Raw genomic sequence first — 71,607 nt, forward strand, 5'->3', positions numbered from 1 at the left:
GGCTTATCATTATTTTAGTGAGCTGATTAAAAATTATTTCTTCTCTATTCTTAAAAATCCATCCAGTTATTGTAACAGCCAGAGTAAATTTGTTTTTACACTACCAACAAGGGAATAATTTGCATTAACTCTTTGTACAGTAAAGAGGAATAGAAGGAGGTCTTTTGAAAAATCTAATCTGTTCGTTCCTTCTGCTATAACTGGTAAATGCTAAAACCTCCAGCTAAGAGGGGACACCCCTGAGCTCAATGTTTTTGCTAACGGTGCAATGTAAGAAGCTCAGGAAAATAACTTTAACATTCCTTCCCTGAGTGCAGGAAATAATGGAGCTGGCATTAACAGCAGTCCTGGGTTTGTAGCTGGTTAATTCTCGATTTCTTTTGAATAACCATGTTAGGGGTCAACTCTGAAAAATGTACAGCTGGGATTAAAGCTGGGATTATTCCTGGTGGATAAACAGAGGAATTAATGTTTAATCTTTGTACAGAACTGCTTTTGAGGTCAATTATTGGGATGCTTTAAATCATTGCAAGGCACTTCTTTAAGGTAAACAGATTTCCTTTATTGCAGGAAATCTCAGCAGGTCATTTGATGGCAACAAGATGCATATATGTGTGTGTGTGTGTATATATAATGTGTGTGTGTTGATCAATTAGTTATCAGTCTCTCAGTGGTCAGAATGTTCCTAAATTTTCTGACTATTCTACAGTAGATTAGAAAAGTATCCCCTGAGAGACCCTGTTGCTAAATGCTTGTGTATTGCAGGAGTGACACTTTGAACAGTAACAACAAAGATTGACAGCAAATACTAGAGTAACGTGAAGGCTATTCTGCAGAACAGTGGTATCAGTTATTTCAGAAACCTTGCTGCTGCTAGTTCTCAAGTTTGGGCAATATTAAATTGTTTAGCAACTGAAACAAGGCCAGACATAGCTATTGTATTAAAATAATGAAAGCTATCTTTACCCTCTTTACCCTCTTCTGAACCCTGTAGCTCTGAATGTCCTCTTCGGGTGTTGTATTTCTCAAGAAGTGCCGGTTCAGATGTAGAAGCAATTGCATTGCTGATCTAGCAGTGCATTGGCTTCTGAATGCAGTGAGCTTAGGCTTCTACAGTTCCTCTGATCTTTGGATCACAGAATTAATAACTGCCTCTTGGATTGAAACTTCTACACAGGACAACCTGGAGTCTTGCAAAATCTCTGCAAAGCTGCTTGAAGAAGCACAGCTAAGAGGTGACACGTTACCAGTACGAGTGTTCTACTTTGCTGTGGCCTTTGCTCTGAAACAGGTATAGCACTTTTTGTTGTGGCTTATATTTGAATCTCCATGCGTGGTGTGCAATGTGGTAGTAAGACAAGGCAGACAGAGGAGATCATGCTGCATGCGTGGGCAATTCAATAACTTCAAGTGCTATAATTTCTATGCCCATGAAAGAGTCGTATTGTAGGTAATTCCTACCTAAATTGAATATGGGAATTCTGAAATCTAATAATGTCTTGAGTCTAATGCATAGGCACATTGTGTTGCCAACAGCATCATGCGGCAGATTCTCCTAAAATGGAAGAGAGGCAGCAGGTTGAGGTATCCATGGATCCAGTCCTGCAGGTGCTGCTATGTTTAGTGGTGGCTTCATTTATATGCCATTAAAAACAATTATTTAAAAGTGTTTGCGTAGGTGACTCAATCTTTATCTAGGGTGACATATTTAAAGGCTCTTATATGTATTGCCATGCTGCCTGAGAGATTGTGTAGCCTTCTCCACACCATGTAGCTTCAGGGTAAGGTTTTTCCATATAACTCATGCTTAAACCATGCTGTGAAAATGATCCAAGGTAGCAGAGCAAGTTTCAAACCCTCCCTGCTTTTTTTCTGAAAGTCTTCTGTGAGCACTATCAGGCTAGTGATCTGATGTTATTCAGATGTAAATGTATGAAGTGGTAGTATTATAAATTTCATTGCTAATTCCATGGCCTCTTTGCATTGTCTCTGGGTTTAAAGGCTTAGACTGCTTTGTGTTTCACTGACAAGTAAGAATTCATCTTTCTTCAGCTCTTATTGTGAAAGTGTCACACATATAATTGTATGTTTTTATTTCTTATTCCTTCCTAGAATGATGTAGCACAAGCCCAATTCTATTATTCTCAGATAATGAAAACAGAAAACAAACTGTACAACAATATTAGTGTAAGTATGCTTGCTTTGTAGAAGTTGTGCAGGGAAATGTACTGTGCTGGACAAAACTCAAGTGCCCAGTAACAGCAGGCCGGGTTCTTAGCAGCATGTACTTAATTCGGTAACGTTGCTGAGGTCACTGTCTGCCAACAGTCAATTTCTGTCAGGTGATTGAGTTGCACTAGGAGTTAAAAGAATGCTCCCTACACCAAAGTTGCCTTCTTACTATAGCAGGGAAGTAGACTGATCCTGCATAATGAGTATAGGCCTGGGAAAATGTTTAGCTATGATATGATGACTTTTTTCCTCTCTATTGCTAAAAGATTAAAGATACCATAGCTCCAAGTAAATGTGTTGGTTCTGCTCTCTTCAGGCCTGTTTTGGGCCTTTGAAGTATGTACTTAACTATGTAGGTACATAAAATTCCTTTAGTTGTGTGGTCTACAACCTGATTAAAAAGTCTATGTGCATCTCCTGTACGTGATCTTTACCAACTACAGAAGGAAAAGAGGGAAGGGCGGAAAAATATATATTTCAAAACAGTTAATGCAGCTCCTTTAGAGGAGATCTGCCTCCAGGCTGGCCCTTCCTTTCCAGGTCCTATTTGTAAAAAAAAAAAAAAGGAATATTACCAGTGGCAATCAGTCATTCCCTTGGCCTTCATGGTTAATGGTTTATCAATGTTGCATCTAGAAATGTTTTTGTTCCTGATTTGTTTCATAATGTCTTCCTCTGATATTTAAAAACAAAACACAAAAAAACCTTTCTGATATGTATTGTTCATGTGGATTTTATCTTATTCTTCAGGTACTTGTCCAGCTCAAGTCTGGTTCATTAGAAGAAGTAATAAAGACCTTAGAGGCAGCAGTGGAAGTAGATACTCCTCGCTTCGTGAAAAAAATTGAGTTTTCTGAGCAGGTGGTGAGTATGCAATAACGACCTGAGTTGAATAGAAAACATAGTATCCCTGATGCACACAGATCAGGGATTCAGGCTGTTCACTTACAGAATTTAGTGCCCAAGTTCATCCAACTATGTTGCAATAGATGTTGTGTGTATCAGTGTTGTATATTTGTTTGACAAATTTTTAACATTGAAAGATCTAACATTACTCTTAACCCATTCCTTTTGCAATAAGTTGTTGATCAACAATGTTTACACATTCACTCATGCATGAATTCATACTCCTGTATATAAGGCATATTTGCTGAAATTTTTCAATGTTTTGGAGTATGATTTTTGGATCAGAACTGCAAATTTAGTATGTTAGATAATACAGTATAAATAATTACACTGACTTGGAGAAGAGCTTTCAGGAAGCAATTAAATTGTTTGGATCTAAATAAAAGATAATTGTGTTAGTCTGTGCTAGCATTGAAAGCAGGATTGTGCTACTTTATTAGATTAAAAACTTCTTTAAAGTCTTTCTAATTTATATCCCCTGCACATGTGTAATTGCCTGGTGGTGTGTAATGTGTGCTACTTAAATCCCTTCTTACGTACCATTGCGTTAGTGTTTTATCTTTTGTCTGACTTCCCCTCCTCTTCTTTTTCTTCTTTGAGTGAATGCTTGTACAGAGTGTAATGCCTTCTCTTGCTGACATGTAACAGTATGTCTTCTGCCCTTCCTTAGCTGGCTACAGTCAGGGAAAAGATGGAAGAAAACCCTGTCCTTTCTGCCAGATTAGGAGATATTTATACAAGACTGCAATCCTCCGGACGGATAACTGCTTGCACGCTGGATGACATGCTTTTCCAGGTTCCTAGTTCAAAGAAGAATCGTGCCAAGCTTTTAAATCAAAAGCAAGTGGGTTACCGAGCTGCTAAACCGCTTTACTCGGATCTGTTGTTGGAGTAGTTCAATATTTGATAATGAACTGAACTGTAACTGCCACCACTTACAAGCATATTTGAATAAAACATCTCCCTTTCTCCACTCTGAGCAGTTGTTTAGAACAGTTTCACACGAGCAGCTTGAATGCCTATCATTTGGCTTCCATATTTAAATTTTCATGCCAAAAATAAGTCAAGAAGGTGGGTATTTCTTTGTGTTCCAAAATGGAGTGATCAAAACGTTTTGAATTTTTCAAGTACTTAAATCAGGATTTTATTATTCTGAATGGTTAGTTGAAATGAAGGAAAATGGAGTATGTATCTAACCTTACTCTTGTGGTTCCTAAGAAGAAAATTGGTGCTCATCAGATGTAAGGTTCTGACTGTACATAGATCCAGCCTGGACCCTAGACAAAAAAAAAATCCAAGACCATTAACTGCTTGTTCAAATTTTGTACTCGTCCAAACGTGAAAGAAATCGACTATGTGCTTTGTGAAGGTGGTATGAAACCTACACAGGTAGGTGACTGTTTTCTCACTGAAAGGAGATTTATGAGCAAAATAGCTCTTTTAGCAGCTCTATGTGCTATTACTTGCAGATGGTATCTTTGATAAGACTCCCAAGACAAATTCTGATTACAATTTGAAATTGTCTAGTCTTAGCAAGTATAATTCAAACTATGGGTGAATTATGCAGGTAAGATGCAATTCTAGCCTAAAACTTGGTCAGGAAAACAGTATAAAGAAGTTTTGACTTCAGTGACTCTAGATCAAATGTGCTTGGTTCTACTATGAACTATTGTTTTGTAACTGTTAGTCCTGCATATCCAAAAAACTTCTCTCTTTCACCATTCAAATTAGAAATAATTCAAAACAACAATACCCTGGCTGGTACCTAGATCATATGAGGATATTTTTGCATATGCCTGCTGATTTAATGCTTAGTAAGTGGTCCTGTGGGCACCAGCTCAATCAGCTTGATGCTTCATCCAAGTTGTTCCTCCTTATTGTTCCTGTGAGATTTAGGACATCTTTACAATTTAAAAGTAAAATCAAGCAAATCCCAGAATTCAAATAATTCTTTCTGTACATGCTATATGAAAGCTTTTACAAATCAGCAAATCACTGAAGAAGCAAAACCACTTCTGTGTAAGACTATATCTTAAGCCATTAAAGCAACTCAGAGTATAATACTGGTTTCACTATGGTGCTCTGCTACTGCAACTCATTTGTCATCATTACATTTTGTTGATTAATGCTAAAATGCACAGAACAATGTTATTTAGTGGATGGAATTGTGTATGTGCATATGTGTAAATTTGTTTGAAATTTTTTTGGAGAAATGCACATGCTTTCTATGACTCTACAGGTTTGGTTAGTATCATGTGCTAGACTCACAACTGGGCTTTTTGGAATGCTGGTTCTGGAATGTCATGTGTAGATTTTCATTTTCTTATGTTATTCAGGAGTTTAGGCTTAACAGTTCCATTGCCCTCAATTGGAAACCCTTTCAATAGTTCCAACCCAAAACCCATAAGTATCTCTTAATCGTTTATCCATAAATTTGGTACATGATTTATAAAGGCTGCTTTCTGCAAGCAAAATGAGAGGAGTGAAATATGCTCAGTTTGTTCAGGTGGCTGCCTCTCAGGAAAGACTATAATGTCATCTCTTACTGCATGTGAAAATAGGATTTTACATCAGGTTTAATTTGTTACACTACAAATAGATCAGGTCTATACTATTAAATTAGCATTTTTCTGCATGTTTTCCTGAAGCTGGCAAGAGCACAGGTTCATTCTAAGGGCCAGGATTACTTGTAACTTGCTGTTTCTCCAGTGTGGTTAGGTGCTTTCAGGCTGGATTCTGGCTGCAGCTCAAGTAATGATTACTCATGTGTAGTGTGATTTAAGTGTAAGTCACTCTCAGGAGTCAACACTTTGATCTTAGAGCAAGCAACAGCTTTGATTGTGACCAATGCTAGCTGACTATCAGGTTGGCAATTTGTTTGAAGGAGAAACTCCATTGGCTGCTTGTGGAACAGGAGGGGGATACTGTATCCTTTATGAGCCCATAGCAAGCACTATGTTTTTTAGACTTGCCAGTGGCAGGAAGTTTGGGATCAGCAGGGATGGTATGTCAGACCTTGCACTGCCATCTCCTTCTGGAGCAAATGGGATCTCACAGTGCAGGGATGTAACAGTGGGCTGGCGATCCTCCCTGTTCTCCAAGTCTGTACAGTGAAAGATGTGAGAAACCTTCATGTTTCAGTAGCTGATAACCCTTCACTGGAAAATGAAAGCCTGCTCCCCCAAAAAAGCACAGATGGATACAACTCAGAATATTGGAGGTTGTTCGGGAGAGCTTGTGAAAGAGTAGTAATACTCTCTCCTAGGAAAAGAGGTAAGAGTAAAAAGCAGCCTCTAAGATCTATGCAATCCATTTCAAACCAATACTGGTTTGCTCCTAACAGGTTGCCCAGCTGCCTGGAGATGATGCAGAAGGTCTGGCTGGGTAGGCAGGTGCACACGTGTGTAGGTGCATGTTACCTAATTGGCTTTTTGTTTGTCGAGGTGCTGAGCATTTTGTCACTTGTCCAGAGGTGTCTTTAGCCACATGCCTTAACTTAGGGTTTTTAAGTGTGGTTGGATTCTGCTTTCACAGGAACAAGCTCAAGAAACCCAACTTGTCCGAAGCGATGCAAATGCTGAAACGTTTTGCGGGGTCAGAACGCTTGGTGTTTTCAGAGTTGCGTTACTACAGAGCACGCTTAGGTGACGGCCTTGGAGAAGACGAGTATGTAGTACAATATTGCTGCTAGTGAAATAATTGTACTTGATTTATTTGTGATTTAAATTAAGGATGAGCCATAAAATTAGAGAGGAGACAGTGCTGTGGAATTCAATTAATAGATTGATTTGGTTAGCATGCTGGGAAAGTATGGCATATACATTTCAAAGCAAATGAATACTTTTTTCTATAGGTTTCAATGCAAGAGACTTTTGTAGCAAATTTTGCTAGGTCTGTGTAGCAAGTAGCTCGGATGAAGGCCTGGATGCCCTTTTGGATGTTTACATGGCAAAGGGTTGGCTTTTGTTTATCACATCCAAATACTCTTCCTACAGCAAAGTAGTGAAGTCTTGCCTATGTCTATGCACTCCAGAAGCTTTAGAAGTGTAATTAGTGTAATTAGGAGACAGCAGATGGCGATCTTGGTCCCACTTTCCTACCAGCATGAATTTCAGAGGTAGTGCTTAGTTGCAGCATCAGTTACATAAAAGCAAGGCTGAATGAATGTTTTGCCATATATTTACTGCAAGCCACCCTGACAGAGGAAATCATGAAGAGGAAATCTGAATCTTGAATGGTTGGTAACTGGTAGAGGCTGCAAACCCAGAGGTTTACAGGATATAATTTAAAGATTTAATGCATTTGTTATTGGAAATAATCCTTGCCAGTCATCACACTACATTTTTTGTAGTACTTTATGGAAATAGGAATCTGTGGCCAAGGCAAAGGGTGGCTCCTGCTGGTATTTCTGTATTTGTGACAGTTTAAAAGGTGTACTTTGCTAAACCTACTCTGTGTTTAAGAGAAAGCTGAGATACCCTCTTCCAACCAAAACGGGATAAGTATTCATTTTGCATTCAGGTAGGGTCTGGATTATGCAGCAAAGCATTCAAAATATTTTATTTTCCCATTGTAGGTGGATCTGCTTTTCTCCATGGATTAATATCTTTTTAATTCCCTTTAACAAGTATCTTGAGTTTTGGTAGCTAAGGATTGCTTCCTCTATATATCTTCAAAATTTATTTTCTGTTTCAAGCAATAAAAATGAAGATGAAAGGCTTAGTCATTGGAGGGGAGCTCAGGATTGCTTGCAAGCCTCCAAAGGAGCTTTGATTTGTTTAAACTTGCCTACAAGGGTCTTTAAAATAATACTGAAACAAAAACCTCATTAGAACTTTGTGGCACTATAGAATGTAGGCAGATCTGTAGTATATAAGCCTACAGCGATTCAGGTTTATTTTTTAGAGGTTGCTTAAGGCTTCATCCTTGCATCATCTTTTTTATTTATTTTAAATTTATTTTTAAGCTTAAATTGTGACTGTAGCCTGTCCTTTTGTAACCAGATATGCCTTTACAAGGTCATTACAAATCATTAAAAGTAGATACTTAGCATACATCCCCTTCCTACCCTTTTATTGATTGTGAGTAGTAGTTTAGGCTCAACAAATATCTGATTGTAGGGTTTTTTCTTTTATTTCTTCTGCGGGCTAATTTGAAGAACAAATCACCTTGCTTTCTTGCATTTGTATTGCTTGCTTGTATTTGATTTGGACAGCAAGAGGGAATGGGAAAGCTTAGCTTAGAACCACTAGTGATACTGGTCGCAGACTCTGACATGGAATACACTGTTATTTCTGTTTGTCTCTTCAGCAGTTGCAGGAGTTGCTCGCAGACAGCGGAATGCCTTAAGGAGCTTATGGTGTTTCTTGTTCTGTGCAGTTGTCTGGATATCCTAATCCATTCCAGCAGTGCCTGTAGTGAAAATGGAGATTGTCACCACCTCAAGCACAGGTGCTGGCTATTGCAAGTATTGATGTGCTGAACAACAAAACTTCTTACATACAGACAGGTAAGGGCAGCCTCCAAGTCCCTAATCCTAGAAGCAACACAGAGCAAACAGTGAACCACTGATCAAGAGGGTTGAGATAGGGACAAATCAGATCCATACAAGTCTATAGATTTTTGTCAGTCTGCTCAGCCTGTTGCTCATGTTCACTTGAAAAGGTATCTGGTAGCTGCAGGAACTCCCTCCTATGGGAGACGCAGGCATCTGATGATGTGAGCTGATGTTTTGGCAGGCTGTGGAGGAGCTGCCATGTCCAGCCTTTGAACTACTACCCTATGTTGCTCTTCTAAGTGTGCCAGGATTAACCTGGAGCATATCATGAATGGCTGCAGAGCACTGGAGGTGGGAGTAAAAGGCAGGGGAAGCAGCTGGTGGCCACTCATTCCCCATGCTGAGCAGGGAAAGGCTCAGGTAGAAGGGATCTCATCATGTGGGTCAACACTTGGCTGTGTGGGTGGTGGCAAGGCAGGGCTTTGACTTCTGTGACCACAGGTCCCTCTGAGGAATGAGCCCTGCTGAGCAGGGATGGGACTTGTTTGCAAAGACAGGCTTGCAAGTCAAACAGACTTGTTAAGCTAGTGAGGAGGGCTTTACAGTAGATGCTTGAGGGGAGGGTTACTGTAACCTGAAGAGAAGTGAGAGCACAAGGGGCAGAGCAGATTTGCCTGGGAGAACATGACAAGGAAGGCTTTCACACTTCCTGTAAAAGTAGCATGACTTGTGGACTATCTAAACTGCCTGTACACAGATCTGTAGCATGAGGAACAAGCAGGAGGAATTAAAGTCCACACAGTTGCAGAACTAAGATTGTATTGGGATTGTTGAGATGTGGAGGGATATCTGGTTGCTGGAGTGCTGCAATGGAGGGGAACAGAAAAAATAAGGTGTGGAGATATGGAGGAAGGGTTGAGCTCTCCATGAAGGAGTTGCAGGGAATACAGAGATGATGGAGCTAGGCTTAGAGCTGCATGGTGATAGAACAGGAAATGGACACCAACTGGAACATGAGAAATTCTGATTAGGTATTGGGAGAAGTACCACAGGGCTGCTAAGCATGGGAACAGGTTGCTCAGAGGTGGTGGACTGTCTTTGGAGAGAGTTCGAGACTTGAATTTGCATGGCTCTGAGCAACCTCACCTGATTAGACCTGCTGCACGGAGTTTGGGCTGGGGGACATTCGGACACCTCTTCCGACTTGAATTGTTCCATTTCACAGGAGGGTAGGCTGGGCTGCAGACTGTCCTCCCAGCATGCTCCCATGTAGCTGGCTGAGTGTTTGGCTTCTGCAAATTTACAGAGCTTGGTTTTTGGTCCCTTCCCTACTGAAGATAGCGATTACCCAGCTGGGAAATTTTGTCTTGTTCCCCGTACGTACTTGGCCATCAGGCTTATGAGCTATGATGAAAACTCTGAACACAGACCATTTGCTTGGCCTGTCTGGCATCTCTTTGCTTTTCAGAATGAAAGGGGAAACTTTCACAGATCATATGCACAAAGAAGCAAGATGATTTCCAGTCATCACTCTTCAGTTCAGCAATCACTAAATTTAGCTGGATTTGATAGAATGAAGTAGCCTTGAAAACTTCTCACCTAAAAGTAAGCAATGGTCTGGTATCAAAATTTTTTTTGAAGTGTTGGAAATGAGTTCCAGAATGTGGTTAGGTATTTTCCATCTGCTGTTTAACAAGAACAGCCTTTGATCTTTTTCCTCAATTCGTCTGATTCATCATGTAAAATCCAAGAATGAAAGAGATAAGGTCAGTATAATGTTGCTATGTATTGGATTGCTCTAGGCAGATCTAGTGTCCTGAGCCTCTGATTCAAAACTTTAAAAACTCAGTTTTCCATTTTGACCCAGAGTTATTGTTAAGTATTTAATGTGACATTTCTCCTATTTCTACTTGAGATGCAGGTATAATGCAGGTATAATGTCTGTGTGTGCAGTCTTCTCACTTCACATATAGCCTTTATGTGCCTTCAGAAATTTCCTAGCTTGTCAAGATAAAAGATGCTCATTGCTTTATCATAAGAATAGGACACTAGAACTTTGCATTGTTAAACAATAGAGTTTTACATTGCTATATTCTTAGTAATGCAAAGGGAAATCTCCTCTTTGGAGGAGACTTTTTTTCACCAGCTGTCCACAGCTCTGTCTGCAAGTCATCCTCTCTGCTTACTTCAGGAACAAGGCTGAAGAAAGGAGCGCTGCCTTCTGTCAAAGATGAGGCTTTGGACTGAATTGCTTGGTGTGGGGATATGTTTGCACAGGCAGCGTGATGAGTGTTTGAAATAGCTTTTTTGCTCCTGAAACCTCAACAGGCTCAGTGCCTCCCAGTTGCCTACCATGGGATCCCCTCTAACATCTACTCTAGAAGAGATGTTCTTTCTAGTTCCCTATAGTGGCAGGTTTCCAATGCTTTCTTTTCAAGGTGGATTGTGAGATGTGTCCTTCAAGTTAAATTTCCAGAGTCCTAGATTAGGCGTTGTTGTGAATTTCTATGTAGCTAAGAAGTTTATGGGGTTCTCAGCTCCATGGGTCTTCCTAAAATGTATGGAGAGAGATTAGGACCTCAGTCAGAGCTATTAGAAAATGCTGCATTAGAATAAAATAGAAAACTACCAACACACGGTCTTGCCTACGCTGAGTAATTCAGGTTGACTGCCACACCAGCAATTATTGCATTCCCTTTGCAAACAGGAACAGGGATGTCTTGCAGCAGGAGACTTGCAGTAATACCACCTTAATGGAGAATTTTAGAAGACAAAAATAAAAAGATAACTTAATTTGTAATGTTGGAACTTCTGGGGAGAGTGTACTGTGAATTCTCAGTTATTCTAACAACTTCTAAATTAATCTGTGTGGAACTTGTATGTACTGCAGCACTTCTTTAGACATGGCAGTAAAGAGACCTTGCTTTGGATGGCAGGATTTTAAAGAATGAATTTTTGAATGGCAAATATTTTAAAGGCATTTAATGATTAAAAAGAGCATTCCTTTCAGGCCCTATGCACTGCAGGACTGGAACTAGAGTTCAGTCCAACATAATTTGATAGAATAGGAATGGAAATCGAATATTATGATTTCATTTTGCATAATTAGCAAGACACTTAAGATTTTTAAAATTGTCAGAAACTTCTCATACGTGTTCTCTATAATATCATCACTTGGGGAGGGGTAAGAGGAAGGGAGGAGAAAAAGGAGAAATAAAAGGCAGAGACACTGTTGAGAACTTCTTGTTTGTGTTTGAAGTTCTATCAGTTCTCACATCAGAATGACAGAAAAAGAGAACTGTGATGGAGAAAGGATGAGACATATACAAAATTGCCCTAATGGTTAAGTACTTTCAGGGGAAATTCAGACCACAGAATCTGCTCTGCTGCATTTTTACTACCCTTGGGCAAGCTTAAAGATTTTTTTAACTATTGACAAATAAAAGCTTTGAAGCCCCAGCCTTACAAAATGCTAATGCAGGGATGCGCTTGATCTTAGCAAAGAGCCTGCTGTGGTTGTCATACAAATGTAGCAGTTTATGGGCAGCCGTCCAGATAGAAACAAGTGGCAAAGCCCAGGCCTTCAAGGGTGCTCAGAAGGCACCTTGGCGTGAGCAGAGCCTGGTGTCTGCTTGGGATTTCTCTCAAGCTGCTGTTCACCTTGCGGTGCTGCTGGTGACCAGGCAGCATGGCTCGCTGGCAGGAAGAATGCGATGGAAATAGCGTGGTATCTCATCGGGCTTGTAGAGCCTACCCATTTTTAGGGGCTGATGTTTTGTATGTATTTGTAACCAAGTGGCACCTATGTCTTGAGTATGCCTTTTTTTTCCCCAAATGAATCACAGAATAATTTACCCTGTGAGGGACTCATGGCAGTGGCTTGTCCCACTTCCTATTATGTATCAGCAAAAAATAGCACCGAAATGTTAAGTTAGAGAAGGGAAATTGAAATCCTTGCCTGTGAAGTTGCCTTTTTCTCTCGTGAAGCTAAGCCTGTTCCTTCATTTTTGTTCTTTTTTAGTAATCATTTTCGGTGAGTTGTTGCTTCATGACTGATTGTCCTTTGCTCTTGTTCTTGTCTGATCTGGAAATGACTGCTCTTCAGGCTCAGAAGATTGTTTTAAGCAATGGTTCAGAACCTGTCTAAATAGGGGCCTGTGCTAGTTATTCTCGTTTTTATTGTTTCCTTGTAAAGAAATAGTCTTCTGTTGACAGATCTCTTTGTACATCTGGCTGCTATAGCACCGTTTGATTCACCAGAGCTTTATTTCTTACCTACTAGTTAAGCGTGATCAGTCACCTGCCGCAGGTGAAGCTTTCCTGTCATTTAATATGATGATTATTCTAATTTATTTAATGTCCTTTTTTATACTTGCATTGTTCTTTTAAATGACTTAGGGTCAGAGCGGATGTACCACTTCCTGAACCAAATCAGCATTTGGCAAGTCATTCACTTAATGGTATAATTTGACATTTATCTCTTGTAAGTATTTGCAATGGGTGTACTAGCAATTTTTTTATTCCCAAGCGCAGCTGTTTGAGGACCTCTTGTCAAATCCTGCAGTTGTACAGAGAAGCCATGTCCAGATCATGCAAAGAGTTTGCGTCGTGGCAAAGGCAAAGCAATAAAAAGCCAAGTCCCAGTGTGGCTCTGTGAGATGTTGCGTGGGAGGTTTGAGACGTTGCATGGGAGGCTTGAGCAGCAGGACATGCTGCCTGTTTTCTCTCACTTGGATTTGGATGCCCCATCCAAGGAGCTTTAGTCTTTCCAGTGTGAGCTTCAGCTGTCAGCTCTTCTGTGGTCCTGAGGTGGCGCATCACTGTGTTTCATTTCTCCAGTTGTGCCCATATGTGGGATCAGATGTGTTTTTTCCTTCCCCACTGTGTTCTACTTTGTTCTGTTCCTTCCCTGCCATTTAATGAGAAGTGTGACACTTTGTGCTCAACTTGCCAATGAGATTATCATGCATGTTATAACATTTTGCTTGCCTAAATGCTTAGTCTTCCTGTTAGCTCCAGGGGCTAAATTACACATGTGGTTTTTGTCTTACAAATATTCGAGGTCATTCTTATAGTGAGTTAGGTTATTAGTGTGTGTTTTGAGCAAGACTGCTCATTTAATTAGGCTCGACACTTGTTCAGGCAGCGCTGAAGATGCAAGTTATACTGCAGTGTTTATTTTTTTAATATTTCTTAAGCTTGCTCTTTCAGAAAAGTCCAATGCAAATGGAGTGGTAGCGAAGAGGAAGTAAGGACTGCACCCTTATGGTGCAGGAAGAAAGAAAAAAGCATCCATGGATATTTCCTTCAGCGGAGCTGCTTGTCCTATCTTGCATGCAGTTACAAATCTTACATGAATTAAGGAAAGTCAGAAATGAGGATGGGTAGTAGCAAAACAACAATTCACAGGTACACTGACACATTTCCCAGTTGTTTCAATACTTGTGATATCCAATTAACTACCTCAGTATACTGCTGATTAATAGAGCATTGGAACAGACTGCCCTGGGAAGTGGTGGAGTCCCTGTCCCTGGCAGTGTCCAAGGAACAAGCAAAGGAGGCACCTGGGGAGACAGTTTTACAGGCAGGGTGGGGATGGGCTTATGGTTGGATTTGATGATCTTGAAAATCTTTTCCAACCATAATGATTCTATGATTCTTTAAAAAGAAAAAAGACTATAACGAAGAGTTTGAGTGAATCGGTTTTGCTCTGGAATGCAATAATTTTGGAAAACTTTCTGTGAGTGGCATAAATGACTGATGTCTCTCCTGAGCCAAAGTGTGGATGTATCCTTTGTATTCTGTTGTGGTCATAGCCAATAATTAATGTAAGAACTGAAATATATTCCTTTAGGATGGAAGAAAATAAGTGAGCCTTTTTGCTGAGCTACTAACCCAAATGTCTGAGGCACTAAGAAATTACATTCCTATGATGTAATTGCTCCACTTTAACAATGCACTTAGACTCAAACTTTTGATATCTGTCTCCATTTGGAGAGCCTCTCTAGGAATGTAGAGCTCTTTCAGATGATATTTCATGTGGATTTTCTGTGCTTTTCGTCAGCTTTGAGAATCAAGTACCTGGTAGAATGTCCTAGAAATGAGGCACACAATATTGGGTGTAAAATGTACTGTCTACAGCTTTTGCTGGCAGCTGTGTGGTATCTCGGTGAATTCTGTCTGTGAATAGAATTTAATAGTTCCAGGCAGTCATATGCCAGGTCTAGGTGGTATTACCCTACTGCCTTGCTTCCCCAACACTTCATAGTACCAGAGGCAAGGATAGAGGAAGATTCTGGGAAGGGACATGGTCTTGTAACTTTTCTATGTTCCTAGCAAACCCTATCAAGTCTGGAAAATGTGACAGTTCTTCAATTTCAACACAATTAACCTAGAAACTTCATAGAACCCAAGGTGTGCTTGGATGGTTCAGTAACACTGACTTTGATTCACAATATAACTGTTTTCACACTACAGCACTACAAAAGGCTAAATTCAGGCATGTGGAGCTCCCTGGTTTCTGTAGAAACACATAATATAGAAGCCAGTTTCTCCACTGGTATAAGCTATCGTATGTGTCTTTGCTTCAGCTCAGTAGGGTTATTTCTGCTCTTAGAAACCTACGGGGTCTCAAAAGCAAAGCAGTAATCCATCTCAAAGTAGACTTTAGAAATGTGGTTAAAAGGGCAACACAGAGAATGCTGTTGAAACAATGAGCAGAAACATAATAAGTGAGAATGCTTCCTGTTTCCCTAAATGACCTGAAGGGAAAAAATGTAGGTATAAAACTGAAAATGTCAGACATTCCAGAAAAGAGCAGCCTTTAGTAATAGAGCGAATTTCAGTCTGTAAGTGCAGAAAAACCTACAGTAGAATTGCGATTTATGGCACAAACCTAATTTTGGCCTTGTCTAATTTAATCTTTGTTCATAGTATGAATTTTTGTACGATTTCTGTCTAATCATTGGCAAGGTTATTTTTGGTATTCCCTTACCTGTCAGCAAACCATTTTCTGTTTATTGATCTTATCCATGCAGATATATTTCTCTTTTGTTGGTGCCACTGTTGCTGCTGGGTAGCTGAGCATTCACCCCACGCTGTAAGGTAAGGAGGACAGCAGGGATTTCTTCCTTTGTTACAAACCTGCCTGCGTTTCTGTGTCTGATCAATACTACTGCAGCCTCTTGCTGTTGCTGCTGTTCCTTGACACTTAGGCAGTAAACCGAGAATCTGAATTCACCCTTTCTACAATGAACCAGTGTGAAAGATACCTTGCTATATCTGGACCCACCTATGTCTTTTTTTTGTGAAGCTGGAATGAGACTACAATTCTCTTTACGGATAGATTAAAATGGTTGAAAACTATCAACTTGTAAGCAAGGTCAAATTGTTTTCTGAGGGGAGAAAATGTTCTGCCTGTGCACTGTATTGGCACTGAAAGCCAGCTGGTGTTTTGTGCACTTCCTCCTGCTAATGATAAATGTGATACTGCACTTCTGGCATTGAACAACTGTTTTGTGTGCCCAAGCTGTGTATTGTAGCTGTAAGCTATAAATTTCAGCAGCATGGACAGAAACTGGGCAAATAAGCAGAACAGTATTTTGCTGCTTCATGGGACCAAGGAGTCATGCGCACTTGGAAGCCAGGCAGAAGAAATAATGTGAGGTTGGCTCACGGTATTACAAAGCATTTACTTCTAGAATCAGACCTGGTATTACAGATGACTGTTGGTTCTTATCGTGCTGAATAAGCAACTGCCAAAGACAAATGAAAGCAGGATGAAGGGAGAACTATTCAGACCCTACAAACAGAGCTGTAACTCAAATTCCAACATGTAAATTGAGCCACAAGTTCAAGAAAATTTTATATACACAGTTCTCTGTAGTTGTGGCTCTAAACTACAAATGTCAGTTAGCTGGAAATTTGGCAGATTATTTTGCAAAAATTACAGAAAAATTGAGTGCAAGTTTCTGGTGTATTAGAACAGCTCCAAGTTTGTCATTGACTCAATAGGCTTTATGTCTTGAATCTACCTACTTGTCATCTTTTAGATACTTTCAACATGTTTGTTCATTATCTGTAAGACCAAATTTCTCTTCTGTTTATTTCAAAGGAAAACTTTTGACTCATTAGATACCTGATGAATTCTGTTCTATTTCTGCTGGTATTTTTATTTACAGAAAATACCTACTAGTTGCACTAAAATTGCATGTAGTTAAAAAATGTATTGTTTCAACATCATCACAATTTTGGCAAAAAAAAAGATTTTATTTTCAGCTATCAGAACAAATAATATTGAGGAAACAGCTTGTTCTGTAAAAGGCTTTGTACGCAAAAGTAGAATTCCTCTTACTGTGGTACTGGTTACACTGTATGGCAAGGAAAAAAAATCCTCTGTAATGATGGAGCATGAGATGCTGGCTCTCAAGAGCTTTGCAAGCTCAAGCTCTAATTCTACCAATAGGATGGCATCCTTGGAATGGTTTTAGAGTAATGAAAATAAAGAATAATGTTATTTGTTTATGGAGGTCCTAGTGACCTTCATCCATTCACTTCTATGTATAAAAGAGCAATTAGAAGAACTTTGTGGTGAAGGATATGTCACTACACAACTCTTGACTCATTTCATGTTTGACCAAATAATGCTAAATCAGAAACAAATACCTCTCCACACTTGCCATGATTTCTTTTGAAATGTATACTAGATGGTTTTTACATACACATTTACCTATCCATATATTTACTAATACTTTTCCTGTGTATCATGAGCAAGGTGAATGTTTTTACCTCAAGTTGTCAGCAAGTCATGGAATCCATAGCACTTAGTGCCATAACTCATAGTTATTTATTGTAAATCACTGTTTGTCTGTATTTATCCAAGTCATGTAACTGCTGAGTACAAAGGCCAGGCTGTTGTCTTCGTGCTTTTCATTTTTGAAACTCGTGACCTATCGGCTGGACCAATCCTTAAATGTATTAAGTTTCTCTGGACTGAAGCTCTGCAATGAGTTGTAGAATGCGGTGACAGCTCCATCACTAGTATTTAAACCTTGACCTATCCATGTGGTGTATAATCCCACATGGCTAATCTTATACATGGGGAGATTGTGTAACCGAGTTTTAACCATAGTCGCTATTGCTGTGAACGTATGTCTGATGAGGGAAGCAAGGAAAATAGGAATTGGATGTAGACCACATGCAGAAAAAATACACCTGTAACTTGAGGGGAGGGGGAAGTTCTGATACTGTGAGTTGATTTTTTTTTTTTTTTTCCTTTAGTTAATTCAGGCACATGTTAACTCATTTATTATGAATGTGTCTTTCTCATATACATTAATGTAACTTCCTTCATAATTTTTCAACTCCCTCACTTTTCCTATATGGCAGAACAATAGCAGGAAGGAGAAATATGTGTGTATTATTTAAACTAAGGAAGGGACAGGTGCAAAATTAAGTGACTTCCAGTTTAGTGGCACAAAATGTTTATACAAATTCAAATAGGATATCTTCCTAGATAACTGGTGAGAAGATATCTGTGAAAACTGATGTTATATAATGATAAAGTTACAAGAGCTACTTTTCTAGTGCTTTAACTATAAGGGGACAGGGAAGTAACTATGATAACCTGAGAAAGAATGTGTGGAGATTTGTTAGAGCACATGAGGCATGGACAAGGTCACATGGATGTTGATGTGAACAAGGGAAACAGGCAGCTATAAAGCTGTGTGGTCCGATAAATCAGAGGCACTGGGCAATTATTTTACTTGGACTTCCAAACATCACACAGTGACTGTGTGTAGGTATGTGCGACTTTCTTTTCTTTATAGAAACATAGTGAGGAAATAAAAATAGTATCTACACTATCATACGTGCTTTGTATGAATAATTATACCAAGGTGGTGGTTGTATCCTCAGTTCGGGTATTCAAACATATGTTTGAAGTGTTAATTAGAACAATTTCAGTAAATATTTGAATAGAGGTTGTAGACAGCCATTTCATTATTAGAGTAAGTCTGGGGATTTTACAGAGTGTCCATGAGAGTCTTTTAGTTCTGTGTTTACTGCTGAATGACAGGACTTAATTTGCAGCTAGGTTCAGTGACTCACTACACCCAGTCTGAGGTGACGGAATGGAAATATTTTCCAGCTAAACTGATCTTCATTTGTCAGCAAGCTAAAATTTTGATTTTATTTTTCCCCACAGATTTCTTTTTTTCAAGAACTTTCTGTCAAACATCTATCAGCAATGACTAAACTAAATCTTTGCAGTGACTAAATCAATCTTCTATCACACAGCCTGGCCAGGCAAGCAGAACACGTGGCCTCACCAGTCAGGTGAGGAAAAGCCATAGTGAATTTCCAGAGCTCAAAGAAGATTTTTCAGCTGCGGTCCAACACTGAAACAAGTTGCTTGGAGAGGCTGTGGAATCTACATCCCTGGAGATGCTCAAAACTCAGCTCAGATTGATGTCCTCAACAACGTGGCCCACTGGATCCCCTTGGACTGCAGGTTGGACTCAGTGACTTCCAGAGGTCTTTTCCGGCCTTAGGTATTTTGCGATTCTCTTCTTGTGTTCTCCTCTGCTGCTGAAGTTTTTAATCAAACAAATCTATTTTCTCTTGTCAGTCTGCCAAGTTGCAATTTCCATGGTAACAAGGGAATTCCTCTTTCTCAATTCTTCCTACTTGTTAGATACATTACCACGTTAGAAGAAAAATCTAAGGTGGAAGATGGAGAAATCCCTCACTACTACAGGCTTATTTTCTCTTCACAATTCTGTACTACTCAGCTATGTTATCAGACGGGAAGACATTGCTGAGAGTGTTCAGCAAGGTAACTGCACAGTGCCTGCTGGTGCTGGGAAGAAATGTGAAGAGACACTTCATCTTCTGCTGCTTAGCCAAAGAAAAGGAAATTGCTCTCATCTGCTTTACTGGAGCCTGATTAAATGCTGCACATTGGAACAACAACCCTACATCAAATGAGTTATTTCTGGTTTACACCATAAAAAGGCAATAAAGTTATATTCTTGGGTCTGAAGATTCTAATAAGAAATGCCGATAAACCAATAAGTATTTAAACTTTTGAGATGCTGTAGTGTGAAGAACGATTAGGTTTCAGATTTCTACTGAAATCTGATACCCCCTTCCTCTGACTGTGTTGCATTTCAAATGATTTTTGAAATATACCTAGTTTGAGCAGAGCATCTGCTGTGCTATAAAATGAAGGCTTCACTAACTGCTTAAACCTTAATAGTTTTCAGATTGCATCCCACATGGCTACAAAAAGGGAAACCTCAGCTATATTTACAATGTCAAGAAAGACAGCATTTTTTCCCTTAAGCTTTCATCTTGTTTGCTCCTTTAAAAACACTAAAAATGAATAGAAAAGAATTTCCTGGGGAAAACTCTGAAACACTTAGATAAAATAGAAGGAAATGACAGTGAAAGAGAATGACAGGCCTGTGTGTCATGGATGGGGGTGGGAGACTTCAAATTATGCAGCAGAGGGTAAGAAGCAAAGTGTTCCTTGGTAGTCAGTGTCTTAAAAGTCATGACATTATTAATCATTTGTATAGGACAAGAAATGTGCATGGCTCTGTACTGTGAAAGATAAACAAATAGATGGATCTGTCATAGGATTACATTTTAAAGGAAGGGGAAAAGTCAAAGGAACACAGTGTGGCATATATAACCATTAGAGCTTTCAAGTTTTAGAGAATAGCTGAAGTTTTTATCAGGTCAAGAGTAGCTACAGTTGGGAAACACTTTCTGAATAATTTCAGCCAGAAAGAAAAGCTGTTTTAAATCAAATTATTCTTCCACAAAGCTGTATTGACTTCAATTAACATCTCTACCAAGAGAAAAGCTTTCACTTCAGAAAAAATTCAGATTTAATTCTAGAATCTATTTTGATTATTTTTTTATTATTTGCTGTTATTAGATGACAGCACACAAGTAAATTGAGTTGCATTTGTAAATGCTTCTGGGCACTTAATAGCTTGCACTTGACATGTCTAGCTCTTCCTTTTTTCTAAAGTAAAATAGGACTATATGGAAATATTCAGGGAATAAGAAGTTGATATTCATGCTGCTTGCTTTTACCCAGATAATGTGATTGCTCATTAGGAAACCAGTCTCCATGCAGAGACAGCAAGGGAAGAGAGGTAAGTGCACTCATTTTCTGTGAGGCTTAAGGTAGTGATGCTGGAGAACAGGTAGATTAAATCTGGAGGCTGAGAGTTACCGCCCTCCACGTGTTAAAAGGGAATGCAAGAACAGCTTGAGCACAGAAAGGATTTTTCTCAGACAAAATGCTGATATTGCTTCTCAATAACACAGGCAGGACTCTATACTAAAGAAGTTTCATACCGGTAATAAGCAGGTCTCATTCAGCAGACCTCATTCATTCATTCAGAGTTCAGAAACTTTAGACACCAAAAAAAATTTTTTTACAGGACCATGAATTCTAGAGTTTCTGATTCACCAGGTATTTGTTCTCCTTCAATTATGAATGAAACAAATGTTAACTTGTCATTTGGATTTAGCTGTTTTTTAAGCTTCAGACAGCTTTTGGGGCAACAGAGCAGTTTGCCACTTTCCCATGGATGGATGAAGTGAAATCTCTCCTTGCTTCCTAAAGCTGATTAGAGCTATGCCACTCTACCAAACAGCAAAGCATTTACTAAATTGCAGTGTTCATGAGTCACGTCTATCAGTCATTGCTGCTAAGAGCAAATTTGGCAGAGGGACTGCATTGTTATACCCTTCTGTTTTGTATATCATTATATCATCAGCTGGAGTTATTTTTCAGAACAATGTTGAGTGCCTGTTACATACTGCTTCAAGCATGTCAGTATATATTAATACTACACTGACCAGACATTTTTCATTTTCATGGTTGTCATGAAATGAGTCATAGAGACAATATTTATGTTTAAGGAATACAAGGTGACCCTCAAGAATGTTAAACAAAATTAATTTTAATGTAGATTAGGTAAACTGCAATTAACTCCCTCTTAGATGCTGTCTTTCAGAACCTAAGAACCTGTCTTTCAGAACATAAGGTACGTGTTAGGTACCTTATGAATTCAGGCTACCTTAGTACCTAACAATCTAATGGTGTTTGACTGCTTTACTTTAATTGTACATCTTTTTGGTTAACSTTTTGGTTAGCAATAAATGAAATGCTAGACACTGCCACTGAAATAGCAGAAATCTCTGGGATGCTTTACAAGCACAGACAATTGGCTCTGGTTAGATTGCAGGACTGCATATGTGTGAGTGAGAAGTGAACGGAATGAAAATGCAGTTAAAAAAACATCCAGGGCCAGCCCAGGAAGTGCTAGTAGCATGGCCCTGGAAGAAATCCAGAGCGGGGGKAAAAAAAACTAATTTTGGACAGAATGCTGGCATAAAACAGGTTTGATTTTCTGAACAAAGAAACTGCCTCCTGTTGTTGTCCCTGCTGTATTCAAGGAGACAGAATTCTGTGCGTGTTCTTTGTAAATAACAAGAAACACACCCAAAAATCCCAAACTCTTCAGCTCCAACTTCTTTTATGTATGCTCTTTTGACTGAATGCAAAATTATATGCCTGGGGTACTTGGTATTTAGTACATATCTYCTACTYTTGTAAAATATGCTRCTTCATTAACTCTATTTCTTAGCTCTTTTTGTCCAGATATAAATGAATATTGATCTTGGGGAGAAGAAAAACAGTCAACTCAATCTGAACACTACTCGTATTTCTCCTTGTATTCTGTGCCCTGATGCAAATAGGTGCGGGAGAACATTCCTAGCATGCACTTGCCCTAAAGCCCTCCTGATCTTCTGGAAAACTAATACAAATGATTGGTGAAGAGGTGAAGGTTCCCCATGGGAATCTGACTTTAAAATGCTATGGTCAGAATGAAGTAGCTTGCAGGGTGGGGAGCATGAATTATGCTGTCTTAAGCACAGTATACTTCTATAAATAAYGTTAAATTATCCCTATTGCAGGCTACTTATCTGGCTTGGAGCATTACAGAGTTCTCTACACCTCAGCTCCTACAAATGGATTGCAATCAAGTTGGAGTTTTAATTTCCCTAAGTACTTCTACTAGTTCTTATCACTGACTTTGCTTTCTAGGACTCTCCTTCTGTTTCAGGTCAGAAGCTATGGAAGGYCTTGCACAAACACATGGCTTGGGGATATCAATGCCTCAGCTCCTTTAGGTGGGACAGATAATTATCCTAACTTGCTGTTCTGGAGGAAGATTATTGTGCATCAGCTTAAGTGATTAGAATAATCRAATGCACTGGCTCGGATAGTCTTTTTTTCAGTTGTATGAAGAGTTTCCATGAGGAAAGGGGAGAAGAAGATGTGATATCRTGTAACTACTTTAACCCTCAGATGATGAAGCCTTTTTCTAATAGATTAGTCTTCTTGACATCAACGTAAATATAATCGCATTTCGCAGAATTGAATCTCAGTTTATATTATCCCCACAGAGGTCCATCCTAGCCACCAAGGGTTTTCAGATCCTACACTTGCATTCATAGGCGGGAGGAGTGCTGGTATAGGAGCTGCAATAGCAGTTCTCTGTTGCAAGAAGGACAACTGCTTTCTGTGTTTCCAAGATCTGCCATGCACRTTTTTTGCTGCTGGGTAGCACAGTGAAGGAGAAGCTCAGCCTTGGGTCAAGACCCATATCTTCACAAGGTCAGAGTGTTCTTTATCTAACTCAGCATCTTTGCCTGCCTACACTGCTGCTGAGGCAGAAGAAGAAGGAAGTTTGCATGTCAGGAAGATTACTTCCTATTGCAGCATGAATAACCCAACTGGTAGCAAGTTGGCTGTGTGCCATTCAAAATTGAACGGCCAAGTCAAACTGGGTCAGATTTATGCTTTACTGGGGTAATGCTGTCTAGTCACACACTGGCGTAGGACCATTTTCAGATCAGTGTCAGCTCAGTCATAGGATGAGGAACAGAGAGCGGAGGAAGTTTGGCTGCCATGAACCTTGCTTTATCTTCTGTTGTAAATAGCCAACTGGCAGCTGGTCAGGCATTCAAAGTTTAAAGGTCTAGTGACACCTGTTTGAGGTACATCCCTTCCTCAGCTAATGGGCTAAAAGCATAAGTATCAGGCAGCAGCCTGAGCTAAAGCTGTTTTTCATTTCATCTGTGCAGGGCACTCCACGGATCTGCAAATTTGCATGCTTCTCTTGCCTGTGGGCACACAGCTCTGGCTGATACTGTCATCTGTGGTAGAAGAGGCAACCAATGTTCCTGCTTTCAGGCTCACTCTGCTGCCTACTTAGGGAGCAAACCTGGGATGCAGTTCTCACATGCTGGACTGGCTCCATGAGGTCCTCTTCATGCTCATATTTGTCTCTACTAGTTTGACTTTCATTTAAAAAGTAGTCAGTGCAATTAAATGCACCATAAATACAAAGCTACTGTCATTTTTTGGCACAGTGAAACTGTGCCTCAGCTGCCCAGGTAGGACAGTATGCCGTTTTGCACTATATTTTCACTTGGCTTTATAGTGTGACTTGCATAATTTCCTACTGCTTGCTGCCTGAGGAGAGGATGTTGCAGTTGCGTCTGACAAAAGGAAGGGACAGAGGAATAGTGATTGCTAGGAAAGGCATGGAGCAAGGCTTTTTTTTTTTTTCTTTTTTTTTGACGCAGGTTGTGGAGGAGCCGACGAGGAGAGGTGGGCTGCTAGACCTCGTACTAACAAACAGAGAGGGCCTTGTTGGAGATGTGAAGGTGGGGGGTAACCTTGGCTGCAGTGATCATGAACTGGTGGAGTTCAGGATCCAACGAGGAGGAGGCAGGGCAGTAAGTAGCCTTGCCAAGCTGGACTTCAGGAGGGCCAACTTTAGCCTCTTCAGAGACCTGCTGGGAAAGATCCCATGGGCTAGGGCTCTAGAAGGAGGAGGGGCCCAGGAGAGTTGGTTAGTTTTCAAGCGGCATTTCCTCCATGCCCAGCAATAGTGCATCCCTGTGCGTAAGAAGTCAGGCAGAGGGGGCAGGAGATCTTTAAAACCCGCTTGGATGCAGCCCTGTGCCACGTGCTCTAGGTGACCCTGYGTGTGCAGGGGGGTTGGACTTGATGACCTCTGAGGTCCCTTCTAACCTTGAGCATTCTATGATTCTATGAAGGCACAATGGCAGATGATGTGACAGATATTTTAACTGTTCCTCCTGACACAAGGAGTGCCGTAATAGCAAATTGTCTGCACTTACAGGATGTAGTTCATGCAGCAAACTGAAACGGGGAGGAAGAGATAGCTCAGAGGTAACGGCTGGGCTTTGTTCAGCCGTTTGCTGGTACTTCTGGCAGTGTGGGGTCTGCCACATCGGCAAGAAAGCGTTTTCTTTTCTGGAGGAGAGTGCAAGATAAGGCTACACTTCTGTGTTGTGTTACTTCAGAGTGGATAAATAATTGTAAAACTATTTTGTACCGAGCATGGAGCAGGTATATGGAAAGTTTAAGCCCGGACTTCTCTGTCTGTCTCCTGCTGGCCCTTGGGGATAAGCAGCTGTGGCTGGGGCACCTCTGAGGCCTGGGCAGCTTGTTACAGCTGTGAGGCTGCCTGAGGGCCGAGGCACAGGCAGCAAGCGAGAAGGAGGAGGAGGAAGGGCCAGGAGAGGCGTCCAGCGCTGCCCAAGGGGATCCGCTGCCGCCCAGCCCCGCAGGCCCCAGGGTAAGTGATCTCCTACGTGYGGCCTCCTACAGCCCGGCCCAAGCACCCAACGATGAGGGTGTGACCGCTGGCGGGGCCTCCGCAGCCCCTCAGCCTCACATCTCCTGGTGGGGGCTCCTTGAATCTCTGCAAGGCTGACGGGATCCCGTTCCCGGGGCCCGGGATCAGGCAATGTGCTTCGTGCTGGTTTGCTGCCCCCTCGGGAGGTGGCAGCGAGGAGGGTGCCCGAGGGGCTTGCTGACAGCCTCCCTCCTGGCTGGGCCCGGGACATCTGTGTGTGCAGCCTGTGGTGAAAACCTCCACGAGCAAGGCCTGAAAAGCTGCGTATTAGAGAAACATCTCTGAGGCAGTCGTGGCCGTGGGCAGTGCGAGGTGGGGCTCCAGGTGCTGCGCAGCTAGGCCTCGTCACCGCGCGGCACCATGGGGAGGCTCGCAATCCACAGAAATTTAGGGATGTTTGATAAAYGGGTTGGAAAATGTTTAGTATTGATGCAACATCCTATTATCTTATGAACTCAGTTCTCCACAATAACTTTATTTCTCCTCATCGCCCAAAGCTGTTGTCTGACTCAGAGCAATTCAGGTTGAAACTGTAAGGCAGAAAGTTGTCGAGGGGAGAACTAAGATGGAGGAAATCTTGGGATGCGCAAGGAAAGACTCGCTCCTCAGTGGCTGGGGGAGTGCCAGGGAGTCCGGCTTTGCCAATACAGCACTTCAGGAAGTGGTTGTTGTGGGGTGCTTTGGCCTAAAACGTTTAAATCTGTCTTGCTTAGAAGTTGGGGCAAATGTTTGGTGATCCTGGTACTGGCTCTTGGAACTGTTGTTAGGTGCACCTGGTTCTGGCCCTCTCTTTGCTTTTTGGAGAGTTCTCTTTTCCTAAAGCATTTCGGGAAAAAAGGCTGGATGTGTCAGTGTAGCCATGGCCTCTGAGCAGAGCTCCGTGAGCAGCTACTGCCTCCGGTCTTGGTGTTCCTGCACCAGGAGTTAATTGGAGAAAGCGAAATGGAAAAAGAGGAAATATTTTTGAACAATATGAAATAAAAAAGCAAAAACGCAAGAAAACATAATTGGCTAGTTTGCCACCAGCTGTCAAAAATGTGTGCAAGTGATCACTTTAGCTACTCACTTTGCTCAGGATGCATGGTAAGATCTACATAAAAATTGGTTCTATGTGGGAGAATAAAAATACAAAACTAAAGTCTGGGACAAATATATGTGAAAGTACGTGGTTAGAAGCAAGTAGAGAAATAAGTCAACCTACCTGCAAGGTTATTAGACTCCCACAGTGAGACTGCTGGTGCAAAGTAAATGAAAAAGTCTTGTATTACCCAGAAGAGTATGAGTAGTAGTTTTGGTTGGTGCTGCAGAGGAATTGGATCCATTTGTATAACACAAGTGGGTGGAATTATCCACTTCACACGTTGCTGAAACCTAGTCCAAGCCTGTCGTCACCAGATATTCATTACTGAAAAGGAAGCAGCCGTTTAAAGTATTTTGTGCCACAGCTGCTAGTTACAGAAACGTGGGTTGAGCAGACTGCAGGAGTACTCATTTGCTTCGGTGTGGAATGAGATGGGTTTGCTTTGCCAGGGGAAAATATAACTAAAACAGACTGACTTTGCATGGGAGTGGGTCCCCCTTGCGCAGTCCTTTTGTGCAGGCTGCCTTGTAGTGGCTGCCTTCCCCAGGCTGATGATGACGAGCATGAATGGGCTATGCTATTGTGAGCAGCTTGGGCCTTTTCTGTAGGGAATAGGTGACAGTGGCTTCAGTTTTGCAGGTGCCTAGTCCCAGCTGGTTACTTGTGGAGTCTGACTCATGCTTACATCCCTGAAGAATTTGAAGTGCAGTTAATCTCGCTTTAATAAAAAATCTCTTTTTTTTTCCCCTTTCAAGTAAGATCACATTTATTTTCAATCTCCCAAGTAGTGTTTGCATGTCCATGTTTGAAACTGGTATCATCTTGGTCCTTGCTTGCCTGGGTGYTGCTCTCACAGACGTCCAAGCACTAGGCACGATCCTGTTTCAATTTTACTGTAGTTCTTGTCACAGTAGGACTTTGTCAGTCCTGTCAATTTTCATTATMCTCGTGGGCTGGAGAGTTAATTCTCTCTTTGTACAAATGTTTTATGTACTGATTTAAAAAAAAAAAAAAAGCTTGTGCTACAGATAAATCATTATATGCTAATGAAAGAGTCCTATACCATGTAGCAAAAAACAGTAAAGTTTGTGAAGAATTAACTAATCTGCAGAATTCTTTGGGAAGATATCATTCTATATTGATTGGTATTTTTCTAGTTTTCTGCCTGCTACTTACCTTGCTAAATTATATATATTTTAGTCATTTTTGTGATACTCTCTCATCCTTATACTAGGCTCATCCCCATTAAATGACACAGTAACTTTCCATTGGCTAGAAACACATTTCTTGTTTTCAAACAGCTGTGTCATCCTCATTTAATAACTGTCTATTACTGTAGATGTACATAAAACAAGCCAAAAGTGAATAGGCAACCCCATCCCCAGAAACATAGGCCCACGTTCCCCATTGATGTAAATTGGCAGAGATTGTTGGACTGAGCTGCTCACACTATTAGACATTTTTTAAACCTAGGAAATAATTCACTGAAAGGGAATGGTGCCCGGCTCCATCTTCATTAGATGATTTATGAGATTAGGCTGAGTATACAATATTTCTTCATACAGAACAAACAGAATGATGGAACAACAGCRGATTTATTCACAAAGTGGATGTTCCCTGTTCAGCTGGGCTGTGTAGGCTGATCACTAGGGAAATTTATGGAATAAATAATACAATCTGACACTCCGCTGTGTCTGGGAATAGCCTTAGCAGTGCTACTACCTATTTAGTGTTTCATCTCTGCCAAATGCCAAAATGACTGGCATGTGTTTTGGATCAGATCTCCACATTGYGAATCCGTGCGCAAACACATTTAGCTGTATCACACTACATGAGCCATAGGCTGTGTAAATTGGACAAGTCTGGCTTTGGGCTATTTATGCAATGCTGGATTTAAACTAGGAATTTAATCTGTTGAAGATGTGACACATTGCCATTTGACAGTGACTGTATTCATTGCTTCTGTCGGAAATATTCCATCTCATTTGTAGCTAGCTATTTTTTGGGGTTTTTTTGTTGCTTTTTCTTTTTAATGATCCTTCGTGTTTTGACATAGCATCTATATGTGTCTATAGTGATACTTTAGATGTACTGAACTTTTCCATTTTCCTACAGGCTTAGCAGTTCTCCCAGGAGAATCTCAAACTCTCCTCCCACTTCCTTTCTGTTTGTTTGAAGACTTAAGTGAGCACAGTCCAGTTTTCAACAAAGATGGAAAGGAAAATTGTGAAAAGCACAAAACATATATATATTTTTTTCCCCAATTGATATTGTTACAATGAGCCAAGGGGAAATGTTGAGGGTCACGGATACTGAGTCACATGGGAATGAATTAGGTCACTCCCCAGCTAAAGAAGTGTGTCTTCCTTCTCATGTAGAACTGGTTTATAGTGTTCCTAGTGGTTGCTACCTGCAAGATGAAAGGAAGAAAGCCGGGGCGGGGAGGAGGGCCAGGGACGGACTACAAAACTACCAAAAAATACCCAAACCAGAAAAGGTCTACTTCATTTTTGTTGAGCCTATTACCTGCATTTCTAGTATTTGTACATATAAGCCTTCTATTCTAGCACTGGAGGTACACCTGTATGATTATTACAAAGTAACTTTATTACTTGAAATATTTTATAGTCAGTATTCCAGATACTTTCTCTTTGTTCAAAAGCAACTTAAAATGGGCTCTGTGAAGCTTGAGCATGCAGATTCCACCAGGATCTCATTAAAACAATCAAAGAACTAACTCACCACTCAGAAGTGATGCTCTCTATTAGAAAAAAAGAAACTTTGACCATCTGAGTTCAGTCTTCCATTTGCTTAGAATCTGAAATTGCAAAGGCATCCCTATATTCCCAACTTCAATTTTGTAAAACATCTTTTTTTTTTTTTACAGGATGCAGATCTATGAAAATTATTGAGGATCTTCCATTTTTTTGCTTGATCAAGGCTATATTAGCAAATGCCATAGTAATTCCAGAGCATTTCTTATCTCCTTTCTACAGGTTCTCCCCTTCAGAGCACCTGGACCTGGCAGTCTCTTCCCCTTGTCTCCTGCRTGGTCCTTTCCCACTCTTTTAGGCATCTCTTTACCAGACCTACTCTTGAGCGGTGCTGAGAGAAGTATGACCTTGCTAGACCAAGCCTGCATATTCCCTATGTAAAAACTATGGTATCGAACTCCTGATTCATTTCAACACAAAGTAAAGGAACATCTCTAGTATATGTTTATTTGTTTAAATTAATACATCGTATATGCTAGTTTCAGGAGAACTGCTGAGATCWAAGCCAGAAACGAAATATTCACAAATAGGCAGGTTTACTTTTTGAATTGGGATTTTTAAATAGGAGGCCAGTGTTCAGTGTGGGGAAAAAAATATATACAACATCATTTGCAAAATCTGTTAGGAGTACAAAATGTTAGCTCTGTTACATCTTGTTCAGCTAAGCAGACATGGCTTACTTTCAAACTGTTAATAATTATTAAATACTTCTTGGAATAATAAATATAATACTTATATTACTTCTTAACTGTACACACATAACAGCAGAGTCCAGCAGCACCTTATGAAGAGAAAAATGAGAGAGTAGCCTCTAGACTGACAAGGAATTCTAAAAAGAGTAGGGCAGCGCTACTTCCTGATAAATAACCTTTTAAGAGCATAGCAAATAACACAGCACACAACAAACCTCTGTTACAATATTATCATAAACCATTTTATCCTTTGAGTTACTAAGCACGTAGCACCTGTATTTGCTGTCACAGACTGGAAGCTGCCTAGCAGGCAGGAGAACTCAGGTTCACAAGGAGATGGCTGAGTCCTGGTCAAACTCAAATCATACCTTGTTCTGGCATTACCTACAACACAGGACACGGGCAGTATCTCTATAGGGCTTCTGGGCTTCTGCTCAAAGCAAAATAAGGAAGCTGATCTCTTGAAAATGAGAAATGGGAAATAAGAGAACAAATTTCTATACAGCTTTTTCAAAGCTATTAGAAAGCAAGGGCTGTTACTGTCTGTTCCCAAAACAGTGCCAATGTAAATAGTGTGAAAATGATTTCTGTTTGAAAAGCAAGGTGCTTCACAATGAAGACTGTTATTTCACGTTTAATTTGTCCCTCRAGTCCTCTGTGTAACACGTCTCTTGGACCAAACGATACCATGTTCTGCAGTAGCAAGACTGTCGTTCTCCTAATCCCTTGGCTGGAGTCCTTTGGTACTTGCTCCTTTTCTCAGTAATAGTTTTGTTTTCAGTTTTCTGACCAGTGACTTMTTGTGGCTTTCAGGCGTGTTCTTCACTGCTTGAGGGTAAATTACCTTTGTTATGGCTAAATTAGCTTCATGAGACATGGTYGCATATACAGCCTCCTTGTAATGGGATATTCTCTGCTTTCTAGGAAGGTTTCAAGGAAAGGGAGTTATATTAGGAATTAAGGTCAACGAGCATTGCAATTCTGGGGACACTTGCTCCTTTTTACCTGTCCCTCTGTGGCTTGCTYTTGTTTTTGCTGCAATGAGAAGGGGAACTGTGCAAATGGGTAACTCGCTGCCTCCAGGGTAGGCCTGAAAGCATCTCCGGGAACCGCTCCRGCGGCTGGATGTGTCTGTGGTGCTCTCAGTTCCTGACGGCACCTCTGGCATTTGCTCTTGCACRGTCAGTGAGGGAGTGCTGGAGAAGCAGTGATGCCCCTGCGTGCTGCTAGCAGACCCTGCCTTGGTGGGTTTGATGCTATCTGCTGTGGACAGACTTTCCCCTGAGCTCAGGACCGGGGCCTCAGCTGTACAGCACTCTCAAGCGGAGGCAGATGTTCAACTGCACTGGGTATTTCTGAACACTCTGCTCAGTAGTTTGGGTATCAAATGGAAGCTGAGCTCTGCTGAACATCTTTCCTCTGTGGCACAAGACTGCTCTTTTGTCTGGAATGCTTTGATATATAACAGTGTGTCTCTGCCTTGCTAAAAACTGCCTATCTCTCCAATACCTCTCAAATTCGCAGGCAACAAGACTTTGCAATGCAATTCTTTTGCCCTCTGAGAAAGAGCAGAGTTGTACACTTTGCTCTTGAAAGTTTTCTGTTTCTTCTACTTGACCCTATTGTCTTCCTTAAAAGATGGCTCCTTTTCCCAATGGAGATGTCTTGCAGTGGAAGCAAKGGATAGATTATATATTCATGATAAAATAATCCATCTGAAAACATATGTGAACCTCTGAAATACACTTAGTGTGGAGGGACATCATTCACTGCAGTGCCAGTGGCCTGCATTCCACCACTTGGAATAACCCTCTTTGTTGTAAAGAAGCACATATGTCAGCTATGGAGTAAATTGTGTTTAGAAGGATGATGCATATGTTTAAGCTTCTTATATCAATGTTTTTTCTGCTCTCCATTGTGAATCTTTCTTACCTATTATGTGCTATGTTTGAGCCCTGAAAAGTGAAATCCCTTCTRCAATCGCAGACTGCACAAATACGGTTTTATGTGATGAGTAAGGAACGTCGCCCTGTGGATGCTGATTCACTGGTAGGTGYGAGAATTATTGCTGCTGTAAAGGGAGAAGTTTCTTATAATGGCAGGGAGCTGCAGCTACACCTTTAGCCTTAGCAAGCCATAACTGCATGACTTTATATTGATAAAAACTTATTATAGACTGAGCACAATAACAATGTATTTTAAATCAAGATCTTGATGGGTAAATAAAGAAGGCAGCAATATTTGTAAGTGATGTACCATATTGATGGGGCTTAACCTTTGGAGATGGAATATCAAAATGACATAGGAATATTTAAAAGACCTTTAAATCTTTATTTCCTTCTGAGGCAGYAGAATGGCTTRGGGCTGTTTGTCATATATCTTGAGGATGCAGGAAATAAGGCCCTGGTGAAAGAGCCCATGCTGTTGGGATGGTATGTGCTTAATGAGGACTGCTTTTAGCTACTTAGGCTGCAAGTCTGAATGTGTGCTTGTGTGCAAACCTGAGGATAAATCACTGAGAAATAGCATTAGTAGAACTCTTTTATACTGTAATTATTTTTCTGAAAGGCCTAACCCTYACTACTACAACTGTGTTAATAAGGGAAAATCTGTGATTCTGATACAAGGAAAGCTAAAGGGTGATTTGCTCTGGGAGGTATTGCTTGCCTTGTAAGGGCTCTTTTCCGGTGTTCCTTCTAAGATAAAATTTAATCAGATAATGGAATTTCAAAATCATCTTTGATAGCCATGATAAACTGAAGAGATAAGTGGCAGAGTTGTATCATTTTCTCAATGAAATTACTCTCCTTGCTTTACGTGCACTTACAGGCAGACTTGCAAATGCTCTGCTGCTCATTAAACGTATTGGTCTGAGCAGACAGTAGAACAAAAGGCCAACGCAGTCCGTTTCGTTTCACTCGAGGAATTGTTGAATACTCTCATACTGTTAGAAATGTAGCAAAACATGAACATCCCTTATGCCAGAGGAAAAGCTTCTGTGGCCGTAACCAACTCAGTGCTTTCAAAGCTTTACTTTTAGCACTTTGCTAACTCCCAAGACGTTGCCATTTCCTCTTAATTTTTCCCCAGTTTCTCATTGCATGTGGKGGAACTAGCACAGTCATTTCAATAAACAAAATATCTGGATTGCATTACTTCAGAGACTGACCGAGCTTTCATGCGCACCAACATATTTAACAGAAATCTTGCTTATATTGCAAAGTGCTTAGTATGTTTGGATTTGTGAGACCTATGGTTAGAAGTGTTCTCATCTACTTACATAATAAATCAAATGCTAAAGTATGTTGCTTTTTTGATAACTAGAAAACTTCTTACAAGTCTCTAACACTCCAGATAAAGGAAAGTAAATCCTGCTCCTTATACATCAAATGAGTAAGTATAAAAATGTTATTGTTTCATACCTACTGCCTTTCTTGATGCCCTTGACCTGCTTTAGTCCTTGAATGTACATACTTTACCTTAAATTATCTTTATTGATTTGGCTTGTTCATCTCTAAAAGCTGCTACCAACTTCCAGTTTCTGGTAACATACAAATCACGCTATAAGCTGCCTGCTTTCCATTTGCCAGCTGATTTAAGACGTTGTCCTTTCAAATACCTATAAGCATTGCTTGCTTCTCCATTTTTCTTTCCAGTAATTCCTTCAGACTTTTGTTCCTGTGCTTGAAATACAGGTAATCAGCGAGAGAAGGGCCGACCCTGCCCAAGCCGAGGTGCTCTTTGCTGCTCGGGCCCTCCGGCCTGCGCGAATCCGCAGCGCTCTTTGCGAGTCCTCCCTCGGTCAGCGCTTGCTGCCCCTGGGTGCCGCAGGGCTCCCTGGCGTCCGTGCCGGCGTGCTCCGCTCTGCCGGGCACGTGCAGCTCGCAGCTGGCGCGGCGGGCCCTGCGCGGGCTGTACTGCCCGGCCTCCGAGCTGTTGTCCTCCTCCTCCTCCTGGCACGAGCTGCCCTTGGCGCTCTCGCCATCCGAGTGAAACGCGGCTCCCTTCCCTTGGCCTTTCTGGGAAAGATCAAAGGGCTCTTCCTGTTCCAAGCTTCTTAAGACGGTGGTCTGGGACAGAGCRATTCTTCCTCTTCCAAAACCTTGTAGTGGTTGAAGCAGGGAGAAAAGGTAAGACATATATAGCACAATTGACTACATAATGTATGGTTAAAAAGCAAAAAGTGAGATGACCTTCTATTCACTTCTATTACCTTTGTCTTCCACCCAGCTATTTCCAAGCGCTTCAGTGTTTACAGCTTATGACATCTCCTTTGAAATGCTCTTTAAAGGAGCGCTATTGTATGCACTTTACAGACAGGTCAGGAATGAAACATTGTCTCATACATGCTTGACGCTCCATGAGAGAGCTAGGAATAAAAGCAAAGTGTCCTGGCCTCTCACAAACTATTTTTTGACAGGGAACCAACCCATTTCCTCCTGTTTCCTATTTTTCTTTAAATCAACACTTTGATCTAAATCATCACATGCCATAATCAAAGTCCTGAATTTGTCCACTTTTTTTTTCTCTTTTTTTTCCCAAGGAGTGGAACAGATGAAACAGGTTAACATATTTGTTCTGTGGACACGCCAGGACAAAGTTACTACATAAAAAATGAACACGCAATCATGTCTGATTGGTCTGTGACCTACACTCTCCCTGATTTTTACTGTCTCATCTGGTGCCACCACAAGGCTGTATGCACTAGTTAGTTCTACAGCTCGAGGAAATCATTAAAATCAAATGATGGACCTGTTTGTCTTAATATTACTCTCTGTTTCTCTTCTCCTTGCTGTAAACCCAGGAAGCATCCATGGGCTCAGATATTACCTTGCTATCAGGATGCACAGGGGAAGACACAGACTCTGCAAGCTCAGTTCATCTTAATTATAGTGTAATGGCAGTRAGTGAGGCAGTGAGGGTGTCATCTAACAGCAAAAGTCTATTACGGCCACTATAGTAGCTGCTTTTTCTTGCTGCCTTTTTTTTTCCCCCTATACTCCCTCCCTCCATAATTGGATCCAGTTTCTGCAGGATTTATGCAGCCTCCCTAGACCCAGCTGCTCCACTGCAACAGGTTGTGTTTGTTAAAGTGCCTTCTGAGCAGGTGGCAGCCCTGGCAAATTGTGTGTGTCTGATCAGCCCCAGGGGCCGAAGAATCTGTGTACGCTGGAAAGCACTTAGCCCGCCTGCAGTTACAWGTAATTGTGTCACTAGCATGGTCTGTAGGAGGTTTACAGGGGAAAAAACAAAAGCCATTTATATTATTGTCTTTTAGGAACCATGTAAATTTTATCACAAATGTCACTAAGGGTATTTTCACTCATAATAGGCTATCTTAAAGCCTGATTTTGAGGAACACTGTGAAAGGGTGTTTTTCCCTCTTTCAAGTGGATAAATATGTCCACAAAATCTTAGTAAACAAAATCTCTGGGATACTCAAATTCTCAAAACAATCCTCCCTAATTTCCCCACTTCTTTAGATAGAGTTGATGTGTGTGTGTACGCATGAGGCCAATTTTAGGAAGTGTGTATGGTGGATGGAAGATAGGAAATGCTTTGCAGGGTACTCTGAGGGATCAAAAAAACATGTACTTTGAGATGGGAAGGAGTGTTTCCTCCAGTTTGTTCACTTCCTTGTTAGCTGAGTCTTGAGTTCATGGTCTTCTTTGAAAGCCAGCTATGTCAATATGACACAGAATACATGTATTTTAAGCAGAAAGGCTCCTGGATTTGCGACCACTTTGTTTTCACCTACTACTTGCTCTGGTCTGTCCTTCTGTGCTCCAAGTTATCTAGCCTGAACGGTGGGTGATGCAAGGGCCAAAGCCTCCGAGGTCTCATCTGTTGCACTAGAGTAATCAGGAAAGGAATAAGAACCTCTCGGGCTTGTGAGATTCAGTCTCTTCCAGTATCACGGAGCGTGTGGCACAAGATCCTAGATCTGCAGCACAGAGCCCTTTAGTGTGATGCACATCCTAAAACCTCCTAGAGAACAATGTTACTGATAAATATTACCTTGTGAATGCAATCCTCTTTCCATAACTCCATGTTTGACTTTCATGTGCCTGGTGAGGTTGCCCTTCAGGGTGAATTTGCTGGGGCAGTAGAGGCACTTGAAAGGCTTGCTGTCTGAGTGCAAGTGCATGTGGCCCATTAAATTGTGCATCCTGTTAAACTCCTTTCCACACAGCTGTCAAAAGCAGTAAAAAGGAAAATTATTTGTAGAGGTACTTTCAAGGTGAACATTTTAAAAGAAAATAGGACCTACATCTCTATCTTAAACCCTGGCAGATTCCCAGTGCAATTTATTTTTCTGTCATAGACACAAAGTCATGCATACAAAAATACAGGGTTGAGTTTCCCCTATCTAGGCCCTTCTGCACAGCTCTCATTTTTTAAATTGGGGCTAGTGGAGGACACACAATCCAGAATCCTCCCCAGATCAAGGAATGTTGTTGTCAGGAGAGACATAATTATGTAACCCGAAAAGCTCTTAACTTGAATGAAGTCCAAAGTATATAACCTATTGCACAGGTGAACCGTTTACTTTGTAGTTTATACATCTAGATAGAATAGAATCAATTCTTCTAAATAGAATCTAGTCATCAAGAGCAATGCAGGGCAGGATGGAAGTACAAGATCAAACCAATAAAAGGTATCTGTGAAACAGCCAAGCAGAATATCACTTCTCCTTAAGTGGAATTGAAATGACTGCCCATTTTGCTTAAAGCTAGAAAAAGCAATTCCTTTTTAGCTTGTTTTGTTGCTGCCCCGTTTCGTCTCTCTGCTTCTCGCCTGCTGTTTCCCAGGTTGTGTGTGTGGGGAGCGAGCTGGAATTCAGCYGTCATGGGGCTGCAGCAGTGACTCAGCTCTCCCTGGAGCAGGAGCCTGCCAGCTCCAGCCATTGCTCCCCAAGGTTTCCCTTTGATGAAACAATAAGGGAATTTTTTCATTGTTGTTTTTCTAGATGACTCCTTTTATAGTCTCATCCCTTATAAATCACATGTGTTCTCTAGACATGAAAGTTTGACATCGCTAATGTAAGCTTCTAGTCTACTTGTTTTCTGGTCTTTCCTTATCAGGAGTTACAATTTTATTCACGTTCAAGTGGTTATTTCCACCCTCTGTAAACTTCTCTGCTTTCTACTTCAACTCATCTATGCTATAATTTTAGACATATAATTTTAGCATCGGAATTGTTTTATGATGATCTCCACTATTAAAAGATCCAGAATCATCATTACTGAGTTATTACATACAGCAGCGTAACTCATCGGGAGTAAGGTGCCTGAAAAGTGGTTACAGAGGTGAGCCAAAGTTTTGGTCTCATCTGACTATTAATTTAATTTATTTTGGTAATACAGAAGGGTTGATACTTTAATCTCTGGTTCAAATTCACAAAGCCATCAGCTGCAATATCCAGATGAGATTTTGATTGTGCAAGTAGAACCATATCCTTTCTTTAAACTGTATCTCTAGGGAAAATAGGAGTTCATTAATGCAAAAGTTCATTAATGAACAAAGTAATGTGGATTTTTTTTWAAAAAACTAGAGCTAGCTGAATGCTGCAAAAAGAAAAAAATAGAAAGATTCACTGGCTTTTTAAAAATTATTTACTTGAACTGCCCTGGTTTCCTGCTGTGATTTTCTCTTTATGCTTMTGCTAGAATGAACATTCTAGCAAATAAATTTGACAACAAAAGTTTTCACAAAAAAAAGAGAAGAAAGAAGGCCATGCAGAATGAGTTGCTTGCTTGTAAAGTGCTCATGAAAGACGTTTGCTCCCAAGGGTCACCCCTCCGTGYGGGAGAGAGGAGTGTCTGCGCTGCGTGTGCAGGGAGGCCGAGCTGCCTCCCSTGCCTTGCGCTCGCTGAAAGGGAAGCGCCCCAGGTATTGGGAGGGAGCCCAGCGGAGCAGGAGCGCGGGCCAGCAGCACCTTCCCGAGGCGGAGCTGTGGCCCATCCTATCCTAGCAGCAGCTGGCACGAGCTGTAAGGCATGGAGCTTGCTCTGCCTGGGAGAACCCCAAAGGGGCCCTCACTAATATGCTCCCTCGCGCCTCTTAGCAGGAGGCATCTGCTTATTGGCTTGTATTACGGGCAATCTGTGTCTTCGCCAACTTCTGCTTTCTGATTACTGTGCCTTTACCTCTCTATCTAAATTGATCATCAAAGAAAATTAAGCTRGATACTTGAATGATTTGATTACTTCATCCAAATCTGTATCTTTGTGAGGTGCTGAGCATTAAAATGGCTCTGGTGGGAGCATTTATATCTGACAAGACAATATTCTATTTCTCTTTCCTCACAGATAAGTAGAGGGGACTTCCTAGAGGATCGTCCCATGCAGCACGACTATCTTTTGTCTCTGAATGAAATGGGTAGGTTTCCTATTTCCSAAAGTCCTGCAAAGTCACAGGGATATGCAACGTGTTCCTGTGCTGGGATCTCCTCYGTCGGGGAGCAGCCAGGAAATGTGGGAAGCGCTGGCAGGAGGGCCCTTCTGCAGCAGGGGGGTTCCCAGCGGCACCGTCTCGTCTCAGAGGGAGCTGCCCCTTCGGGYGGCACCAGCTCAGCCTCGGATCCATCTCCAGCATTCAGAGCATGAGGGCAGCTGGTCCCAGGCTCCTGCCTTGGAAGGCAACAGCTCAGAAGTAGCTGGGGAAGAGACAGTGCTCAAGAAATAGCCTGAGTCTCACGGAGCAGGTTGTGAAAGATGACCCAGAGCCCAGGCTGTGCAGGTGAGAGCTCCAAGAGCAGTCAGCGGAGAGGAAGATGGAAAGTTGATGTGAGAGCTGGAGGGGCAGGAATGACACTGTTCACGTGTGGACATGGAGCTCTGTCATTTAGCTGGAACTGAATGCAAGCCCTCACGATGAAGTCCTCAGCTGTAAGTTTGCTGAACACGTGCAGTGCAGTAGCTGGTGCCCTGGGCTTCAGCAGCTGCCTCGAGAGAGCCTGTTAGCTCAGCACGAGGTAGGGTCTCCCTGAGCCACTGCACTGAGTACTGCCCTCCAGCATGGTCAGTCTGCTTGGTTTTGTCCCTCAGTACCTGTGGCTCACAGGCTCTGCATTTGTTTGCTTGCTTGTTCTCTGAGGCCTCATCTAAAAGTGGGATTTTATGTGCAATGGTGTAAAATGGCACTCCTGTGAGGAAAAAGCAGTGCCAAATGGGCATGGAGACTGGTTTTCTCTCAGAGGATTTTCCACATAGGAACAGGACCTGGATCATTATGAGTATATAAGCACATTCCCATGAGGCAAAGAACCTCCAGAAGAGATTTTGACGAGCAACTATAAAGCAAAGTTGCTTAGATTTGCTTTGAACTGCATATCTGCAGGAGCAAGGTTGCTCAGATCTGTCTGTCGAGCTTGAGAAACATCAGTATATTCCCTGTTACTAGTGTGAAACCTTATTGAATTCAGCACTAAAAGCAACTAGGAATTTAAGGGAGCTTTCTTTACAMATCAGAGCTACACTATTGCACTGCTTGCAACTCCCTCAGAACTCTCCACTGTTTTGTTTAAAGCAAAAATAAAGCAGGACACGTGGGCCCAGGCCTTTAAACTCTGTGAAGACATCCYCTCTCCAGAACCAAATCCCAGGCAGCTCCAGGCGGCAGCTGGATGAGGAAACAGAAGGGACAGCTCTTTGCTCCGTGCTCGCCTCAGGTAGTCCGTGCTCAGCTCTGATTAGACACTTAGGGAAGCCTCGTGTTTTCTTTTGCTGTGAGAAAAAGGTAAAGAAAGCCGCGGCATGCGGTGAAGTAGAAAGGCTACTGCTGTGCTCCCTTTCCCTTGCATTCTTCTTCTTTTTATTTTTTCTTCATAAGAAGGGTGTTCCTTTCCTCAAAGAGAGAGGGAGAGGGAGAAAGACTGTAAACTGTCCAAAAGGACCGTGAGAAAACAGGAAGCTTTGAAAAGTACAAGAGAAAGCAAGATGAAATCTATTTGCAGGCGGCTCCCCGGGGACATGTGAGCCATTGTTAAGCAGCCTGTTCATACAGCTATATCCTTCCTTCTGCCGAGGAGGAGCCTGCTGCCAAAAGGCTGCTATCTGGTCATTGCCTTAACCCTCTGAATACCAGCCAGAGGTGCCTGCTCATCCCTTTGGAGCACCCTGCCAGCGAGGCAAAGGAGCTTCCAAAGGCCCATTCCTGATTCTCCCAGCTCTGCACGCTGGGATCCCCGCGTGCTGCAGGGGTTCAGTAGCATCAGGCACAGGCAGGTTCACTGGCTTATTCGTTTCTTGGGGCATTGGGTAGGGACAGAGAAGAGACMAATAAGAGAAACAGGTGCAGAGCTTTCCTGGCTGGAAAAGGTGCCGCTGGCGCCTCGGGGCCTGCCTCACCGGGCTGGCACCTCACGTTTTAGCAGCGTGTCACTGTCGAGTCCTGTCCCAAATCTGAGCTGCCAGCTGGGCAGCACAAACCCCGCAAGCAGCATGGGTCCAGGCATGGGCACGATGTGGGAACCACGTCCAAATGGGAACTCAAGGAAGAGTTTGCAGGTATTCTTGATGTGGGAAGTATTCCAATAATAGAAATTATTTATCTATATAGAACACTATAAGCACTATTACTAGGGTATAAGTTAAGAGAAAACAAAATGCTAATGCTGAAAGCCTTTGCTTTTCTTTTTTCAAAGTAAAAAACTTCAGTGTTATCAAAGCAAAATGAAGTCAAAAAGATTCATTTTGACATTTTCTTTAGAAAATTATCAGTGGGAAACATACTTTCCTATGACATTGTGAAGTTCTACATATTCTGAGAGAAAGTAATTCCATTTAAAAAATTTCATCCAGCTCTACTTCTTGATGAAAGAGTCCTTTTAAGAAAACATTTAATCCTATGATCATGTTGGATGAAAAAGCTCTAGAAATTGCTTCCAGATCGGCCTTCAATTGCTTATGCGTAAACCGTATAATGTGCTGCCTTCTGTATTTATAGCCCTCTTAGAGCAGATCAAAGTGGGGTAAAACCAGCAACCCTTGGCTTCACRAAGCTGCCCAGGCAGCAAAAAGAGCAGATGCGGTGCCCAGTACTGGCTGCAAAAAGGGGCTTTAATAATTCACAAGGAAGGGGCTGGAGATGAGCAGAGCGAGGAAGGCCAGAGCCTCCCAAGGTTACGGGAGATGGACGGAGAGCGTCAGCCTGTGCTGTGCGGGAGGGAGGGAGCAGTCCCAGGGGAGCCTGAAAAGGCAGCGTGCGTTTCTCGGAAAGCCACTTTGTTAGGTGACTGATGTGCTGCTCTCAATTTCAGCCTGGCCATTACATTTGCTCCGTTCAGATCCCTTCTGCAGCTCTGTCCTGCGCTGGCTTTCCCGGAGCCTGCCCTGGCCGTTTGCCTGGCATSGCCGTGCGACGCGGCGGCTGTGTCACCGCTGCGCTCGCTGCAGAGCACTCATTGATCCACTAAGCCTTTCGACAGTGTTCCAAGCTATGAAGCACTTCGGTTTGGATGGAGGTACTAAGCAAGCGTCAGGTATGTTTATTGTCCTCAGATGACAGTGGCATTTAAACACTCACGAAGCAGAGCCAGTATTTCAGGCAAGTTTCTGGTATTGAAGGGGAAGGGGGTAAATCACAGATATTACCTCCCTTCTTTTGGGCCAACTAAGCAAAACCTAGATTAAGAAAAGAAGCCAGACTAGTATTTATGCTAATTTAAAAATAATTTTAGAGTATGTTTTAGAATGTGTCTTGCTTTCCTAGTCCTACCATATCCCAGGTGGAAATATCCAGGGGCTTATGACTGTGCCACCAGAGGAGAGACACTCACCTTGCATTTAAAGGGTTTGACATCGGAGTGGACGATCATGTGGGCCTTGAGAGTCTGCTTTTGCACAAAGCTCTTGAAGCACAAGTGACACTGATAGGCTCTGATGTTGGTGTGGATCAGGACGTGTCGCTTCATGTTGGCCAGCAGAGTAAATTCCCGGCCACAAATTCCACATTTGTGCTCTTTCACACCCTGTAAGGAAAAAAAGAAATAAGRAAACTCGATCGAGAAAATCATCTGCTAATCCATTTCATCTTCATATATATTCTTCACTACAAAAGCAGGTAATAACCTATTTYGTTCAAAATATCATTTGCTCATGCAATAGATACTTAGGTATTATTTCCTTGGCAGTTTCTCCTAAGAAAATGAGAAGCAGAAAAGGAAAACAAAATGTGAGCTTATTGCAAGAATGAGGTTTATTTCCAGCAGCAAATTTACAAAGCAATATGACATAGTGAGTCACTTTCTCTATGGATGAACAGACATCTTCTCTGTTGATTTGCTTATGTGAAGGACTGGTCAAATATGACACATGATATATAGTACATATAGTACATTATTGACCAAGAGTTACCCAGTCAAGAGACTAAGGCTGTGCTTGCCTAAGGTGATTGAACCTCAGAGGTTCAGTGATATTCTAACAACAACTGTCCCCTGTTCTGAAGAAGACTCTATCTGAAATAAGCAAAAATTAGGTCACGTAATAAAGAAATGACACCAAGGACATGCATGACATATTCAGCAAATCAAAAAATCCTATTTATTCCTAATGGGACTCAAAGTTAACCCTAAAGGAACGACTCAATTTTACCATTTGCCAAGCACGCCTGGTGTTCTGCACGCCCCTCGGCCGACTTACTGGCGCGTACCTCAGCACGCTCCTCATACCCGTGTAGCCTAACACTCAAACAGCTGCTTAAAAAGCCAGCTAGAGGCCATGGAAATCAATGAGTTTGCCACTTCAGGAGTCCTTGCTGCAGGTAATGAGCATGTGGTAGTTAACTGCACATAACAGTAACAGCTCCTGCAGCCCTGTAACCAAAGGTAACTGGTAGGGATCTCTCACACCAGTTACTTGTTTTCACAGAATCAATGGCACCATGCAACTGTGAGCACTGCCAGCAGCTTTTAAGTGCCTGCCCCTGCGGTCTGAGGCTGCCTGGGGGCAGCTGAGTCCCGTTAATTGTGTTCAGAGCTGAATCCACCTGCAGCTGYGCACAAAGAAGCAGAAGCTCTCGAAGGGCCTGAGGACACTGCAAAAAAAATTACCAGGTTTTACTTAGCAGAATTCTGTATGGTAAATTCAAAGACCAGGGAATCTCCAGAAAGAGCAGACATGATAATAGTGTGAAGATAAGAAAAAGCAAACGTGGAAGTAGAGGCAGCGTTTTCGTTTAAAAAAAAAAAAAAAAAAAAAAAAAAGCCTACAAAGTTAAAATGCTGTAGCTTTATGTATCTGTTATATTTTTATTATTTGATTTATATATATAATATTTTTTGAAAGCAGATAAACTTATTTCAGATTTTTTGAATGGAACTCTGTTTTTTTTTTTCCCTGTTTTTCAAAGTGATCTTCGTGCTTGTGCTCCATAACTTGCCCTTAGTCGGAAGCAATCTGACTGTGATGGCGAGATCGCCACTTGGTAGGAGGGGTATGGTGCTGTTTGTTCTGCTCTACTAGATGATATTCTGGATAACTTACACAGAAAAGGGATGTTTTGTTGGGTATTTTTATTCTCTAAATGTCACATTATAATGATTTTTCAAAACCTGATGAGTAATAATACATTTTCTTTTGCTGCAAATAGGCAGCCTTCTGCGTATCCACCTACTTCCCAATTAAGGGAAGCAAGGGAATAGATTTGCTTTTCAAGAGAAAATTCCTGTTGCCATTTCAGTGTGTTTAGACAGTTCTGTGAAATTATCTTATTTTACAGAAGGTCATTTGGAAGATAAAACCCAGAAACAGAGAGAGGCAAATACAGTTCTGGGAAGCGATGCAGTCAAACTCCCGCTTGTAATAACGTGTTTGTGCAGGTAGTTTAGGAYTGATGGAGACATCTACTTCTGCAATTGCAGAACGAAACTTTGCACGAAGCTCTTCTGCTGGCAAAGGGCYCCACGATGCTCTGTGGGCTGTGGACCTTCCCTTTGAGGACCTTGGTGGCCCTTCACTGCACGGGCTGGCGCGCCGCGGGAGGACCTACCTTGTGCGTCAGGGAGTGCTGCTTGAGGTGGTGGGGCTGCACAAACTCCATGCCGCACTCGGTGCAGATGTAGGGCCGAATGTCCTTGTGCTTCATCATGTGGTTTTGCAGCTGGCTGGGGTACTGGAAGGTCTTGTCACATTCGGTACAGTTGTACTGCACGGGGCCGCGGTGCGTCGTTAGGTGCCTCTTCAGCTGGGCCAGCGTTGGGAAGTCCAGGCCGCACTCCACGCAGATGTTCTCCCGGCCGCTCTCGTGCTTCGACTCGTGCGCCTTCAGCTCGCTGGGGTAGGCAAAGCCCCGGCCGCAGATCCGGCAGTTGTGGGGCTTTATGTCGCTGTGCTGCATCATGTGCCTCTTGAGGTGGCTGGTCTGCGTGAAGGCCTTGTGGCACACCTGGCACTTGTGCGGCCTGGTGCCCTGGTGCGTCAGCATGTGCGTGTGCAGGTGGCTCAGCTGCTTGAAGAGCTTGCCGCAGCGTGTGCACGCGTGCGGCTTGATGCCGCTGTGCCCCAGGATGTGCGTCACCAGGTTGTACTTGGAGGTGTAGGACTTCTCGCACATGGGGCACTGCCAGCGCTTCTGCTCACCCCCCACGTCAACGTAATAGCTGTCGTCTATCTGGAGGTTCACGTCCACTCTTTCCACTTTCTGTTTGGTTTCACTGCTTTCTCTCACTTCAGCCCTCCTGAAGGATGGCTCTGGAGGCCGTTTCATTTGAAAGGCATTCCTGAAATGAAAGTTCGGGGGCACAAGGAAAGGAAGCATTAAGCCAGGATGGACTTTAGGATAGTACGAGTAAGGAGCCTGCATGAATGCCGGGCTACTGGGCCAGGCCACGTTTGGTTTTACGGCTTCTTGCTTGATGGRCTTGGCTCCAAAGTGCTCCAACGTCCTGTAGAACTGGAAACCGAAGTTGCAGAGGTCAATCATCTGGGAACTGTACTTGGGCTCTGCCGGCTGCTGAAACATCATGGGGAGACTGGCAGAGCTGAGATCATGATGGTCTTCAGGTCTGCGTGGTGGTGACGAGGAGCCCTCAGGAGGAGGCATTTTGGTTGGCATGCTCTTGCGCTTCCGAGACCCTCCCTCCAGTGAGCCCTGGAAGGTCTCCATGTCTGCCAGCGGAGGAGGACCATAGCGGAAGTGGGAGAGGTGCGGCCTGAACTCCTCAGCGAACGGAGCCGGTCGGTGGAGCTTGGGGACAGGGCTCAGGGCAGGCAGGCAGCGGGAGAAGGGAGGTGCTCGCGCAGCCTCCACCTTGAAACTTGTTTCTTCGTTCTTCAGCATAGTTGGTTTCTTCTGTGTTGCCAAAGTGCCTTTAAAGAAACAAGCAAACAAATCTCTTTATTCTTTCCTGYTCTCCTGGGATTGTAAGATAGCATTTATTGATTTTTTGATTTTGAGGTTGTTTTTGATTTGGTTTGGTTTTAGTAAAGTGTCGCTTAGGTGTGTGTAAAATATAAGTCTTTTAAAGCAGAAATAAACTTTCTGGGGGAGAACAAAGCAGCTTTGCTCTTCCCATGGTAGAACTGGTGGGTTATATCAAGCCTGGCTCATAGAACAGCTCAGCGGTGTAAACAGGGACCCACTGCTTAGCAGCCAAATCCGTATGGCAACATTTGCACTTAATTTAATTCAGCCAGGCTATTTGTGGGCAAACTCCTGTCCTTGGCTGTGCCTGCTCAGGCTCCAGAAGTTGGCGGTGCATCTAAAGGATATGGCAATACAAACAATAATGTGCACATTTATTATGGCCGTGACATGGAAAGTCAAAGCCAAAAAAATTTTAGCTTCTTTGTATCATTAACATGTGCTGCTGTGAGAGCRAACAATGGCCGAGGGATCTAAGGACACTGTGTACCATCAGGTTTTGCGCCGGGCTTCCTGGCTTCTCTCGCTCTGTATTGTAATAGGAAGGTGGGGATTAATTTATTTTCTTTGTTTTGAGCCCAGAGATATTTACCTGGCAGATTTGGGGAAGGAAAGGCCTTTAACCACTCTCTGAACTACATTCATTTTTTTTTTTTTTTTTTTGACTTAATCTAAAAAGGGGGAAAAACCTGACTGGGAAACTAAAATACAGCAGCATTTCAACAACCTCTCAGCTCTCCAGAGTAACTAACGCCTTAAAAATCCTAGATCCTTCCCAGCGATACCTGGGACAAGGCAGAGCCATGAACTTCTCTGGCTCCTCTGCTTGTGCCGGGAACTCCTCCTGAGTTTGGAGTTCAACTGAAATACTGGATATCAATTCTGCTTCATCTTAAGTAAGGCTCCTGCCTTTTGCCCTGGCTCTCTAGGGATGCTGCATACGAATGTGTGCCTGTGTGTGTGGGTACAGGCCATGCATCCGAGCAACCGGGAGGAGCTTGGGCTGGAAAACTAGCCACATTTTCCCTCTGTCACCTCTGACATGTCGGTGCTATATATAACACCATTCTTGGAAAAATTGGGTGGAGAGCCTGAAGACAGTTAGAGAACTATAGAGAACACTCCTAATTCTTTTTTTAGGAAGCCCCATACTGGRTAGACCTGCTTCTAAAGACAGATGATCTCTGCGCTCTAGCCAGGCTGTGAGCAAGAAGAAGGTGCCTTAAGCACCTGCTCACAAAAACATCATTCCCATTTAATAAGATGGATCTGGAATTTTGTTTGAGATGCTGGGTAAAGCCAATGGTTCAGTGATAAAACTTGAAGATGGAAAGTTTTGGACAAAGTTATGGGAACCAATCAATACACAGAAATGGAATAATTATTGAAAACGGTAGGATTTCAGAAGCACTTGTGAGAGTGCAAGAGTCTAGGAAAGCCTCAGCTGAAACTGAGATAACTGTCCAATAGTTATATCAGGATGTGACTTTCAGATCCTAGCTCATGATTGTCAGTTTATATAAAAAATACTTTTTGAGTAATYGCATCTGGCTTATAAAAATTAGTAGAAGAAGGGAATCTTTTGACTGAGGAAATTTTGGATCTCGAAGAAAGACTTCAGTTCCTTTCAAAAGGAATTTATTTTTTAAAATTCATTTTAAGCAATGTTAAACTCATACAAGCTGGACATAAAATGTACCTGTGCATCAAAATCCTCCCTTAACAGCATGGCCCGCCCCTCAAATGCCCTTCATCTTATGTACCTGATTCTTTCTCAGCAAAATGAGTGCAAAAGGCTTCAAAAAACCAGTAGCAATTTAGAGCCAAGCTGTGTTTTCAGTGGCTTTGTTAGATTATTGAAATGCTGCCAAAATGCAGAGGAGTGACAGTGAGTTGTGGCTAATTGCTCTGTTGTCTCTTAGCTGCCGCTTCCTCTCTTCTTCCACAGGCTGCTGCTGTAGGATTTCAGTCTATGTAGAGCGTGGAGTCATGGCAGAGGCTATAGAACTGCCTGAAATTGAGGAAAATAAATAATTTCCTTGCACTACTAACCTTTAGTTGCTTTCAACGAGCGCTTGTTTTTATCCCACACTCCTCAGCTACACACATGGTGGGACTGAGCCTGCAAGGGAAAGAAAATGCTTAAACAGTCAGTGACCAGTCACGGATGTGCCGTATAACCAGACTAAGGAGAACCTAAAAGGGGTAAAGTATAGATTTACAGTCTAACTATGGGTCACCTTGTTCTTTATCTCTTCTTCAATCTATCAAACCCAGTAATATAGAAATGAACTGAGGAAAGGTTAAATCTTGCTCTTCTTGTAACGTCCTTTCAGGTTGGTAGCAAACCCATGATACTGTCAGTGGCGGCATCATCGTCGCCTTGGTTGTAACTTTATTCCATAAAAAAAGGAGTTCTGAGAAAACTGTAGGAAAGATTCTGTGTTTAACCAATACGCACGAAATAGTTCTCTGATACATAAAGAGTCCCTTCTGCTTTAAATAACTGCAGGAGAGAACTTTAACACATTAATAGCACATTTACCCATTAATTTTGTTCTAACTTTGGAGTAGCTGGTCTCTTGCTACTCAATCATAAGCGAGAAAGCAAAGAACTTTTATATTAAATATCTCCTGAAAACATTTTGACTTTAAATCTTTCTTTTTCCAGCACCTAGTTATTTAAGATAGGAGCGATATGTAAGGCAGTAATGTGTGCTCCAAACACCGAGTCYAGTTTAAATCTTGATAGACATTTAAAAATACAGCATTTCTCATTTAGCACTTATTTCAGTTATTCAGTTTTGGAAACCTGACCTGGAAACCTCACTGAGACAGAACTTTCTATGCTACTTTGGTACTTAAATTGTAAAAATTCCTAGATCCAGGACTTCATAGCCTATACAAGTAGTTTAATTTCTTTAGAGCAGACAGGCATCCCCAGTTTCTTTTTCTTTATGTAAATAAAGAATATATTTGGAATATACTCTGAGATTTTTTTTTAAAAAAGAGCTACAGATCAACTCTCTTCCGAAAGCCTCTGCTTTTGGAAAAGAAAAAAAGGCTTCATTTAGTTCAGATAGTTGTTGAAATATTTTCAGAACAGAATCTCCATGCAGAAGGTAGTAATTTTATCAAATTAACTTGCACGAAAGAGGAAAAGTTTAACATGGAATATGAATCTCCATTTACTTTCCCCATTTCCAGTCACCGTATTTCATGTTTGTGGATGTAAATCAGATGTGCTAAGACGTGCACTCCACTCCGGGGTTACACACACGTAGCTCCAGCTTAAACCCCGCCCCTGCCCATTCTGCTTCTGGGCAAMATAGCGGTGAAAACAGAAACGAGACTGGGACGAGTGAAAGGTGTAAGTGCCCGCTGACAGGGGGAACCAGGCTAGTGCGGGACAGCGGTGACACTTGGCCTTGCTGTTTCAACAGAACATGAAWTAGAGGAAAGTATAGGCTGTGCAAGTATGTGGAGGAGGAAATCCAYGTTTAAATGAGCATGTAGGTCCTCAGAAACACAGCTCTTTGCACTGTTAGAGCGCATTTCTGCTCTCCTCTTGGGGCCTGAAATATTGGAAATATCTATACGGAAAGAATTGATGCTTCTCTATGACTGTAATTGCTTGTTTCTGTGTAGGATCTGCTGAGGACCAGTGAGGAATGGCAGGCTGTTACCCTTCCTGAGCCCAAGCGGAGCAGGTGGGCAGCTTCTCTCRCCAACTGAACGGCCAGGGCCTTGGCTGCTCCTTCAAACTCTTTATAAACGATTTAGAAGTGGCTGTGATCATCTGAATAGGTTTTAYAGGATCTCCTTCATTCATTGCATCCTTTAGTTTAGGGGTTTTTGTTTGTTTGTTTTTGTTTTTTTTTTTTAATATATACAGTCAATCAGCTGTTGAACTGAACACCAAAGTCTATACTTTGTTCTTATATTCGTTAGCTCTTGGTGTAAAACTTACCTCAGGATCTAACTGAAAGGACCTTACTGTGCTGAATTCATCTCCCTCTAGCAGTGAAGCCCTGCTAGATGCCCTCAGAATCTTAGACTGCTTTGAGGTATTTGTCAGATTTGAAATCTCAGGAGTATCTGTACAAATATGAATGTGTCTATCACGACGCAGTATTTTTCAGTGAATTATTATCTGATACTGGCAGGGTTTGGTTTGGATTAATCTCTAAAACAAAAAAGATTATATTCTTGGTTTTGTTGGTTTTTTTAAGTGGATGCATTTTATTTTCTTTTGACTTGAGTGCCTTAAGCTATTAGAGGAGGGCAAGAAGCCCAAAAATCACCTTCAAATCCAAACCAGAACGTCTCTAAAATCAGTGTCAGCCCTACTGACACTGTCATTATTCTTCAGAGCAGCTTGTGGAAAGTGTGGGTTTTATCCATGTTCTCTAGGCGCCACAACCTCATTTTCAAGCACGTGTATTTGAAAAGAGGACTCCATTAACATAGACCTATTATTTCCAAATCAGCCTTTAAGTTCTTATCCTGCATTAGTTGACATTTACCCAGGAGATTTGATTTTCATGCTAAAAGAAGAAAATGCTTTGTCTGGGTGCAGGCAGAAGCGCGACTGCCTTGCAAAAATAAGCAGGGACTCAGGAAAAGTATCCAAAATGAATAGGTGCAGGTACTGACTGGGGAGATACATGCATTAAAGCCTTAAGGAAGCCTTAAATGGAAACACCTAGAGCTGGGACTTTGTGAAATTTAGTCAAATCTTTGTGATAACGTTTCTAYACACAGTTTTGTCCATCAGGCTCACATACAGCTAGAACTCGTGTCAAAAGAAGTCCATGTCTTAAGCATCCACTTCATTGTCCTCTCAGATAAAGCCTCGTCTCCTGTCTTTATGAGACGGATACGTCTGCTAAAATGAAGAACATTATCAAGATAAACATATTGCCGTGTATTTTTCTCTTCCCCTTTCTGGATTGCCATCATAAATAGAATTGGAATTGGGAACAAGTAAACTATTACTTGTGAAAATGATCTGGAATGACTAAAATTGAGAACTAGACAAGATCTTTTTTTTTTTTCCTCCCTGCATTAGTATAATAGTACTGAGGAGCTGGGTGTCTTTTCACTTCTCCCTGGGAAATTACCTTTATCTGCTGTTACTGGGCTTCAGGATAAAGCTGCTTCTTTCCGGCAGAAAAACAGTCATTTCTCAGCAAATATGTAGTGAAGTTGTCAATATTGGTAACACTTCTAAAGGCATAATTTAGAGCTCACTGAASTTTATGGAAAGTCTCTCATCAGAGAGAGACTTTGTGATTTTCCAAATCATTTTATCTGGGTTTGGTTGTCTTTTGAATWGTAATGCCATCTGAGCCGTAATGTGCTACTCCGGACAAATCTATTGTACACATATGGAAAGAAATACCTGATAGCCGGGGATAATTTGTTAGCAGAAGGAAAACTTTATAGACAAACTTAATGGAAAATGTATAGGWATACACCTAGTAAACTTGATTTAAAAAAAACCCTCAGATTTAAACAGTTTAACATGACACAGTAAAACAATTGCTACCACAGTGAACTTGAAAATATATCTCATATGTTAAATACCCCTTAGTTTTCTTTCCATCACTAGATCTGTTTGAACACATGCTTTCTTTGCTTCATGCTCAAAGTTTGGACATTCTATATTCCTTATGCTCTAAGGACTTCTTGTAGCAGTGTAGCTGCAGCTGTATGAGATGATGCCAATATGAAGAAAAGGGTCTTTTCTAAGGAATCTGTGCATCAAGAGAAATACCCTTCTCATGCATTGTGAGCCCTGTCTTTGCCATTCCCAAATTTTAACATTTTAACTTGCATTTTATTATTATTGTTATTAATATTAATATTTTTTTTATTTTAGCTGGGATATACAGATGTTTGGGAAACCCACAAACTTGCCTACATTGTCCATGGAAGTAGCTTGCTTCTGGGGTCATCCTGGATATACATGAACCTTCGTTTTCTACCTGGTTTTCAGGGAGCAAGACTCTATAAGCATTTTTACAGAAATTTGTTTTTTTCTTGTAGTAGAGAAAAGATTTAAAACAATATCAAAATGAATGCACAGTCACCTTTCCATAACTTAAACATCCTTTTCGTTTTGATAATTATTTGAAATGTTAAAACAGACTCTCTTGAAAGTCCAGAGCTCTTCTACCAGCTGCCCTAACAAACTCAGGGCGCTCTTGGCTCCATCAGGTGTGTTTATAGAGAGGGTTGTGGCATAATTTGCTTTTGCAGTGTGACATTGATTAGGTGTAAAGAAAGTTACCTGGTAGGTAACTCTTTCTTCCAGTATGAATGCTGTGTCCTCGTGCTGGCCAAATGGTTTGCTGTCGCTCTCATGGTTTTTATGTTTCCTGGTTGGGTGGAGGTGGCACGTAACATCTGCAGCAAGCCTTTATCATTACTGCCCTGGACACTGTTCTACCTTCATGGACCATCTTTAGTGATTTCAGTATATTTTTGAAGTGACCTTTGAGTGCAGTTTATGCTTGCTGCTTTTTGGCTCTTTATTTCTCTTTATCCTCTCTCTCCTTTTTTTTCTTCCTCATTGTGAATTTCTTAGTTCTTCTCTTATGTTTCCTTCCCTCTTCACTTCTCTGTTTTGTCTGTGGCTCACTCCCKCTCTGCTTCCCTATTCTACCTACTAGCACGCTCAGCAACACGGTAGTTAACCTGGATGCAGAAAACTCACAGCAGGAGTCCTCTTTGAAACCCCAGGGAGGTCTAGGTGCTTAGGTGGTTTTAGGTGTTAAGTCCAGGGGCTATGAAATGTTACTTCTTTCTGCAGGCTCACCCCAAAGCACAGCTCCTTACAGAGGGAACCTGCAAGGCACAGCAGAACATCTGGCCTTGCAGTATCTAAGGGGACAAGGATTAGGTGTCCTTGGCTGAACACCTCTGCATCCCAGCTYCCCTGCTACCAATAGCAGGTGTGTTCAAGGCTGCGTCAGGATGGAGCAGGGGGAGAGCCAGTTCCTGGCAGATCTTTGCCTCCGGKTCCGCATCCCAGCCCTGGCCCAGCCCTTCCCACAGCAGCACAGGCTTTGGGCCAGCCTCTTACCTCTCTCTTTCTCTCCCCAGCAACCTGCTAGGTGTAGCCTCACGGTGAAGAGCCAGAGGATGCAAAACCAGCCTTATCAGCTCAGGCTGATGTTTAGCTTACCCGGGCTACAAGTGAGGCCTTGAGGGGACTGCAAGAGCACAGACAGAGAGACAGGCAGAGACAGGGAGAATAACCCCAAGGAGCCTGACCATGGCCTGGTGACAAGTGCAGTCACTCAGGAGGGTGAATCACCTTTAACTTAAGACTTTTCCATAAAGGGACCAGACCTGTCTCTAGAGTGGCTGAAGTCTGCAGCCATCCACCACCACCTCAGCTAATTTTGGTCCATTTGCTTTCCTTGGTGCTTGTATTCCTGGCTGCGCTCTGACATGGCCCAGCTCTGACATTGGGTTATCCACACTGCCCTGGGTGAGGGCTGCTCTGGCGCTGCTGCACATGTGGGTGTGAATCCCTGGGAGGAGGACATGGATTTCTGTGGCTGTTACTCTTTTTGCACTGAGTTTGATACTGTTCAGCTTCATATACACGTGTGCAGGAGGACTACAGAGATGATCAGGGGCTGGAATATCTTCTCTACAAGGAAGGGCTGAGAGAGTCTGGAGAAGGCTGAGTGGGAATCTGATCACTGTGTATAAATACCTCAAGGGAGGAGTGAGGAGGAGGGGGTGGCCTCTTTTCAGTGTTGGCCACTGATAGGACTGGAGGAAACAGCCACAAACTGAAACACCAGAAATTCCGCAGGAACTTAAGGAAAAAATTCTTAACAGTGAGGATGACAGAGCCCTGGAATAGGCTGCCCAGAGAGGTTGTGGAGTCTCCTTCTCTGGAGATCTTCAAAACYCACTTGGACACAATCCTGTGCCATGTGCTCCAGGTGACCCTGTGTGTGCGGGGGTCTTGGACTAAATGATCTGCAAAGGTCCCTTCCAACCTGAAGGATTCTGTGACTTCATSTCTGGGTCCCCCCAGGAGATTTGGGCACAGATGCACAGAGTTTCTAGACCCTGCCCAGCTCCAGGGCTGGCAAGACCAGATCAGCCAGCATGGTCCCATCCAGAGCACATGCATATCAGAGCTCTGAATGTGCAGGCTTAACTGGTGCCAGCAGACAGCTGGAGCCACAAGCTGACCCTGCCCCTATTAGAAATCTGATTGAGTGACTCGATTAAGCAATGGCACTAATTCATACTAAGTGACTGTCCTCTGTCTGTTCCCAGTGTCATCCAGCTTGTTCTACGGGAATGCCATGGGGAAGCCAGCGTGTAGCTGAGAACAAGATCCTGAATTTGGCTGTTATGAGGTGGTGTCAATAAGATACATTTCTTCCTTAAGTGGATAAAGAGCTCTCCGGTGAGAGCGCGGAATCCTGGATCTGCCCGGCCCATACGGAGTATGCCGAGCCTCATTAATCATTGTTTGTAGAAGTCCTATCACTCCATCCCGGTTTCCTGTCCACTTCCATATCTGCCACTGCAATTTGGAGTAGTGTATTTTTGTCACCATAGGAATCCCGTGTCTTAAATACTTCTTTTTCCTCTGGAAAATGATTGGATGCAGTTAATGCAGTTTTAGGAGTTTGTTTTTCTCACCTTCCAGATATTACAGGAGAGACAGTGGCTAGAACGAAAACAACTGCAGATAAAAAGGAGAGATCTGGTGGTAGAAGAGCTGTCCTTGAGTAGTGTGGTGTCTTTGAAAGTGCTCTGCTGGGTGCTTTGCTACCCCCAAAGCACACSCAGTAAGCAGTATAAAGGGATGGGGGTAGAGGGGGTTTGAGCTAGGCAGTAATTTTATTTCTAAGCAAATAACGGAGCTTTGTAGAACCTCCAGAATTAGAACAAACAAGGATACCCTTCCATAACCCTCATAGGGTCCTGCTTGGCGTGTTGTTTTGAAAGTAAACCTTTCACTGGCATTCATGACCTTTAAAAAGGAAATAGATTGAGTTTTCCTTCCTCCTGGAGCCCCAACATGGTTATCACCTCTTTGGGGGCCAGGGGGATGGCCTGGTCTCCTCCCCTCCCTTTGTTGCCTTCAAGGGTAGCTGTGGGGCACTTCCAGCCCTCCCCTGGCACTCTCCCAGATCCTTGTGATTGAAGTATGGGAAAGCAATTGCACCCCCTAAACCTCCCAGTGGATATGGGAAGCCACAGGAACCTCGAAAACAAGCTACCAGGTAAATGATGTGCATACACTTGGAGAAGTGCAGAGGAGATGATTGTGTGGGAGAATTTTCATGATAGTCTCCAAAACGGATTCAATTTTTAATGGAGCACTAGTTTTGTTTTAATGTGGGGAGCATTGCTAGGCTCCAGCAGGATCAAGAATTTACTTTTAGTTTTTATTTGCTTAGAATTCTTTGCTTCACACAGCTCAGAAATCTCATTGTGAAATGGAAGGTTGTTGAAATGGTCACGTCATGCACTTTCATAAGCTGTGTCCTCTACCAYAAGCTCTAAAAGAAGAGGATTTCTTCCAGCAATTAGCAAATTTGGGAAAAATGTCTGCCAGCAGTGTCCAGTTCCATAAAAGTTAGTAACAGATAATTTCCTAGTTGCTTAGGAAATCTATGTAATTTTGCTTCTGTACAGTGGCAGTCAGGTCTACAAGGCGGCGTTTGAGCAGGCTTCTTAATCCAAAAGCTACTTGGCTGAACAATATGAGCAAACTCCTATTAAACTCTTGTATATTTGCACTTAATTTTATTTGCACTTGCAATTAAGCTAGCTCAGTAGTGACTTAGCATTTCCCGCTGTGCAAAGCCTGCAGCAGAGGAGCTAGGGAGGGCAATTCTGCTCCAAGGCGCTGGGTCCCTCTGGAGATAACCTCAGATTGAGGCACAAGCTTTTAAGGGATTTTTTGGGGTTACTGGGAAGAATCTGCCTTTGGTAAGTCTGTGTTATGGCTGGGGAGCTCTGCTTTCTGCATTCCCAGGGAACAACATCGCTGTTAGAGCATTCCTCGTCAGCTGAGTGAAAATATTTAGTTGTTGTTCAGAGAAAGGTCGCCCTCAGATTCATCTCACCATTGCCTTTGGGTAAGGGAGGGGTCACATTTTTAATCAATGTAGTTTATTTTGTTTAGARAGCAATGGGCTTAGTTCTTTAGCTCCAGCTTAAAATGCAATTTTTGACCCATCACATGAAATGCCTGCAGGGAAGTCAATTAAGATAACTTCCCCTCAGGCTTTGCCCTTCCCCTGTAATGCCCAGCTTGAATCCTGCCCCCGAGTAAATGGCAAGAGAAGCAAATACTCTCCCTCGACCGCACAGCTGCATCCTGCAAACAGCACTCGTSCCTCCGCTGCCTTCCGAGAGGTTCCAGAAAGGGTGGAAACCTTYTCTGCTCCCGACAGAGGTGCAGGTACCCGTCCATAGCATCCTCATAAAATGCTYCCCGGAGGCATCTGCTGATTCTGGTAACTTGGTGGCTGCCTATTCTGATCTCTGCGTTATGCAGAAAAGCTATTTGATAAAACCCATGCTGTTGTGATTCCTTGCTGTGGTGCTGCAGAAAGATGTTATCTTCCTGTTCCTTTATACATGGATGTTTTGAGTTTCTGGTAAGCCTAGGAGTACATTGCTGACAACTTACTCACCCAGGCAGTTCTCTATAGTTTTCTGTAATTCTTTTGACAAGACAATAAACTTGGTCTGAATACCGGAGACTCTTCCTGACTTCAGGAACTTGCACTGGGGAACCAAGCCTGTGGGCTGGGGCCTGCCAGGTGGTTTCAGCAGTTCTTTAGAAGCTAAAGGACACTCTGAAAATTACCCATCACTTTCCTTTTCACTGCCTCATATTATTTGCACTGTGTTTTTATTCTAAATRTTTATAAGAAAAAGGGGATAGGTAGAAAAATATCCTGCTACCTGGAAGTGTTGTATGAAGGACATGTCTTTTCAAATAATATTTCCTAATTCTTTTTTTACGGGCCCAAAGCACCAAGGAGATACCTGCCTTACAAAAYGCCTCAGGAGGATGACTAAACCTGAAATAGTGACCGCCTTCCACAAGGTGTTCATCTCTGGTGTCTTTGGAGTTGGTGGGTTTAAGCTAGGTTTAAATCTAGTGCATTGGATTTGAACCATTCGTTTCAAGAGRGGTTGTAGTAATGTCTGACATGGAGCCCTCCGAAAAACAGTAGGTCGTTCATAGCACGTTGTCACTGCAGCCAAGACACTTGTTGCTTTTAGGAGCACCCCATCATAYATGACCCGTCTCAGAGCCTTGCTTTCCATTCTATGTCAGCTGCACCTTTTTCTAATTCGTCAGGGAAAACTGATGCCATCAGTGTATGAAACTCAAGCCATCGTGTAGATTTTTGTACCTGAATGCTGTAACCCATCACATTCAATGAACGTTTGCACTTCTCAGCATTTTCCAAATTCTTATGTTTCTAATAAGCACAAGCAACTGGCAGGTTGAATATTTTGGGTTTAATTTTTATGAATATTGACAAGTAGAATGAAAGGTTTCAGGAAATGTACTTTTTATCCTACCTGAGGATAAATTTTTTGTGGTTTCTTTAAGCCAAATGAAAACTCATATACGGATTCACACTTATCCACTAAGTGAAAGGAAAATGTGTTGGTGTTTTAAATTTTCAGTCGGGGAGGAATGGGAGAAAAAGTAAGAATCCCTCAACTCCAATAGTTAATAATGTGTCTTTCTAGCTCCTGAAGCAAAAAATAGGGAAGGAAAATAAAAAAAATACAAATCATTGCTTAGGCAAATATTCACATAATTTCAGGCAAATATTCATGTAATTTCTTTCACTGATCTCCAGAGCATGAAAATATCTTCTTTCAATATATGATTACCTAGAATAAATGTTTCCTATGTCATTGGAAATCTTTCTAACACACTAAAGCCTTGTTGGTTTAGAATGTGCTTTATTTTGCTGATAGAGATCAGGSCAACACTAATGTAAACTCATTTGTTTTGTAAAACCAAGTCACAAAGGTATTTAGTTTGGTGGGAATTAAACAAAATTAAGTAATATTTCCCCTGGGCTCATTAGTAGATTATAAGCCAGGCAAGAAAGATTGATCTCTGCCAGCTAGAAATAAAGGAAAATCAGTCAACCAGCATGGAGATCAATGTGTATTTTAAATAACTGCTGAATATTAACGCAGACCTCTTGACTGACTGAAAATCTGAGTATCATCCATAAACTGAAAGTTTCACAGCAGTGCAAGCTTCATTTTTAGTTTCGGAATATCAGCTTTTCAGCAAGAGAGCCCTGAGTCATCTTTTTTCAAAATAAGTTGTTTTTTTTTTTTTGCCTTGTTTTGTTTCTTTTTAAAGGCTTTGCAGTATTTTTCCCATTGTACTTCTTCCTCCTCTGAGCTGATATTCTTTCCTTTCCAGTGGTTTTCTGCAGTGGGCATTAAGAACACAAACCAGTAATAACTGCTGCATTTGAGCAAAGAAAAAATCATTCAGTTTTAACAGTTAGTTAATTTTAAAAATTTGGTTGGGGTATAAAGTTTTTAGTTCAGCAAATAAATGAACAATATTAGTACTGTCTGCAGCCACCTACCATGCACTTGCAATGTCTATTGAAGGAGTAAGTGCTTTCATTCTCTGACACCAGTGAACGTGCATTAGTGCTCAGAAACTGGCTTGTTTCTGAGGAGCCAAGAGGAGGCTCTTTCCCCTTACAGACCTTTCCCTAAGTCATGCCCTTGAACCATCATAGCCSCCAAACCCTGTTACGTTATGCAGTGTTTGCTGCTTTCACAGCTCRGGGTGAGATTCTGCTGGCTTGTGTGGAGYGGAGAGGTCCGTTCACACAGAAGTYCGTCTGCATCATGGGGGCTTTGCAGAATCAAAGACTGAAGCCAGTGTAAGCTCTCTRTCCATGGTAACCAGCACTCCTCTGTGTGGGGCTTCTCCTGGATTGCTAACAGGACCCAGGCATGCRTGTTCCTCCCGTCCTGAACGCCGGGGTGCCTCCGTGGCACCGCCAGCAGCGGCATCGACAGGAGCCGCTGCCCCGAGCGTGAGCTGAGCCGAGCGCCTCCGCTCTGCTCCCGCAGCGCCACGGCCGGCACCCCGAGGACAGGGCTCACACMGACCCGCTTCCCCGAAAGGACCAGCAAACAGCAGGCAGAAACTCACCGAAATTCAAGGATTCATTATCCCTTGGCCAGAAATCCGTATTAGCAATGTTACTGAGAATGCAACTCAACTCTAGCATTCAGCATCCAAAACTCAGCTTCTCGACAGTTGGAAATCACGTTTTTACCTTTAAAGAATCTGTTCCCAAGTACAGCAAGATATCTGACTTTTGCCAAAAGACTTCTGTTGCTTTCTGTGCTTTTTGGATCAGACCTATTAGTTTTGCATTCCCATGGGCAGCAAGTGATTTCCATATCATTTTCAACATCGCTGGTATAAATAAATTTGATTTTATTTTKCAGAACAGAAGTAAAATCTGTCTTGAATTTAATTCATCGTAATTCTTAACAATGAAAATGGAAATTATGTCTTCAAATAAACCTTTGGAAATGCTAGCCAATAGTAAATAATCAGAAATGCATGTACTGCCTGACTTCTATTWACTTGTGCTATATATGTAAAGAAGGCTTTTAGCCATAGTAGTAGTAAGCTTTTAAGCCAAGTAGACAAGCAGTTCTCTCTATAGACCAGGTTTATGGCATCCATAAATTTWATTTTTCAATAACATTGAATAGAATAAGTAGGAAAACTCATTTCATATTCAATTTGTGCCGTAAGCTGGTAGTGGATCTGTAGTCAAATCTGACATCAGAAATACCCCTTTCTGTCTGTAAATATCTCCACTATGTGAAATAAGGGTAACATAATAGCCAAAATCTCATCTTCCTGATCTCTTCAATGTTAGTTTTTTAATTTACCATTCTATTTAACTATGTTAGAGTTATCCTAGCAATAAAATATACAGTGTGAAAACAAATAAACTCCATATGACTGCAAAAAAAAAGTATTATTTGAAGGAAAAATGAAACTGAAAGGTCAAATCCAAGAATGAAGTTCAATGCTCAGGACTGTTTTTATCGCCAAATTATTAAACACTGTTTTTAGAAGGCATTTTCTGTGCACACATTGTTGAGGAATGGGCTCAGAAAAAGCATGTGCTGCTCTTGTCCACCTGCTGTGAATACACACACATATATTATTATTTATGTATTCAGGCTATCTCCTCCTTTTTACGATCTATCATATACACAGTCTACATAAAGAATGCATTTATGTTTACTGCCCTCACAAATGAAATCTGTACCTAAATGCTGCAGCTGACCCTCACCTAAACGGCCACCTGAACGTGTGCACTAAGCAGATCTAAATCTCCAGGCAGCTGCAAGCCAGGTGGATGCTTTGCTGCCATTTGAGCAAAGCAGCACAACAGAGGCATTTAGAGACTCCCAGAGACAGGGCTTACATTTTTGCAGATGTTGGAAAGACTTCTCAGTTTCTCACCTGAAGTAAAAAGTGGTTTTCCAGGTGTTTGCKCCATAACTTTCAAACAGCTGCTTCTAATTCTCTAGTTAGTTTGAATCAGTACTTAAGAACCGCTGTGTCCTAAGTGAAAGATGCAGATGAGTGGTTTTCATGGCAACATTTGGTGTTTTCTGGCTCTCAGCAGGCAATTCTTAGTGGGTAAATGCTGCCAGGTAAGCCTGGTAATTTATGCAAGATTTGGCTGAGCTGCAGCATTAAGCAGAAGTTGCCTCCTCTCTTTTGAGAGAATCTATCCGCTGCCCTTAAAGCCAAGGGAATCTAGAGCTCCTCCTGAAACTGGACTGAATTTGGTATAGGTGGCTCCTTCCTATGGAGCCAGGGGAGTAAAAAGCCTGTGTGGGCAGTTTGCTCTGCAAGGGCCAGGGCAGAGGGGACAGGAGTCCAATGTGGGTGCCGGGCGGAGCTGCCCRTCCCGTCCCGCGGGGCAGCCCGGCTCCGAGAGCTGCAGCTGGGAGCGACAGTGGGCGCGGAAGGTGATCCAGCCGATCCTCAGGTGATCGAGATGATCCCCCTCTTCTGGAGAGAAAGCGTCGCCTATTCTAGTTCTGCTGCTGCTTTGCATTCTGCTTTATAAAAAGTGTCATTTTTTTTCTCTTCATGTGTGGGAAATACAGTCTAAAGTTGACTACTCATGGTATGTGCCACAGAATGGAAGATATTATGGGTATCTACTACAGCACAGACAGTAAATAACATTTGAGTCCATCCTGTTAACTGCTGCTGGCCATCAACCTTGGTTGCATACTATGCAACAGGAACCTTTCCTTTTGTTTCTTGTCTTAGCATGTCTTAAATGTCGCTTTCTCCAGGCTACTCGTACACACAGATGAGCAGACATAACCACATGCGCAACCATAAACACGATACCATTTTAAAAAAGGAGAAAAACCCTAGTAGCTCTTCTCCTGCTGCAGCCCAGGCTGGCAGGTTGGTGCAGATTTCAGTAGTGGCACATGATATATGAAATACATCAATTTGCGTATGATACAGCTTCTTTATTTCAGCATTGGCCCGGTGAGTGTTGCTGGGAGACTCACGGTAAAGTTTGTGAAGCCCATAGCAAGATTCTGGTAAGTGAAATTCTACACACAAAATTCACAGCATATTGCATTATGAATTTTATCGATCCCACTGGAAAACATTTTCTTGTCAGCATTGGTTAAATCACATACTGTATCACTGAGACCCAAAAACTCAACCATAGATATCTATACCACAGTATACTGCTTGTCAATGCACATAATTATCTTTTTACCAGTTAAGTGTATATCTATTTGAAATGTGATATCTGATACCTTTTCTCAGTACAAAAATGCATATATTATATTTCTAAAGAGTTAACCATARAAGCATTTTTACTGAACTTACCAGTTGTTGAGGCTGGAAGGAATCTTGCCCTGAGCTCTCTACCTGCGCTCACGCTGGTCATCTCCCTCTCTCTCTCTCCCCCTGTGCAGAGATTGCAGTAAACTTAGAAAACTCGCAGGGACAGTGTTTCAAATGACTTAAGAAAGAGAACAGGAACAATCATTTCGTTCTCTTTTTTTTTTCAGATGAGTACAGTACCTTCAGAAAGAAGGAAGGAAGGGAGGGGAGAGGAAGTCAACAACCCTTTGCTTTCCTGAAAAAAAATAAGGAAACAGCAGATAGCAATCTCGTTTTCTCTCAAACAAAATGTTTGGAAAAATAAATATAACCAAACCAAAAGGAATTCCTCAAGTATTATATCTGCATTATTGGCTTCATAAAAGCTACTTTATAGCTTGCTATATGCAACTACAGTAAAACAAATGAATTTCCGAGATAGCAACTAGGAGTAAGACACTCATATCTCATGCAGAACAATTACCTTCAGACTTGTACAGATAATGAAGACTTCTACTATAGACGAGGAGCAACCACATGTGTATATGCCCCCAAATCCCTAAAATTTGTGTGCCATGATCACAAGAAAATAGCGGATTGGGTATTTATGGAATGCTTTAAAAAAAAAAAAAGGGGGGGGGAGGGAGTTAGAGGACTTCACAAACATGGAAAGGATCATAGCTTGATACTGAACTTTCAATAACAAGTAATTTATCTCAAAGATCTGTATTATATAAGAGACATCCTGATCAATCCAAATCAAAATGATGTTCTCTACATTCCTGAAGATGTTTTATTCTCTATATTGTTTCTTCCTTTCCCCATTAAACAAATTTTGACAACCAGATACTGGCCAGCTGTGGGAAATATACTTGGAATTYAGTCTATTGTGCTGTGCTGTGTTTTGTTTGCTTGTATATTTTCCTCAAGCTTCCTCTATCAGTCGAAGTCTGCTTGTAGGGAGGAGGTTGTTTCTTTCTTCCCCACGAAACTCTCTTCATCCTAGTATTTTTCCAGGCCAGGCCTTCTCTCTGTCGCGGGGTTGTTTTCATTGGGTACCTGGAGCTGTGGTACCCGAGGCTCCTCACGCGCTCCTGAGTTCAGTGCTGCGCTCTGGCTGCTCCAAAGCCGGCTGGGAATGCAGCCTGGGGAGCACGAGGGCGCTGACGGGAGCAGCCTTAGGCTGCAGGGCTGTTGGCCACACAAGGACAGGCTGCCTCGCTCTCCCAGAAACAGGGCTGCTGTTTCCTTTATTGCACAGTGATGAGAATCGATAAGCTAGTGAGCCGATGTTGAAAGGAGCTCGCTGGCWTCGGGAGCCCTTCAGACAGTCTCCGGTGCTGTTTCCAGCACTGTTTCTAGCAGTGATTTGGCCGAAGAGGCTTTCATTTTATATTCGACCTTGAGAGCTTTGGTTATGGACATCAGTAGTTGACAGAGCACAGTAGGTGGTACGAGTGATTTCTGGAGATAAGATTTAACCAAGTTACCTGCAATGAGTGAAGGCATAATGTGTGGCATAGATTTTAAAAAGGAAAAGAATGCTGTGAGCTTAGGGAATATACCTTAAGTGAAGGATTGGTTGATTCCTCCTCAGGAATGGAGAGCTCAGTCAAAGGGAGCTTTAGTGCATCTGAGACTCAGGGAAAGTACAGGGGCATAGGAGGCAGCCAAACAAAGGTATCATGGTCTGGAGTCAGTCTAACAGCTGAAGGAAAAGTCACATCTGACTTTGTTTTGAAATAGGTTTCTCAGACCACYGTAAGTTCTAACAATAACAGCAGCTTTTCATTTTTCAAGTTTGTTTTATTTCCATTTACCAGATGTGCTGGGTTAATGAGGCTCTAAATGCTGAGATCAAGTATCTTTTTTTTTTTTYTCTCTCCATTGGGAACACGTTGGAGAAACTTAGTTGAAAATCTAGACTGCCCAAGTTAGAATCATTCTTTGATAAGACAGTGCAGGTCTGTGATAGACTTTGCTGTCCTCTGTGAAGGACTGGATGCTCTGCAGGTCTGTGATAGACTTTGCTGTCCTCTGTGAAGGACTGGATGCTYATTGTCGGAGAAGTCCCTTTACCCCTCAGAGAGCAGATTTTCCTTCCTTATGGAAGGACCACAGGTAGGATGCGGGCCACCCACACCTGCGTGGCAGCTGGTTGCAGGCTGGCTTCAGTACAGAGCGCTCTTTCTTCAGCGAGGAGAACAGGAGCTGTGAAAGGTCTTTGGTCACCTGAGGCTGCGCTGGTAGCTGCCTTTCCACCACCCAAAGCTGGAGCAACTTGTGTGTCCTTGGGCAACTGCTGTTGACTTGGTCTCAGACCATGACAGGAGGACAAAGAGTAACGGCCTCCATCCAGTGCTCCCGCTGGTGGGACAGCGGCTCTGCAGCCCASCAGGTGCTCATCATGCACGTGTCCAGGCGTGGTTGCCCTGTCCAAGGCTGTGTAGGGTCATCTCGCTGAGCAGGGCGCAGGGGTGGTGGCCCCTGACTTGCTTCTGCCCATGCCTCAGCACTGCTGCCAAATGGTCACAGCCCACGGAGGAAGGTGCATTGAGACAGGGAAGGTCACTGCTCGTGCCAGGGACCAACAGAAGCATGGCCAAAATCACTGCTCTCTAGGGTGCTGCAGACTAAGCCGTAATGGATGTCAGTGTTTATGATATTTAGCAAAGCTCTTAAGGCTTGTGTTCATCTGTTTCAAAAAGTGTTTCTGGAAGATGTTTTATTTWTTTTTTTTAAATATATCTTCTTTCATGTTTTCATATCAGAATGAATCCAAGGGCACAGATTCAGATAAGCATAGTCCGAGCTTCAGTGAAGATCACTCAAGCATGGGTGCTTCCCAGTGCACTAGACGGTCTCTGTAAGGCGGAAGTGTGTCCAGGAGGAAAACATATTGGTCAYGGTCCGAGTGGGCATGGAGGACTTTACTATTGCCAGTCTATCTGATCTGGCTGGATCTTCAGCTGTTTTCCCAATAGGGAATAAATTCTGTTTTAGAGGTTCTTTCTGATGATGACAGGGATGTTCTCTTATGTAAAAAATAAGATGGGATCAAAAAAAAAAAAAACGTTTTCAGCCTGAAGGATCTGAAAAACAAGAAAGGCAGGGTGTCAAGCAGCACTCTGTGTAATATCCAACAGAGGCAGAGGAGGATGGAGAGAGAACTGAAGTAGTGACAGTGTTTCACTTCAACCTGAGAGAATGAGACCAAATGCAAAAAGAGAATTAATTGCTAGTCTGTTTGTTTTAGGAAGAACAATTGCATACATCTGAATTGCATACCAAAAAGAGTATTTTCCTTCCAGTCTACTGACTCCATGGTATATCCATGGTATTTTAACAGAGGAAAAATTATATTATCTCACTTGGAGATACAAAAACTGTGAGGAGAGCTAACTGTCACTCTCTGCTGTGCCTTCTTGACTTCTTTCCTGCACTGTGTGTTTACTGTAGGCTGTTTGGGAATGAGCTGGCAGAACGCTAATGGCATCAGGGACGGGCAGGGATGGATGTAAAGGGCTCCCCGTCCGTGCTGCAGCGTGCAGGAACGTGGATCTGGTTGCCAGTGTTCACTTATTGTATTGCCATGTGCTGTATGGTTGTGCATTACATCACATGTACTGTTGAATATATTTCGGCTTTTTTTTTTTTTTTTAATATATTTTAGTCATATTTTAAGTAATTTGTTTAGTTTCTCTGGTTAGAACTGGAATATTAGAAAATACTTTGAATGTTTTATGCTACTACCTGTCTTTCATGATCATTATATGATCAGTGTATTCTCAGGGCTATGTGCTTGGGCGGATAGATTTAACATTCTGTGTTAGATCAATGTCAATTTTTWAATTTTTTTGTTTTGATTTTTTGATGCAGATAGTATCTAATTGATGTTTTAATGAGTTAGTAACATCTGGACACTGTAACCTTCACATCAGCCACATTCGCTTACTGTTTTGGGGAGAGAGAAGTGAAAATCTGTTTTAAAAATGGTTTCAGGAGAGTAGCTTTCCTGACAATAAACACCCGAATATAATTTAAAGTGCCCTTTATAATCCGTCCTGGGCCAAATTCATTTCTTGTAAATGACATTGGCTGCAGTCTTGTAAAGACAGGCTTTTCCTGTGCCTTGCATGTAATCATCACAGCTCCCTTCATTAAAACAATACCATCAAAAGCTATTTTAAAGTAAGATGGGATGATTAAGAGGATGTGTTTTCATCTTTTAACATACATAAAGCCATGGGTGCCCGACTGTGAGCTCTGCTCAGGTCAGAGGTAAAAGAGAACTTGGCTTTGGTCAGTATGTTGGAATGTGGTGTCACGTTTGAAGATCCGTAACCGGTGGAAAGTTGCCAAGCTCTCCATAAAGTTTTCTGGTGGTCCCCAAAACTAACCAACTGACTGCAATGAACACGGTTCTTCTATCTGTTCTTTGAGGAATTATTACAGCAYTTTCTGTGGGCTGTCTTGGTCATCTTACATACCCTAAAGGTGTTATATTCTCTGATGCCTGTAAGCTACTTGAAATTACTAACCATATTTTGAAATTTAGGCTAGGCTTGTCATGTTGTAAAATGTGTTGCTCTTCAGAAACTTTCAAAAATATCAGGAAGAGCATGTTTGTGTGCTTTTCCCTGTGCAGTGATGCTTCTTGCCTTGTTAGCTCTCATAACACAATAGTACTTCCTCTGGAAGCCTGACATTAAATTTCAAGATGAATTTCAAATAAATATGAATATTCCTATTTATTTTATCAGTTTACAGCTACAATCTTGTGCATTTTCACTTTGTCAGCAGACATGGATAATGTCGATTTTTATTTTATATGAAGTATAATAAAGAGTAGTAACAAAAACATAGTAGTGAAATAAAATGATAGTCATGACTTAGTGAGAAATACTTCTGTCTTTTGTGATATTTTTCAAAAGCATTTTGCATTGCTTCAGCTGAGATGCAATGGGCGCATCACAAGAGCCCTGTGTGAGAGCAGGATGCAGCAGCTCCTGAGCAGCCCCCTTGAAAAGSCACGGCCGGTGCTAGAAGCAGCACGTGGCTGATTTAGAGCCGAGAGGCTGCAGGACAACGTCCCACCCTTGGGAAATCAGTGCTCCACAGCACTGTGAATGACAGTAAGTTGTGGCTCTGAAGGTTATTTTTTAATCTATGTTTCAGGGAAGGAAGGAAGAGTCCTCTTAGCAGGGCCTGGGTTGCTGAGTTCTGGGGGAGATTTTGGGCTTTGCGGGTGAGGAGTGTTTGGTGCCTTGGCACTCCAGAAATACCCTGCAGAGCAACCACTGTTCTGCTGCTGTCACTGTTTATCCAGTGCTCCCAGTGACCGCTCTAAGACTTGCCTGTAACAGAAGATAAATGTGTTAGGTCCCACAAGAATTAAATGCAGTAGTCAGGCAATGTAAACTAATTGACTGTATGTGACAGTATATGGGTTGGTGCATGAGTTCGCAGGAGTTAAAGGGAGCTATCAATAAATAAAAAGTGAGCGTTAAGACAGCTAGCCAAGAATAATTAAGGGAAAAGGAAAGCAGAGTTCTTAGGTCTGTTAGATTTCCTCTGTTCTTCAAAAAGTTTTAGAGGGTTTTGTTTTGGATCTTTTTTTTTTTATTATTTTAACGAAGCGCTTGCTGGGACTGCTCTTCTGTAGAAGAGCATCGGGTTGTAACTTCAAGCACAGGAAAAATTATTTTTACAGGAAAAACCTCAGACTACACTAGAAGCTTTGCCATTGGGATTTCTTCAGCTATACATTTCCCTTTGCTCAYCGGAGCCCCTCTCTTTGGTGTATACAGCAAAAGGATGCCCTGATGCTACATTGCTGGTGGCCCTTCTGTATCTGCAGGACGCCAGAATATCCCTTGCAAGACTTCATTGCTCAGAAAACAGTGCTTAGCAGTTTCTAGATGTTTCTGGAGAAGCTCTGTGTATGTGGGTTGTGGCTGATTATAGTGGTATTCAGTGAGGTTTTCTTTTTAAGAGTTGGTTGAGATACTTGGCTAGCAACATTTGGTCTCAGGCAGCTGGCTTCCCAGAGAGGAGGGTGGAAGGCAAACGGACGGAATGGGAAATGCAGCTACACAAGACGTGTTATCTTCRGGCTGTTAGGCTTAACGTGACAGAGCATCAGATCTGCTGCCCCTTTTGTCTCCTGGCAACTGTGGGAGTTGAATCCCGGGTGTTTTGTCTTGCTGAGGGTTAGAGCTTTGGAAATGGGCTGCAGCTGCAGCTCTGTTCAGAGGCAGCAACCACAAATTGTTCACTGCCCTTTGCTACCTTCTTCYAAGAAGAAATCCTTTGGACAGCTTCCTCCTAGGTCTGATTACTTTATACTGCTACAAGTCTTATAACTTCACTGGACTGACTCTTTCAATCTCACTAATGGATATCACAACTGATCCTTTCCCGTAGGATAGATTATCCCACTAACGCAGCATTGCTAGCAGTGCTGCATGGTTTCCTCCTCCATTGGGCTGTCCTATGGAGAGACTTTCCCACCACTGCAAAGTGAGCCTAAAACATTTAGACTTCAATAACAATCTCTGCTGATCCCAATCCCCTTTCTTGGTTGTATTGTTGTTGTTGTTGTTGTTGTTTGTTTGGGGGTTTTTTTTGTTTTTTGTTTTTTTTTTGGCTAAGACTCAAGTTTCAGATCAGGAGAAAATCAAAGCCCTTGGCTGTGCAAATCCCCTAGCCTGCTGCCCAGGTGCTGACACCCTCTCTGTCCATACTGCTTTTCCATATAGAGGAAAGGCAGAGCAATAGAGTGAACCCAGATGTAAGCCCTGCACCGAAGCTGTGGCAAGCTCTAGTAGGTGCTGGTTTGGGAGAAATCCGCTAGGAGCTGAACAGAAAGTCAGCCTATGTACAACATTGGTCTTCTCAGTTTGTCAAAAAACTTCCGACAATGAGCAGGTTAAAAATCTGAGGAAAAGCGAGAAGGAACCCAAATGAGCTCCTGAATCATCGCTTAGCGTGGCTTGTGCCACCAGCCCAGCCTGTGGTTCAGTTCTCAGATGTGTTATTTGTCATGGCTCTATTAGTCTGAAGCCGCCTACGCTGCAGAGACGGCTGCATTTGTAACACGGCAGCTCACGGCCATCAGGCAGAGGGGAGAGACTCTGTTCTCTGCTTTGCAGCTCTCCCCGTCCAGAGAAGTTACAGCAGCACAGTGTGTGCCCAAGAGATCCCAAATGGAATGGTTAACAAATACAGAAGGAGAAGATTTTTTTTTTGTATTAAAAAACTCCCTAGAAAGCCATAGTTCAGCTTGTGAGAGTGAATTCAATACTCTGAAGACAGTACTGTAAGTAGTTGTCAATAGGGTGCAACCAATAGTCAAATTATTCTTGTGCTCAACTGCAATATTTTTTCTGTTAATTTTCAACATGTAAAGTTAGGATGTGCATTCAGGTTTGTTTTTAATGGGTGGCAAGATTGATTCCAGCTTACCCTGCATAACTAGGAACATATTACTGTCTTACMTCGGCATGAATTTAGAAAAGTCAACTGAAGAATTTGGGAGCCACTGAGTATTTTCGAATTTACTGTGCTCCTTGAGCACTGCAAAAAGCACCACCACTTTAATCRTTGTCCTTCTCTGCATTTCAAGAACGTACATCAATGAAAATTTTCTTTTACCAGTGCCATTAATCTGAGAAGGCTGCTGAGCAGAAAGAGTATTTATTAGGAGCCTCAGATGACACAAGTGATTGCTTTTCAAAAGGAAATTGTGAGATCACTTGTGCAACTGTTCCTCCTTAGTATTCTTGTCCTTAAGCCTGACGAGCAAGAGATGAAAGTGCTAAAACTCCAGTGCTGTTTTATGAGCTTTGCCTCCCAAAGGATGCGCATTCCAAACACGCAGCCTGCGGGTATTGCCTCTGTATGCGAGAGGCAGCTCCAGCCACGCTTCTGACACCTCTCCTCCTCCTCCTCTGTCTGGGTGTCTTTCTGTCGCAGTGATTGAGCTCCCTGGGAGGCTCCGTGCTCTTGTATCTTCCATTTCTGGAGTGCGTGAGGAGCTCTGGGAGCAACGCACCCGGCCTTTCCTGCTGCTGGTCAGGGCAGAGATTGTTTTGAAGAAGCCAGCTGGGTTTACTGAAATGGCTGTTTGTCATGCAGAGTCTGTTTTCAGGGTGAAACCAAATCAGAAACCGAATGTCTGATTCTGGCTATGTGTTATGTCTTGATTTTCTTCGCTCTAAGTAAACAGAATGATTCCAGAGTCATGCTGGAAAAAACCTGGAGCATTAAATGTCTCAGATGAAGAACAGGGGAGGTCCCACAAGGGGAACAAGAGGCTTTTGCTGATGAGAGAAATAAAAGGCAAGACTGTGATGGCTCTTATTCTGTTTCAGAGCTGCAGAAACAGATTCTGCCTGGATATAAATTGTCATATAGCAACTTAGAACAGTAGGGAATATGCAATCATTTGGAGTGAAGGAGAACAAGAACAAAATTCAAGTTCCCTAATATCCTCTCTGAAAATCTGTGTGGTCACTGTAGCAAAGAAAAATACCAGCACTTGATCTTTAAATCAGAGCACAAATCAAGTCATTCTGCAAAGAGAGTTGAGCTCAAGCAGTGACTTTGCAGAGGGAAGGGAGSCTGCACTTGCTGCATGATTTGGATCTTTCTCTACAGGATGGCATTTTCAGAAACGTATGCAGTGCAGCACAGTAGAATGAATCACTCAGAGAAGCCAATTTTTTTTCCAGGCATTGGAAGTCCCTGGTGGAGTGGGAGCAATGAACGTTTGCGGAGCTGCCTCTCGGGGTGCATCGCACTGACTGAACRGCCCCTTTGGCACACGTGCCAGGGTGGGGGGCACTAGCACGTGCTCAGGCATCAAGGGGCAGCCAAAAACGTTCAAAGCAAACCCTGTTCACCTGTTCTTTTTTTGCATTAGCAAACCTAGGAGTCTTCGATTTTTGAATTTGAGTTGTATATTTTCGTCTCAATATATCCTTCATTGTTTTTCATGTTGGCTTTCTGTTTCTTTGCTTTCAGTTCAAAAAAAAAAAAAAAAAGATTACTCAGATACTCTGTCACGTTACCAAATCACGTTTGGTATCACTTATTAGTTCTTATAAAGTCCAACCCAAAAGCTGTCTCTCAGAAGCACTTTCATCCAAAAGATATTTCTATAAACTTTAGGTTTTGAAAACCGTTTTCTTAGAGCCTTTGAGAACAGTAAAATCTGGATTTGAACTTCCCGTCAATTACTTCTAACATTTTTCTTGTGCTGTTAAAGCCTCTGTATTGCTCTTATAAAAAAAAATCACAGATTATGAAGACATTTTTCTTTTCTTTTTATTTCCCTATGGCTGTGTGTAACATGGATTCTCTTTTCAGCTTTTCTGCCAGTAGTTGACACTGAACCAGATACTTGGGGAGCTCGACTACACAGGGCTGCTGCATRTGTCAGCACTCAATAATTTGTTCCTGTAATCCACTAAACAAACTCTTACTCTCTGGTGTAGCTCATTATTCTCACAAGCTTAATAAAATACAGTGTCACTACAGGGTGCGATTTGGAGCACTTTGCAGTTATAAGACAGATCACATCTTATTAGAGAATAAAACAGGAACTGAACGCCTCATAAAAATGCCCCACGCTGCTGGAAAGGACTAAAAGTGCCGTGTTGCTAGTCCTGTCGCCTGCAGTACCACAGGCCTCGCCACAGGCTCCCGCTGCCACTTCCCTCAGAGGTCGGCAGCGCTCTGTGCCCAGTCCAGGTGCCGGTGTGGGCAGCAAGTGGTGGCAAGTGCCAGGGAGCCCTCGTGAGCCTGGTGCTGCGGAGCCCACGTGTGCCCCTGTGCAGGGGCTGGCGGGGCAGCAGCACAGCCGCGAGGCCGCCCCGCTCCCCTCGGCGCCTGCCCTCGGAGCGCCATGCGGGAGCGTGGCGTYGCAGCCGGTGCCGGGAGCCTGAGCTCCTGCAGAGCGAGGGGAGCCGCTCCTCAGCGGGGCTGGTCAGAGCCCGTGTGTTGGATCCCTAAAACCAACCTGGGTGAACACAGCTCTTGGGCACCACACTAATTTTCTGTGGATCACCCTGGGAGCGATCACTGCTTGGAGGAGAAGCCGGGCTGCCGTGCTATCCTGCCCAAAGGCCTCCTCCTTCCTCTTGCTAGGCAGCACGTGGGGTAGCCACTTCCCTCTCGAGCTGGCCCCAGAATGGCTCCATGACCTAAGACCCTCTGACACAAGAAGAGGAGCATGGCAGGCAAGAGCATTGGCGCAGAGCCACCTGTGAACAGGGTAGCAGAGAAGGAAGAGACAAGGCCGTGAGATGCGATGTCGGTGCCTACCTG

General features: G+C 42.4%; 2 protein-coding genes across 3 annotated transcripts in view; one reads left to right on the forward strand and one right to left on the reverse strand.

Moving 5' to 3' along the window:
* PTCD2 (pentatricopeptide repeat domain 2) overlaps nt 1-19,061 on the forward strand; it is a 22,460-nt gene extending 3,399 nt beyond the window's left edge. Inside the window, exons 5-10 of one of the 2 annotated variants that reach the window (XM_026036249.1) lie at nt 1,178-1,291; nt 2,113-2,187; nt 2,983-3,096; nt 3,809-4,527; nt 15,673-15,739; nt 18,840-19,061. In XM_026036249.1, the coding sequence (XP_025892034.1) occupies nt 1,178-1,291; nt 2,113-2,187; nt 2,983-3,096; nt 3,809-4,033 (528 nt within the window). In that variant the 3' untranslated portion in view covers nt 4,034-4,527; nt 15,673-15,739; nt 18,840-19,061. The remainder of the gene's footprint in view (nt 1-1,177; nt 1,292-2,112; nt 2,188-2,982; nt 3,097-3,808; nt 4,528-15,672; nt 15,740-18,839) is intronic. The other variant, XM_026036241.1, reaches the window with a different exon arrangement.
* Nucleotides 19,062-33,074: 14,013 nt separating this feature from the next.
* ZNF366 (zinc finger protein 366) lies at nt 33,075-47,387 on the reverse strand. The gene is made up of 5 exons (XM_026036229.1): nt 47,361-47,387; nt 43,935-45,253; nt 41,725-41,916; nt 35,961-36,135; nt 33,075-34,044 (listed from the first exon to the last, which is right to left on the reverse strand). The coding sequence occupies exons 2-5, from the start codon at nt 45,222-45,224 to the stop codon at nt 33,554-33,556; spliced, it is 2,148 nt and encodes a 715-aa protein (XP_025892014.1). The 5' UTR covers nt 45,225-45,253; nt 47,361-47,387; the 3' UTR covers nt 33,075-33,553.
* Nucleotides 47,388-71,607: the final 24,220 nt, after the last annotated feature.

Source organism: Nothoprocta perdicaria, unplaced genomic scaffold, assembly GCF_003342845.1.
Source record: "Nothoprocta perdicaria isolate Ctin4 unplaced genomic scaffold, notPer1 scaffold_1, whole genome shotgun sequence".
Lineage (NCBI taxonomy): Eukaryota > Metazoa > Chordata > Aves > Tinamiformes > Tinamidae > Nothoprocta > Nothoprocta perdicaria.